Here is a 72089-nt window from a genome sequence, read left to right as displayed (position 1 = left end):
TAAAGAATCCTAGGTAACATGACAACCAAAGATATACAACTTCATGGTACAGATTGAACAGAGGAAAACAATGATTGACATGTGTAGGACTAGAAGTCTTTGAAGTCAAAAACTTTAAAAAGATCTTCCTATAAGACTCTGAAACACATAGGAGATAGGTATAGCAGGGCAGTTAATGACCATAACTCAGTATTTACTTAGTATGGTTTAAGCTTTTTACTCTAAAGCTAACATGCTCATTATATAAAAGTTAAATATAAAAGATAACATCTGAAGATTTTTTTTGTCATTCCATACAGACAGATTTCTAACAGTTAATGTTCTATTTCATTGATGAAAACTAACTATTCTAGATTGTTTCTAACTTTTTGCTTTTTCAGACATTGCCGCAACAAACATACTATGTATGCTTTACACTTGCTATCCTATTTCTACTACAAATTCCTTAAAATCTTTGTTTGGGTAATTTTTCATAGCTATTGCCCTTTAAAAATATTGTACTACTTCCTACCAACAATGCAGAAGTGCCCTTTTCTTCACATAATTACCTATGCTGCATAATAAAAAAACATTATAGTCTTTGTGAACTAAATTGTGAGAAAATTCCTTACATTTATTTACATTTATCTAATCATAAATTGCACTGAATGCAAAGAGTTAAGTATTTTTAAATTATGAGTGGAGTTTTCTCATATTTGAATTAATTATATTTTATTTTGTCCATTTTTTGTTGAGTTTTTTATCCATTTGATCTTATTTGCTTTTTTGATAACAAAGCATATATTTGTAGAGGTTTGAAACTACAACCCCAGGAGCAGATACAAAGATGTAAATCCACTTTACATCAATAAATATAATTTGGAAAAAAGAAAAAAAAATCAGACTACATTTTGTCAGGATACTTTTCAGTTTTTGATTTATACTTAATTTATATTTTGAATGTATTGTGTGTATATGTGGTATTATAAAAATTTATATTTCTATCTTATCATAATTATCAATCTTATTTTTTATGCCTCCTGAGTTTGATACAGTGCTTCGAGACTTCTTTTGGTATATTTTTAGGTACTATTTTTAATCTTTCATGTTTTGATATATATTTTATCCTTATGAAATTTACTTAGATTTAGGGAATGAAGAAGAAACCCAATTTTCCACCAAATAATTTTGCAGTTGTTCCAATACCATTTATTAAGTAATCCATCTTTCCTTACCAAGATGAAATGCCACCTTTCCCCTATAATAAATTCTCATGAGGAGCTGAACTTATTTCTGGATTTTCTATATAGTTAGATTGAACTAATCCCTTTTTAAAGTTTTTCTTGGGTCAATATTTTACTCAACAAGGTTTCCTTATCTTGGATAGAAAATATATCTACATTATAACTGTGAGATAGGAATAATCCTAAGGGATCAATGAGTCAGGCTATCTTCATGGTAACAATACAGAAAGAAACCTGGTGTGTGTGTGTAATATATCAAATCCTTAAGTTTTAGAAGCTTGGATGTAAAAATAATTTAAAGTTTTCTTTTTATATGCCTTTATCTGCTATTACTTCTTAGTCATGAATTCTTTAAGAAAACTGAGAAGATGGCAGCATTGGTATGAATTAGTATTATAATGCTATATTTAAGAGGTCTTTTTTAAGAATAGAAATAATTAGTTGTGTGCACTAAATCATTCAGAGCTTGTATTATAATGTCTTCCCAAGTATGTAAAAAGGCATTCCAATTATTAACATCTAAATTTTACAACATGGATGTATGTCGCCCAGGTTCACATGGCTAGCAAATGACAAAAAGAGATCTCGAATCAATTCAGATCTTTTGACAATAACCCAAAGTTCTTTCTAGTACTTCAGATTTCCTAAGGTTAGAAACAAAATTTGAGTTTTGCCTCTGGTTCTATGATAGGCAGTGATGGTAAGAGGGAAACTACTCAGTCCACACTCCCTGTATTAAGACGGAGTCATCTCTGGTATCCCCTTATAGGCAGAGACAAAACTGAAGTACTCTTTTGTCTTCATATCCTCTCAGGAACTTTATAATATTCTCTTCTCAAACAACATCCTTTTCATTCTCTCATGGCGCCAATGGGCAGAAAACACTCCAATGTCCTACCCAAGTCTGTCCTTGGACTGACTCTCATGCTCTGAATACCAGTCCCTTTCAACTTTCAATGCTATGAACTTATAGTTCTGCACCATAAACTTGTGCAATTGAGATATAATATATGTAGAAATTAATTACAAATTATAATGTAGTATGATTCAAAGCTTCAGAATAGTGCAGTCAAGGATGCTCAGTATTTTCCTTTATGCCATAGTTCATTTTTACCACACAAGACTTTTTACATGGAGGTTGGATCTTCTATGATCAAGAAAGAGGAAGGAAGCACAATGGATAATGGTAATGGATTATGGGTTATTTGGTGGTGGGTGCACTACATGGCAATGCCTAATGGGGAGGATCCTAATGTTACCTCAATTAAAAGAATAAGCAAATAAATTGAAATATTTTGAAAGGAAAGAGAAGAAAGAGGAACATATAAATTTCTTCCCCTAAAACATTTCTCATATTTCAATCAATTATTTTGTTTCTTAAAAAAATAAATAAGCTGGCATTGAATCCCAGCTTTGCCACTTTCTTATCTGAAAATCTTCCAAAAGTTGATGAAGGAATGAATTTAGGTGATGAAAGCAAAGGGCTTGCACACTGTTCTAGGCACATAGCTACTGTCATGCTGATAGACTAGGGTCACACAGTTCCTACCATGGCCCTGACTAGACCTGCAGTTCAAACAGGTTAATTAAAAATATTTCAGTGACCCTACCCACTACAATTTCCACTGATAACTTTCATTTATTGCACATAAGAGTTCGGAGCAAACAGAGGCAGATTTAAAGTTTAAATTCATTTAAATTGCATCAAAAACCAACCCTAATTAAAGCTTCAATTAGAGTGTATGTGGGAAAAGCCCACCCTTCTTTTGAGCCCACATACCTTTTGATAGTCACACTTCCAGGAATGTGGTATACCCAACTGGAAAACATTATAGTTTGCTTTGACTCATTCATCTCTTCTGTTGACTGGATTCATTGAATTTATGCGTTAGAATTATTTTATGTTGATACTTGTATAGTAAGTGTATGTTTAAGTTTCTCTGAGTTTATATATCAAATGGCAATAGATGTTTGCATTGCATTTTATGTCTGTGTTTTCATAAAATTCTCAGAGAATATCTACAACTTAATGTAGACTTGATCTAAAACTCTTAAGTTAATTAGAGTTTCTAAATTTGTGAAGTTGGGAGCATGGAGAAGAGGCAATTCTCTTCATCTTGTCTGTGTGAATAATTGCTCAAGAAAATGCAGACTTCAGCTTGATTCCAATCCTACATTAAAACAGTGTAGGGAATAATTTCTCTTGTTTCTTTTGCTTTTCTTTCTCAGTTGTCTTTCCTTTCCTTGGGACCTGGTTCAACTTCCATGCTGTCCCAAGAACCCCAACATTTTAAAGTTCCATGGGAGCCTGTCCTTCCTGACGGTTCCCCCTGCCCTTTCAGTCCTGGCTCCCCATCTTCCCTTTTCTTCATTGCCATGCTGGCTGGTTATTCTTTTGAAATACTTCTGTTGAATAAATGTTTATTTGATTATAAATTTATAACAGCTTAATGTTTCCCCCTTGCACTGCCTCCTCACCGCATAAGTATACTTACTCTTAGTGTGTGTGAAAAGGGAGTTAAACAATGTTGAATATTAAGTGTCCCAGTGTCCCTGTAATTACACTAAGATTGCTTACTCTTCTACACTAACCCTAATTTGTCTCTTTGGGACTTTATTCTTTTCTGATTATTAGCCACTTCCTGATAAAGTTCTTACTTAAGAAAATAAGTTAGGAAGCTGAGAGTCTCTAGATCTTATTCTTCAACACCAACTGGAATGGAAAAAAAATCACCATGGACAATTGTTTGGTCAAATGAGTCAACAAATAATTGAAAATAACTGAGCTGTCTGGATATTTGGTAGCATGGAGAAACAACAACAGAGTTCTGTTTAATTTTTACAGGGCGATTTACCAACTTTCATCTACAGTGTAGAGATCATTGTTTATTTTTTGCTGTGTGTTGTTTTTTTAGTGCATTAAGTTAGCATACTAAAGAACATTAAACAACCACCACTTTGCTCTAAAAGTAATGAAGAATTGGTGAGGTAGCCTTGTGCCTAAGAATTGCATGAGAAACTGTGAACTTGGTCTCTAATAAAAGCCACTCCATACACTCAACTAAACTTAGCAGCCTCCTGATGAAACCCGGTCTTCCTCCAGTGTCCCCATCTCAGTAAATCATACCCACAGGGCATGGTATAAAAGTCAGAAACCTAAACATTTTCCTCCATATCTTCTTCGTCCTCACTCTCCTCATGATTCATCCACCATTAAGTCACTATCAATTTTACCTCAAGTCACTTCTAAATGTCTCTCCCATAGATGATTGCGGTCACCTCCTTAGCTGGACCTTTAGCTTCTATTCCCACCCTCTTCCAAATTTTCCTCCAAGTTATCTATGTATCATGTCATCATCCCTTCCTCTGCTTCCTTTAAAATAATTTAAAGGCTTTTCCATGGACCTTAGGTTACAGATCCAAAGCCTTCACAGGCTTAACTGGCATATTGTTTTCCTAGGACCACAATAACGAAGTGTGATAGGGTAGGAAGCTTAAACAACAGAAATTTATTTGAATGAGTTCCAGAGGCTTGCTATGCAAGATCAATTTTTTTTAAGATTTATTTTATTTATTTATGCATGCAAGAGCTGGGGTGTAGACCAGAGGTATGGGGCAGGGGTGAGAGGATTCACCAGAGATGGAGTGGGGAGCAGAACAGGCGGATCCACTGAAATACACTATTGAGGGGATCAGCAGGTGAGACAGGAGAAGTCTGCTGCACCATGTGGGTTAGCTCCCTGGCTGGGGATCGAACTCTTGCTGCAGTGGCTGCGGATAACATCATAGTGTTGAGACTTAACCCTTTGCGCCACCAGGGAGGCCCCAACAAGATCAAAGTTTTGACTAGTTTGATTTCCTGAGACCTCTCTCCTTGGCCTGTAGATGACCGTCTTCTCTGGTGGTCTGCTAGTGCTCATCCCTTTGTATGTGTCTATATCCTAACTACCACTTCTAAGGATACCAGTCACATTAGATTAGGACCCACCTTAAAGGCCTCATTAAATTTTAATATTTTTTTAAAAATGCCTCACTTCAGATATAGTCACATTTTGTAGTAATAAGAGATAGACCCTCAATATATACATTTTAGGAGACACATTTTAGCCCATACACAGCATAGGGATTTTGTATATTCTGACCCCAAATCATCTTTCCACCCCCAAGTCTCACTTTAGCTCATAGAGAGTGCAAATTCATCATACTTCCCACACACGATAGGCCCTTATATATTATTTCAAATACAGAGAACTTTGTTCCTCTACTTCATCAGCTCCAATTCTTTCATCACAGCTAATTCAGTGTGAACTGTCAGGAAGCTACCTGTTCACCCTGCTTAGATAAAGTCCCTTATTAGAGACTCTCAGAATTCGCAGACCCTCCCCCCTTCAGCATTTATCATAATTATGATTTTGCATGTATTCTCCAAATTTTTTATTATGTCTCCCTAACTTTAAATGTTATGTTGGGGGGAGCTTATATGCTTTTGTATACTATTTTATTTTCAGGGCCTATCTGGCACAAATTTGCACAAAGTAGAAATTCAATAAACATTTTTTGTTTGAATAAATGAGTGTACTCCAAAAGTTTTTTTGTATACCTTTAGGGAATGGTTTACATTTGAAGTTTCTACAACACTGTGTAACAAAAATGAAACAAAAAAACATAGGAATCTCTAGTTGTGATAAAAATCTATTATGTGCCCCCAAATGCTATACTTTTCACCATTATTTGACATCCACACAGGCAATACATCTATAATTGTTAATGACTCATTTCTATTGAAATCTTATTATTTGTTCATTTGTCTTAATTTATGATTCAATTTTGTTTTGTGCTTTTTTTCTTTGCTTTTTAATGATGATTTCAGCACTCACCACTGATATGCTTATTAACTGGGCAAAACCACCCTAGTGAAGCATTTTAATGATGCAGCCCTCTGTTGTTGATGGTATAAAGACAGCTGTTCTTATTGCTCTTTCATGAGAAATTGTGCAGACGATGTCCACAAGGAAAAAAAGAGCTTTGAAAATAGCTCATCGCTCTGATTCAATGTTTTCTCTTTCCTGGCCACACTCTTAAGTTAATCAGTAATAGATGTCCTTATGCTTCTTTCCAAGCAGTTTTCTAATGAAGCAAGGGATCTGCACCTCTCTAAAAAGCGTCCATGATATTTTATTGTCTGACACATTGACATCCAGAAGAGAAAAGTGATCTTGCCTCCTCCCCGCCCCCAAAAAACTACACACACACACACACACACAGGGAATCTGAAGAGGACAAAATGTGTCCTCTTGGTCCTAAGATCCCGACTACTGTTTGGAACACAGGATCAGTCTGTTAGCAGATTCTTCCCACAAAAAAAGTCTCCTCTGTCTCCTTTCATCCTAGAATATTAAATTGCAGTGCTTAATACTCAATTCTCTATTCATCGTCATAGAGTTGTTGAATTAAGAAAAGTTAGAAGCTATTTTTTTGGTGCAGTTTCTTACTTTACACATCTGTAGTACTCGTGTTGGCCACATTCCCCCAACTAGCTAATAGCAGGGCTGGAACTTAAATCCATAGCTTCAGATTCCATTCAAGTTATTTCCCGCCCCCTCAGGCTTACCCCAATATGTTAGCTTGTCCTTTCCTGCTGCTGTGTCAGTAACAAATTTTAAGTGATCTCAGTCGCATGCAGGTTATTTTTTCAGATGTTATATTTCCTATTATTATGTCTTTATTTTTAATTGTAAAATATGCATAACACAAGATATACTATCTTAATCATTTTTTTTTTAAGATTTATTTATTTATTTATTTATACAAGTACTGGGTATAGTCAAAAGCATGGGAGGGTGAGAGAATTCACCAGAGCCAGAGTGGGGAACAGAACAGGCAGACTGATGAAATACACTGCTGAGGGGAGCAGCGGGCATGGCAGGAGAGGTCTGTGCGCCATGTGGGACCCTCGCTGGTGGCCGGGGATCAGCCGGGGATCCAACCGGCGCTGCAGAGGCTGCAGGCAGCTTCTCAGCCTGGCGCTCAACCACTGCGTCACCAGGGGAGGCCCTATCTTAATCATTCTTAAGTATACAGTTCAGTGGTATTAAGTGCATTTACACTGTGGTGTAAAACTACCATCCATCTCTAGAACATTTTCATTTTTCAAAACTTAAACTAGGTACCAATTACAAGTAACACTCCCATCCCCAATAGGGAGGTATCTCCTAGTCTTGATTTTCATTTTCCTCATGACTGGGCAGCTTTCATGTACTTATTAACCCTTTGCATATCGTCTTCAGAGAAACATCTACTCAAGCCCTTTGCCAATTTTTAATGGGGTTTTAATGCCCATTTTTAATGTTTTCTTGTTCTTGAGAACTTGGTTTGATAGTTTTTATAAAGCTAGTCACTTCCTGAGGAATGTCGTACTAAAAAAATATCATTTCAAATATCATTTCACACCCATGTTGTGATTTATATAGAGTTGCCAATCTGGTATCTTTTGTCAAAGATAGATCACAAGTCTAGTCATTGTACATTTTAAACATTTATCTCTTGGGGAATGATAATGGTGAAGGCTAGAACTGGACATTGGCAGTGAACTTAATGTAGTATATGCACATGTTGATTCTCAGTAATGCACACTTGAAACATAGAATTTTTTTTAAAGATTTATTTTTATTTTTATACAAGAACCGGGGTACAGGCCAGATGAGCGGGAGGGTGAGAGGATTCACTAGAGACAGAGGGGGGAACAGAAAAGGCAGACTGATGAAATACACTGCTGAGGGGAGCAGCGGGCGAGACAGGAGAGGTCTGCTTTGCCATGTGGGATTCTCGCCTGCCGGCTGGGATGGAACCCATGCTGCAGAGGCTGCGGAACACTTCACAGTGCAGCATTCAACTGCCTGCACCACCAGGGAGGCCCCCATAGAATTTTCTAATGCAGTGTTACTTCAATTAAAAAAACTTAAGGAGCCTCCCTGGTGGTGCAAGGGTTAAGCACCGCACTATGAAGCAAACCGCAGCCTCTGCAGCATGAGTTCAATCCCCGGCCAGCCAGGGAGCAACCCACATGGAGCAGCAAACTTCTCCTGTCTCTCCCGCTGCTCCCCTCAGCAGTGTACTTCAGTCAGTCTGCCTGTACTGTTCCCCACTCTGTCTCTGGTGAATCCTATCAACCCCCACACCTCTGCCCTGTACCCCAGCTCTTGTATGCATAAATAAATAAATCTTTAAAAAAATAATTTAAAAAACCTTAAGGGTTATGGTAGACATGGAACCAATCTTATTTACAAGTACTATTTGACTATCTACTCAAGGTGAAATCCAGATTGTATGCAGTGGGAGAAAGAAAAAAGGTTGTTGAACAGTGACAATAATATGTAGTTAAAGAATTCCTGTTGATAGTCTTTGAGTACCAGATAGTGCAGAGGTTAGTTTTTATAACTGTCATATAGTCTGTTATTTTGCAATCAGGGGTTGCCTTTATTTCAAGCATAAATGCTGCAAATTTAGCTATTTGTAGCTATCTTTAAATGTTACCATAGTGTATATGGAGGAAGGCTAATGTGAAGTGTAAACTAGGATTAGTTATTTTCTTCCCCTATTGGTGGGGATTTCTAAGGAAGCAAAACAGTATTAAGTGAAATGAGTGAAATGAGGGCCTTCCCTGGTGGCGCAGGTGGTTAAGCACCCCACTGTGAAGCTGCCCCCAGTCTCTGCAGCCCCAGTTCAAAACCAGCCAGCCGGGTGAGTGTCCCATATGCGTGGCAGACCTCTCCTGTCTCCCCCGCTGCTCCCCTCAGCTGTGTATTTCGTCAGTCTGCCTGTTCTGTTTCCTGCTCTGTCTCTGGTGAGTCCTCTCACCCTCCCTCGCATCTGGCCTGTACCCCAGTTCTTGTATAAATAAATAAATAAATAAATATTTTTAAAAAAGAAGTGAAATGAAAAACATCAGCAACCTTATATTGCCTTTGTTTGTGTTTGTTGGGAGTTATTTTCATGGGTATATTATGGCTATTCTTCATTGGCCCCTGAGAATCATTTCCTTTTACAGTTTAGTAATTACATTTGTGAAACATATTTTTAACACCTAATCACCATCAGGGCACACTCTTAGGATGTAATTAAAAAGACCATCAGACATTCTGTTTTAGATGTATTGCTAATTTAGTACTAACTCTTTTTTTTTTATTACAAGTTGTTATTGGTATTAAGAACGAAGCTTTAATTAAACAGAATGGTCCTCACTGAAATGACATTACCATTGGCTTAAGGACTTTCTTTAATCTGTGGAATATTCCTTATTATAGATTATCATCAAACATTTTTAAAAGTATACTTCTGGTTACCAGAAGACAAATTAAAGGGATGATCAAGCAATTCAGGTGAGATGAATATAACTCTCCCTCCTCCCTTCTACAGTTTTCTTCTTCTGTACTCCAAAACTATACTACAGAGAACAATCCCATTAGCAATAGTGAATAAAACCCTGAACAAGAATGAGTTCATTTTGTCTCTTCTTTTTCCACTGCTTTTCTTTATTTCAAAAGCAATTTCTGTATATTATAAAATTTTAAAATGCAGGCCAGCGAAAGAAAATCACCTGCACTCCCATCTCCTGGAGAGGTTTTAGTACCATTTACCCTGCTGTGAAAACTTTGCGATTTTCCTACTGGTATGAGTGTGTCAAATTATTCACTTTCTCCTTCCTCAGAAAAGAATTACTCATTTCTGATACCCTGGCTTTGGTCTTGACATTGTGACTTGCTAAGATCAATGGGGTGTGAGTAGTTCTGCCCTACCCCATTTGAGCAAAACTTGAAATACTGTTTTGTGATTGACTCCTCTAAATGACCACCTTCTGCTATGAGAATAACATGCTCCAGATTGGCGCTAACTCTTCAACCTTGGTCACAGATTGAAAATGATATGAAGCAAATCCACAGGGGGAGCTTCAGTAGCCCCATAACTCCCATGTAATTTGAACACAAAAAAATTATCTGGGGCCTCCCTGGTGGTGCAAGGGGTTAAAACGCAACCTATAAAACTATCTGTAGCCTCTGCAACACAAGTTCAATACCCAGCCAAGGAGTTACCCACATGGCACAGCAGACCTCTCCTGTCTTGTATGCTGCTTCCCTCAGCAGTGTATTTCAGTACATCTGCCTGTTCTGTTCCCCACTCTGTCTCTGGTGAATCCTCTCACCCGCCCCCTGCCCCATTGCACATCTGGCTTCTACCCCAGTTCTTATATGTATAAATATATAAATCTTTCAAAAAAAATAAGTATCTGTTCTTTCAAACCACGGGCTAATATTTTAACTAACCCCTCTAAGACTCAGTGTCCACAGCTGCATAATTACAAAACCGATGGTATTAAAAAGCTATGAAAATGTTTAAGGGAGATACTCTATTGATGGTGGGTGCTGCATAATAACTCAAAAAATAAATTTTGGTTAATGCTCCAAGCCCTTTTTCTATGCATACACAAATATAATATTTACAAAAATGAGATTATACTGTGCATTCAGTTTGTAGACATTTTTAAAGTAATATGGTACCATGAACATTCATCTAGGTAATTAAATATTTTCATGCATAATTTTAATGACTAGAGTATTCCATAGTATAGAGGTACCAAAGTTTATTTAACAAATCCATTATTTTGAGCATTTCATTGCATCTAAATTCCACCATAGTAGATATTGTTACAATGAGTATTTCTGTGATATCTGAGCCAATTTATTATTATATCCTGAGAAAGATTATCCCTGGTCAATACAGTCAATGCAGTTGACCTTGTATTTGATGTGGGAATAATGTAATGTATAGAATTACCTGGCTGTTAGTATTTAGTTCATAGTAGTTTCTCTTCTTCCCTTTCCTCCATTTCTCCCTCCCATCCCCCAAAAAGAAGAAAAAAGAAAAGAGTCCATTTTATATGTGTTTTAATTTGGCTAAAGATACCATATATTCTTGTGTATCAATCAACTAATATTATACATAGGTCTTGATAGATATCAAGTTCTACCTATAACTTTCCAAAGAATATCAACACTTTCTTAGGCTAAAGTTCTGAAAGGATGTACAAGTTTTATTCCTGCAGCTGAAAACAGAGGCAAAGAAAAGAGCTCTTTTATTTATCACCTTCCTGCCAGAAGGTAGTTCAGGTCCCAGGAAGACTTTCCCATTAGCAATAACAGAAAAGCAATGAACTTACATTCAAGACAAGTTGTATTTCAGATTTCCTTAGAGAAGAGTCACAGATCCTGTTCCAGATTTTGTTAACTCTTGGTCAGTTCATTTATTCCAATTTAGTTCATTGACTTTGTGCCAATTCTAACTCTTATTTCTCCATTATTTCCATTAGTTTCTATCACTGAATGCCACCAGAGGGAGGCAGGGGAGGTACACAGATGTCAGATACTGGGATTTGTTCAGATGTTGGAAAAATATGAATAGGGATTACTAATGAATCAAGATTTACTAAATGCCCCCCAGATACATCCTGAATTAAGTGAACTGTTTGTCTTTCTCAGTTATTTATTACACTTACTTCCCAAACCAAATCACATTCTTTAAGATTACTTTTCTAGTATTCCTAACTGTATGTATGATTGCTAACTTTTTTCATGTGTCACAGTTTCTTTTTTAAAAAAGAATTATTTATTTATGCATACAAGAATTGGGGTACAGTTCAGACGTGCAGGGGGGTGAGAGGATTCACCAGAGACAGAATGGGGAACAGAACAGGCATACTGACTGAAATGCCCTGCTGAGGGGAGCAGCGGGTGAGTCAGGAGAGGTCTGCTGCGCCATGTGGGTAGCTCCCTGGCCGGCCGGGGATCAAACTCATGCTGCCGTGGCTGTGGATAGTTTCATAGGTCACGTCTTAACCACTTGCACCACCAGGAAGGCCCCATAGTTTCTTCATGTACTAATTTCTAAAAAGTCAACTGGTAAGCAAGTTATATATAAGTTCCTCACAAGGACCAAGTTTTCTTTAATCAAACAGGTTATAAGATGTTCACTTCACCTGAATATTAAATTGCCACAAAGAAACTGATTTTGGCAGCATCATTTGAGGTAGAAATCCCTTAGATTAGAGAGTTGAATATTAGCTGTTAGACTTGTGGTAAGAAATAGCTGCTATGATGAAAACTACTTGCATCATATGGCTGACATTTAGGGCTTCAGCTTGGCTGAACATCCCTGATGTCACTAGCATCACTTAATCACTCTGTTTTTCAAAGGAATCTAGCTAATTTTACAGAACCTTTTGAACTGCTTACACAGTTGTTCAAAAAAGGATAATTTCTAAGGCATTCAAATTTCAGGGAAATGGATCTATAATTTAATAGGAAGAAAAGGAAAGCTTTGTAATCATTAAATTACATTTGATGATACTTTTCACTTTTTGAAAATATATGACACTGGAATTGGAAATACAGGGGCAAGTTTGTCCTTCATGAGATTCAGGGTGAAAATTCCCTGTTATACATGAAGGGAGTGCATCTGACTCAGTAAATATTTGATGAATGAATTTATAAATACAGTAAGTGCTTTTTGCCAAATTTTACCCACCTCCATTTCTACAAACACAATCATACAGAAATACCTATACATTGAACAGCAGGGCAGCAGGAGAGAGGAGAAAAGTAGAGAACTCAAGGTCTGGCTTAAAGCTACTGCTCACTGGTGTAATAGTTCTTGTGGTTAGCAGCAAACAATTGTTCTGACTGGTGGATACTTAAATAGCAAAGATTATTAAATACTCTGAGTAAGACCAACATACTTTGAATAAAAACAAGTTTGCCTTGAATGTTGATTGCACATTATTCATAGTAAATATTATTAGTAACAAAAACTAATTTAAATGAATTTACTTAAAGGATCCATTATTTCAAACCTCCTGAAAACCATTAATATCTTAGCAAATTATGAATTTACAGAAAAGAGCATACCATATTCCTATCTTCTCAAATTTTGTCCTAGCCTCTATTCCATTATTAAATGAATGTTCATAGGGGTCATATTTTGAAGAACACAATGTGGAAAATACTGTTTTTATTTATTTTCTTTTGAAGGGTCAAGTAGGCCCAATATTTATCTAATTGCTATGCTCTTTCAGACTGCAAAAATATATTTTTTGTATTTTATTTGAGCTGGTGTTGGAGGGAAAAGGAACCTTCAATTCAGTTGTTGAATCTTATAGATAATGAATTTAGCATCCATAAAGATACAGTAACATACTGAAGAGTCACGTGGTGAGTTTGAGGTTATCCTAGCATTAAACTATGATCCCTCATTCCTCAGCTATACACTATAGCTTCCTATTACACTATATACTTCCTATTACACTATATTGGCCCCCATATTCACCATATTTGATCTCAACAGAAGTACTACTAAAATAATTAATTAATGCAGTTGTGAGCATACTAATTTCAGATTTATTTTCGGTTTTCCAAATAGAAGACCTTGTTGACAACTGAAATTCCTTTTGTTAAAACTCTGAGCCTTCTTAGTTCATATTATGTGGCAGTATATATATAGAAATTAAGAGCATGAACTTTGGAATCTGTCCACTTAGAGTTTCTTTAATATATTCGGTGGGTCCCATTTCCTCATCTTTTTCTCATGCTGATTCTTTTTTTTAAAAATAATAAATTTTATTTTTATATTCCCCATACAATTGCAACCCCCCCATTCTGACCCCAATCCCTCCCCTCCCGCCCCCCACACCCCAAAAAGTGTCTCTGGTTCATAGTTTTTTGTTGATTTTGATTTTCACTTTCTTATAGTTATTCATTTTCCTGGTCCCTTATTTAAGTTTTCTAGATTCCTGCTTTGAGTGAGACCATCCGGTATTTTTCTTTTTCTTTCTGGCTTATTTCGCTGAGCATGATCCCTTCCAGCGCCATCCATGTTGCTGCAAATTGCATGTGTTTATCTTTTTTGAATGCTGAGTAATATTCCATGGCATATATGTACCACATCTTCTTGATCCAGTCATCTATTTTTGGGCATTTGGGCTGTTTCCATAGCTTAGCTATTGTAAATCGTGCTGCTATAAACATAGGGGTGCAGGTGTTCTTTGGAATTGATGTTTCTGTGTCCTTTGGGTAAATACCTAGGAGTGGAATTGCTGGATCATATGGAAGCTCTATGTTTAGTAGGTCCAGAAATCTCCACACAGCTCTCCATAGTGGTTGGACCAGTTTGCACTCCCACCAACAGTGCAGAAGAGTTCCTTTTTCTCCACACCCTCGCCAACATTTGTTGTTGCTAGTTTTTTTAATATGTGCCATTCTTATTGGTGTAAGATGGTATCTCTTGGTAGTTTTGATTTGCATTTCCCTGATTGCAAGTGATGTTGAACATTTTTTCATATGCCTGTTGGCCATTTGCATTTCCTCTTCAGAGAAGTTTCTTTTTAGCTCTTCTGCCCATTTTTTGACTGGATTATTTTCTTTGTTGTTGTTGAGTCTCATCAGCTCTTTGCAGATTTTTGTGATCAGTCCTTTATCATTAGTGTTGGGTGCAAAAATGTTCTCCCAGTTGGTGGGGTTTCTCTTTGTTTTTGGTATTGTCTCTTTTGCTGTGCAGAAGCTCTTTAATTTGATGTAGTCCCAGCTGTTTATCTTTGCCTTCACTATCACTGCTTTGGGTGATGTGTCTGTAAAGAAGTCTTTGATGTGCAAATCACGTAGTGTTTCGCCTATATTTCCTTCTATGTATTTTATGGTTTCAGGTCTTATGTCTAGTTCTTTACATGCTGATTCTTTATACCAGGATTATTTTTTTTTCTCCCAACCACTCACATATTGAAGTTAAACTCTATCTTGAAATGGCATTAAAAATCACATAAGTACATGATGTATTTTTATTTTATTTTATTTTTATTTTTTTTAAGATCTATCCATTTATGTATACAAGAGCTGGGGCACAGGCCAGAGATGCAGGGAGTGAGAGGACCCACCAGAGACAGAGTGGGGAACAGAACAAGCAGACTGACTGAAACACACTGCTGAGGGGAGCAGCGGTGAGACAGGAGAGGTCGCTGCGCCATGTGGGTTTCTTCCTGGCCAGGGATTGAACTTGTGCTGCAAAGTGCGGTGCTTCATAGTGCGGTGCTTAACCCCTTGTGCCACCAGGGAGGCCCTTTAATAAAATTTATTTGAACTAAACCTTTTCTATCTCCCCTTTCCCTAACTTGGCTACTACTCAAGATCCAATACTAGAAACTATCCATGAAATTGCAGTGCACTTTGCTCAAGTTAGTTTTAAATAGCCAAACTTTATCTAATTAATAATAGTCACTTTAGTGCAAAACTTCTGAACTACACATGATTCTGAATCATTTCTCCAAGATATCCCCATTTATTAAATGTTGTCTAGCCAACTGCATAGAGGCAATCTATCTTTTTCACTCAAAAACTGTTGATAGAACACTTACTATGTCAGGCCATTGACATGAGTCAATGAAAAAAATCTTACATTTTTCAATATGACATTTTTTTTAGTCTGCTTCACTTCTTATCTAAATTCTTTCTTTTACAATGTGTGCCAACCTGCTTATTATAAACAGCTCCCACTGCCAAGAGTGCCAGTTTTCATCAGCTACATTTGGAGTCTGGCTTAAATGGGCATTTTAAACTCATAATGAGGGTCAGGAAGGCACTCTGTTTTGCTGAATGTGGCAACATAAATTGGGTTTATGACCATAATGCCTTGGCACCTTAGTTGCTAGAGTAATGAAGAATGATTTTCTAGTATGTAATATAACCAAGGAGTTATCCCCACAGAAGACATTGCTAAGGCAACATACCAGCAGAGGTAAATTCATTTACCTGCTTATTTGGACCATATATGCAAAAGTGTATGAAATAGAAGAATCGTCAAAGAAACTCTAAGTTCTACTTTTGAAACAGATCTAGGCCTTGGATGGCAAAAGCCCATAACTGTTTTCAGAAAAGCTGTTCCTGACTCTTCTCTTTTCTACTCTACCCATTCCCCTCAGCCTACCCCTTGTTCTCATAGTCAGGACACTAAAGGGGAGATAGATTCTCAGTAAACAATACTCCAAAGGAACTATTGCCTCTGAAATGCTTGTTACATCTTTGGGCTTAGTACCAAGACTAGGGAATATTTAAGACTTCAGAAATTGCACTTTTGCTCCATGGAGAAGAAAAAAAGAAAATTTTAAGTAAAGGGCAACTCTTTCTCATGACTTGCAAGCTTAATTGGCAATGTCATTGAGTGCAAAGAGCATTTTCCAAAGTATATTATGTAGCTAGGTTAATCATTGTTATCATAAAAAAAATTTCATCGTCAAACACGTTTGGAGAATGACAATTTAAACTATTATTTTGTTATAGAACTTTAAATATTAATGTATAAGGTAATTCTGTAAGAGGAATATAGAAAATGCTTACTTTCCTAAACTTTTTTTGGCCATGGAAACTTTATTTTATGCTGCTTCTCATGGGATTACTGCCATTCTATGGAATATACTTTTGGAAATGCTGATTTATGAGAATAGACATTATTTTCAGTCATTGACATTTTATACTTTTTTCTCAAAAAGTAAAAATAATGTAACTTACTTTTCAAGGAAATTAGTTCTCCTTAACCAAAGATTATTCAATCATCATCACTGAGTTAGTGACTCAGACTCTTATTTATTCTCAGTAGTGATTCCTACTGACTAACTCATCCTGCAGCACAGGAATACAATTTTCTAGATAAAGGATTAGTGTTCATTTGTGGATTTAGAGCAGTGCAGATTCTGTTGCCCACTAATTGAACCACTGTCCATGGTTATTTCATTTCTATTTTCTAAGTCAAACTCAACGATCAGCTTTTCAGGTCCCATACTCATCTACCTTATCTACAGGCTCCCACAAAAGTGCCTTTGTTTAAAAAAAAAAAACTATAGTTGAAACATTTTAGAAACCACTGCTCTAAAGTAACGAGGCTACTGAGACAGAGCCAGAAAGATCAATATGCTTCACCTACTGGAGTTTCTTCTATTCAAGGAGAATGAGACTAAGGAATCTTTTAATAAATAGATTGGAAACTTCATAGAGGTGAAGCTCCTTGCCCAAAAGTAAAGAAATGATAAAAGTGTTAGCTTGAATTAGAATTTTTGGCTCCAGATTTAGAACTCTTTGGGCAAAGACTAATGCTTCCTCTCTTGCCAAATTCCCACATTGGCATTCCCTAGATTCTGACACAAATCATCCCTGACATTGAGCTACCAACATTTACTATGCATTTACTATGCTCCAGACTCTTTTCTAGGTTCTAGGGTTATGAGAATAGACAAAGTCTTTGCTGTAGAATAGGTACAGGGAAAACGTTAAGAAGCAAGTAAACAAATAATCTGACATTAAAGTTAAGCTTTGTTCTGGTTTTCTCTGAGTCCTTATCCAGATATATCAAATGACCATCTAATCACAGATGATCATTCTTACCTGTTCCCATTTTAACTTGAAAATCTCTGAGTTCCATTTCTATCTCCACAAGGTGCTGTTTGCCTGATTTTGCCCTTCCTGACCTGGGTCCATGTTAACTCACAAACTCTTAAGTCAAAACTATTATCCTCATGGCCTTTGAATTCTGAACACAATCAATACACTTCAACCCTGCCTATTGAAAAGTCCATATTAGTGATTCCTTAGATCCCATCCTGCATTTTGTCTAGCCTCTCATTCACTCAACTAAAGTTTTAGATCTCCGTTTGTTCATTTGGCGTTTTCTTCCACTGTCACTTTTGTTAACTCCCTTTCTCCATACCTTTGCCCTTTGCCTCTTTCTTTTATAGATTCTTATAGAGGGTGAATGACGTCATTCTCCATTCTGGTTCTACTCTTCCTTGCCTTGTTTTCTTCCCTGAATTTCATAAAGTCCTGTCTTTTTTCACTGTTCTACCTATATGTCTTTTCTCCCCTCATCATGTATCCCCACAAAGTGCTCTTTTCAAAGATAGGCATATCTATAGGGCACTACTTAACCTGGAACAATTACAATTCAGGTTTTCTGACTGGAGACAGTATGTCCAGATCCACTATAGATTTGTGCATAAGTAATTTATTATAGTTCAAAATAAATTTTGAAATTTATAAGATTTTAAATCTTTTTTTAAATTTTAAACCTCTCAATTAATAGGAAATAAAAGAAGGGGACTTTTTCTTAGCTAACCTCTCCTGTCATATCCAAATGTTCACTCTCAGATCTATTTTCATGCTATTTTCATTCAACTTAGCTGTTCATGGTACAATTGTAAAAGCAGTAGGGGAGTGGGCTTTGAAACCATGGGACTCCCCTTTCCTACAGCAAGATGACTGTTTAGCTCCATTTGCCTTCAGGGTGACACGTCTCTACCAGTCTTCATTTTAATGATTCTGTTGAGTCAAAATTGAGCAACATAAGTTGCTTTATATATATATATATATATCAAATGACATCAAATAGATGACATAGATAGAATAAGCCAATTAACTACCTAATGGCCCCATAGTCACCTTCATAGCGAAACTGACTTCTCGCTGTGCTTAGTGCGCACATTTAGAATTAATGAGCAAGTCTTTCATGTCAAGAAGGATCTGACTTTTAATTCTGACAACTGTTGTTCCACGCATCCTGCTTTCAGGCTAAATAATAGACCTATCATAAGCAACCGATCTTTAGAAATTCAATGTATATCTGTGAGTAGTTCTTCCCAAAATGATCAAGGAAAGCCATGTCAATTTTACAAGTAATCATACATTTCAAAATAACTTTCACACCAAGAAATACGTCTCAGCCAATATAGTCAGGTGGTAACAATCCTGATTAAGAGAGAAGACAAATTAAAATCTTCCCTCCTACCAACTTTGCTTTCCTTTCATTATCTGTCCTTTGCCAACCAAGCTACAATCTAGGAGACAGTTTTAATTTCTAACTTTTTGTTTTTCTCTATAATCATATTGGTGTTTGTTGCTCTAGGAGAGGGGCCTATATTATCTTCCTAACCAAGTACTTTATACATTTATTTAAAGTGTGTATGGGTTTACTGAATAAGGATAAAATTGGACTCACTTTGGTATAGAAAATGTGTTAGAGGGATCAAAATCAGAAGCAGGGAAACTGGTCGTGAAGCTATTTCCATGGTACTGCTGAGAAGGACCTTAAGCTGCGTTATGGTAGTGAAGAGGGGTAGGCATATTTGAAACAACATCAAACAAATAGAATCAGACTTGTGGAGACTAGAGGTTGGGATGATCCCTAGTTTCTCATACAGATAAAATTCATGGGTAATTGTGCATGTCACTGACATGGGAATGTAAAGAAGGAAAATAAATACATTCAACTTTGTTAATGTGCTAATATAGAGAACAAATACAGTAGATCACAACCACCATCATATAAATAATAATCATTGTGTATAAGTGATTTGCAAAGTGCCAAAGAATTATAGATAGCTGAAACATGATTTTATCTGAGAGAGGTTTAGCATCAAATGAGGTTGTTGGCATGTATATATACATAGATGAAAATGTATGACAGATACACAAAATTCCAAAAGGATGGTTTTAGTTATCAATTTTCTGGGCACTCAAAATCTACTTTTCTACATTTATTTCTACTTCTTGAATGAAGTAAAACTGAGAGATTCGAAGCTCCAGATAAATTAAGCTATTGTATTTCTTATTCTTTGGCTACCCCTAAGTTTTCCTATCTCCTTAATCTTGTTTTTTTCATCTGCAGTCTCTGTCTAGTATCTTTGCTTTCTAAATCCTATCTAATTTTCAAATGATATTCAAAATATATATTCTGCCCTGGTCCCTGCAATCAGAAATCATCTCTCTTTTATGAGGCTTTGTATTTGTACCATTTTTTTTTAACTTTTTACTCAGTGTTTATTATGGTTTTTTCAGCACATGTGTTATGTCCTTCATGTCTACTCCAAAGCTTAGTTTCTTATAATGGAACCATTTCTCATTCAATTTACTCACATTCACACCTCTTGTATATACAAATCTCACCCCAGCACTGCCACAATCAAATATCCAATTATCATCCACCACTAGGGCATCCACCACTAGGGCATTGGCACTCCCTCCTCCCCTTCAGCAGTTCCACACCTCTTTTTCTTCTTTCTTTTTGTTGTCTGAGTCAAAAGCTCTGTTTTTGTTTTGTTTTGTTTGTTACTTTGCTTTGTTTCTTTATATTCCACAAATGAGTGAAATCGTGCACTATTTGTCTTTCTCCTTCTAACTCTTTTCACTTAACATAATCCTCTAAAGGATTCTTTTTTTTTTTTTTCCTAAAGGATTCTTAATAACAACTCAAAGTTTGAAGAAAAATTTGTAGGTGAGGAAAATACACAAGTCTCCAAATATGACTAAATAAATGTTGGTCCTAGAATACCTAAAGGGCTGACTATTAATCCTTCTCAAACGACAGATTTCATTTGTTCGTGTCCAACAAGGTGATTTAGTGACATTTCCATTGAAAATTTTTAGCAGTTCTTAGTGATGTCACGTGTTAATTGAAGTCTTTGTTGGTTGTTTTCAATTCTTCTGAATCCTTTAATTTGGTCCTGATATGTAAAGTGACTCCAGAATTTCTTAACAGGAGGACTTCAGGCAATAATCGGATAACAGTCCTTCCTAGACAGAAGAAAGTTGCGTTTGTGTTGTAAACATGCTGTTTTCACTTACATGCATTTTATTTAGGATGTCTTGGGACATTGATCCTCTTCAATTCATACAGAAAGACAAGAAAAAAAGAAAGGATGTATTTAATATTAAAGCTATATTAATTTAAATGTCTTTGTTACTTTCCCATTTTTTCAGACCTTAGAGAGGAGATCATCTTCAAAAAGCAAAAATGAAGCTCACCTTTACACGCTGGGTTTTTGCCCTGTTCATCTTTCTACATGTGAGTGAAACAAAATTTATTCTAAGCTATGTTAATATAGAATGTTAAAACAAGAAGGAATGTTTGAGTATGACTGAATGGGTATTAGCAGGAGTAGATATTTTTCTCCAGGAGTCAAAACATAGTTCCTCAAAACTATCATTTTCTTAGTATTTTGCTGACAAAATCTTCCCAGTAAAATTTCATTGATTTAGAGTAGTATTTTTAATACAGAAATATGAGCTTTGATTATTTACAAAAATTCAGCAATAATTTGAGACATCTCCACATTATCCTGGAAATTAATGTTGAAAGTTAATAATGTTCTTGGATAAACTGTTTTCATGATAGACATGTGACTTTCTTTGAATCACAATTTTGGGGTTACTGTCTTTTTAAAGCATATGAATTCTTTCAGTATGGTTATTGATTTTAAATATATTTTTATCTGAAAGTAAAATTTTTATGTCTTAACATGTTACCGAGAGTTATTCCATAACTCTCTAGTCTATTAAATCATGCTCAATTTATTTTTTATATTATTTTATTCCTGAACAATTTAGTTAGTAGTCAGAACTACCTCTTAGAAAACATTATCAATGCTTATTTTTGTGTGCACATTGTTAACCCACCATCACATCAGCTTTAACATATATGAACAACATTGGCCAATGAATTATACATGTCAGTCACTCAGGATCTGATTCTCACCCAAACAAATCTTGCCTAGGGTTCCAGTTCTAGGATTTCTAGTGTGTGTTCATGTGTAATTATGGGCTTACAAGTCTACATAAACTATTTCTCTTTACATTATTCAAGGGGAAAATATTGTTAATGTCCTATAAATGTTGAGTTAATTTTAAAGGGATTTTTATTTTGTAATGTTAATGTATAAAATAAATGGTTTATGGGAATGATTGTTAATGTAACCCCTTTATACCTATTTAGATAATAAGTTATTTTATTATGTAAGACTGTACATATTATTTTAATCTTTAAAGAAAGTTCTGTATAATTTTCTAAAAGTAATCCAGTATTTGGAAATGCAGGTAAATTCATGCCATTGGAAATATGATTTTCAAAATAATTAAGCAGGACTATTGTAGAAACTATTACCAATAAAATATGTAATGTTCTCTATAATGTGCCAAAGCCTGTGCAGTATTCTGGAGATGCAGAAATATTGGTATATTCTGTTTATAAATTGATAGTTACTTTTTATAGCTCAAATAAAATTCTGTGTCGTCAAGTACATGTGAATATTTCTAACTAATTTCATTTCATAAAACATATGATTAATTATATTGTTCGTTGATAGAAGAGCTAAAGGCACTACTAAATCCTAACAAGATAATTTGGGGATTATCTAACCTTTTACTACAAAGACTTCAGATAATCTCTAGTGTGTTAAAAACTGTAGCAGATCACTTTCATTCAAAGTTCAGATATATTTTATCTGATATATTTTAAAATTCAGAGATTGAAAGAATTCCACTTATTTTCATGAACAGAAATGCTTTATGCTTTGTGGACACCTCTTTCCTAGCAAACATAACTGCACTAAGCACTTAAATGGCTTTGTGCTCTCTTTGCTGTGACCAACAGAAATTTGATTCTCTATCTATGCTTGGATTATGTTTTTGATTCAGAAGATTTGTCCATAAAAATTCATTAGATACATCAATCTCCTTCTAAAATACACTATACCCCACACTGATACTCCTCAGAAAAAAGGGGAACTTTTTTAAAAAGTGACAGTGATTTTAATTACCTCAGAATATCACTTCTTAGATATTACCATATCGTAAACAACCACTACCAATATATTTATTGAACTCTACCAACCTGATTTCCAAATTGCTTTGAAAGCATTGGTGTAGGTCACCACATTCCATTCACCATATCTACTCTAATCAAAATCACCCCTTCACTTCCTTCCTATTTCCTGTAATGAAATTGACTTAAACAGTCCTCGGCACATAGGGAGCTCTCAAAAAGTGCTAATGATGATGAAAATGATGAAAAATTGAAAAACTAGATTTTTCTGATAGCATGTTGTTGTGGTTGTCAACTGTATTCCCTTATTTGCACTGAATATTTCCAGCAATTGTGTTGTTTATGCATTTATATATAAGTAGAAAGTACATAGGACATCAACCAGGCATCTGATTTTACCTGGAAGAACCAGCACTAACACTTTGCAAAGTTCTATTTCATTCTTTGCTCATCTAAAAAATATAAGTAATTGAAAACTACAAATAATTCTAACATATACATTATCAATTTTGGGTCTATCGATTTGTGGATTCTGAATTCATTTTCCTTTTAGAGGATTTCTGTCTGTGGCAATCAGTATGAATCTTTCCTTTCAGCAAGGGGCATGGACCCCTGCATTCAGCGGGTTTCAGCCACTGCAAAGATAGACCATTTCTCAAAGTTCTGCACAGAACAGCTCTATATCCTCATTCTGTCTCCTTACTTTCAAAAACTGCCTGTAGGGCCTCCCGGGTGGCGCGGCGGTTGAGCGCTGGGTTGCGAAGCTGCCCGCAGCCTATGCGGCGCCGGTTCGATCCCCAGCTGCTCCCCAGCCACTGGAGGAGGGTCCCGCTTGGCGCGCAGACCTCTCCTGCCGCCCGCTGCTCCCCTCAGCAGTGTACTTTGGTCCTTCTGCCTGCTCTGCTCCCCGCTCTGGCTCTGGTGAATTCTCTCACCATCCCGCGCTTCTGACTGTACCCAGTGCTTGTATGTATAAACAAACAAACAAACAAACAAACAAACAAATAAATAAATCTTAAAAAAAAAAAAAATACAACCAAAACTGCCTGTAACTCCAAAGTAGGCTGATTTTAGGCCACTCAAATCAGAATGCTTTCCTATGTACTCCATGACTAGTGTGGATGAAACCTTGTATAACCGAAGCTCCACAAGGGCAGCAACCTTGCTGCTGAGCCTCCAAAACCTATAACAGTGACTGGCACATGGGAGGTACTCAAGCTGTGGACTACAGCTTTGGTGGCAGCTCGGTGGTCATATGTGTGGCACCATTTACTTGAACCTTTAGGAGTGACATAACATATATGGCAACTAAACTGCTACATAGGATACCTAAGAGATTGTTTTTTGTTTTGTTTTTCAAGAATCTTGTGACATCTTGTCTGCAAAACTTCGAACAATGATCTTTACTCAGAAAAATATTAATGCCCTTAACAACTCATTTCTATCTTCATGTGAACATCGAATCATATATTTGCTGACCGCCCCCAATATGTAGTATAAACATAATACTTATGATAAGTAAACATTTTTAAATCTTTCACATGACCTGATACTTTCATCTAATCATTACTGCTTCTACTCTGCCTCTTTATTGCTGAAAATTCTACCACCTCCACTAATAATTTTTATTTGTATAAAATCATCAGCAAAACGTTTAATATGTTTAATGTGTGTTATGAAATTTGTATATATGGTATTTTATGAAATAGTTATTCCACAACTTGAACTTTATATGTTTTATATCACTGTCTTTGTATATCTATACCTACCTATCTGTTATATGTATACACATATGTATATATGTTATATGAATATCTGTTATATGTATATATATGTGTGTGTACATGTAACAGAATGTCTCGTATATATGTGTATGTAACAGAATGTCTCAATGCCTATCTTCAGAAGAAAATCACTGAAACATTCAGCTTCCAGTGGGAAAATTCCATCGTCAATGTGCAATGAACCAGACCAGGATCGGATTCAGATTATTTTGGCTCAACTAACGACAGAAGTTCTAATTCCTCATTCCTTCAGTGTTGAAACAATCTCTGCTGAACCAGACTCCAAATCAAGTTCACTGGAGTTTGTTTCAATATTGCAAGAATGATAAGATTGATACCGCTATCATCTGCCTCAACTACACCTACTCTTTCAGATGGTCTTATCTCCACTGTTATTGATGTTATTTTAACTGCATTCAATCAAATAATACTGTAATGAAAACATAAGTATAGGGTTTTCCATTTGATATACTTGTCCATACCGTCCCCCAGGGCTTCCATGAATTTCCAACTACACAGGAACATTCCTTAGCTAGTTGTCCTGTCCATTTAAAGACAGAATTCAGAATTTTATTTTTGGAAATGACACTAAGCTTAAACAAATTAGTCACTAATGTCCCTGTACATAAATGACAGAAAATAGTCCCTGATATAGTAAACAGAAAATATTTTTGTATGACATCATGTTCCATCTTCTAAGCTGATTTGAAGATGGTGATAAAGTGGCCCAAAACTAAATATCTTAAATGATAATTCTCTTACCAAGTAAACATAAAGAACCTAATATATATGCATCAGTTGAACCATCTATTGCTATCTTTTATTGCGAGGACACCATTAGACATGGTTAAAGATCATGGTTACATGATTTTGAGTGGAATTACGCACACATGTGCACTCATACACACATTCATACAAATATAAGCTACTAAAATCCAAAATGAAGACTTAACATCTTTTTTATGTGTGTGTTCCCAAACACATCCCAATTTCTAATGAAATATCTGAGCATTTAATGACTCTTTACCTTTCAAGATAATTGGTGTCAAGAAATATTTTATAGTGTTGTGGGTTTTTTTGCTAGACTGTAAGGTCCATGAGGAAAAATCTATACTAGTTTTATTCATCAATGTATCTTCAACAATACTTAGCTCACCAAGCTCAATGCATATTTGATGACTGATCTTAAAATCCATTGGAAAAGGGTGATATGACAACAGAATGTTGTTCAACTACATTAATAAGGGATTTGCACATTTTTAATCATTTTGTTGTTTCATTGGCTTGTCTTTCTTCTCTTGTAAATTCAAGAGTCATTAAAAGCAGAAATAACCCTAACGCTTAAAGTATAGTGTCAACTGTGTTCAAGTAACTGTCCATGTAGAGTCATAACAGCAATGTTATAACAGTAGTATATATCTACCCTCTGAAATGATTTCTACTCAGATGACGTGCTGGCACTTCCAATACAAATCCAGAAGAGAAGTTACGTTCTTCCCCCAATGAAGAGTTTCTTTCCCAACTTTTCCCCTTTCTCAGGGCACTACCATTTTTCCCAGTTATATAGGATAAAGTATCTGGGGTGTTTGACTATTACTATTTTTCTTTCCTCATATTCAATTATGCCTTTGTATTTTTGTTAAGAAGGTTAGGAACTGCTCCTTTTTCCATTATGGGGTGATCTAGTCCCTGCCTTCAGCTTACTGGCACAAAGATATTTTTCAAACACACACACACACACATTAGTTATAATAAGTAGGACTGAGACTGACATTAGCAGTACTGACAGAAACATGTAAAATTTACACTGATTTTCAGCAGTGAAAAATTCATTACCCTGTATGATCATCTGCTGATGAAACCAGTTTAAAGAAATTAAGCCCAGTTATCCAAGCTAGAATCTCAGAAAAACATTATTTGTTCTGTGGGATAAACTGGGTAAAATTTTGGCAATGTGCTTAATCTAAGCACAAACAAAAATCAGCTGAAAGAATTAAATAAAAATAAAGTTTATCTCTGGCACTGCCTTACCTATTTTTAATAATGTGATTCATGATCTTAAGAGTTCCAAATAAGGCAAAGTTGATTAATATTACTACTTTGGGGGGGGATCAGGTTATTTGTTTTGCTTAGTTCTGTACACTAATAAAAAAATTTCTGAAAATTGTTCGATAAAGAAGTACATGAATGTGTGTGGGTGCTATACATTTTCAATAGTAAAGGACTGAATGTAAATATGAAATTTGTAGTTAGAATTTGTAGATGAACTATAAATACACTCGGGTTATAGAATAAAAAATATTCTGCAGGGAGACCATAAGTAACTGTTGCTTATAGAAGGAAAAATAAAATTTTTCATACTTTTATAAGCATAATCTGTGTAATGTTTTAAATGTATTGTAGGTATAAATGTATAAAAATATAATGAAATTATGTGTACATAATCAGTTACTCTCTATATGTAACCAATTTTTCTTTTTAATACAGCACCCAACCCCCGTTCTTCCTTCCGATTCAAACACCACCTTTTCTCCAACAATTGAGCCTGAGCCATTCCTGTACGTCCTAGGACGAAAGAAGATGATGGATGCACAGTTCCAATGCTATGACCGAATGGCAAAGTTACCCCCCTACCAAGGAGAAGGTAAAAAGAGGATCTGTGTAAACACGCATTTCAAACATCATTAAAGGCTTATTTTCTTCCAGGGGCAAATATGTTGACTGATTTTAATTTAATATACTACAGTATATTATATTTAATATTTAATATACTACTGTATTTAGTATTTAATATACCACAGTTTTAGCAATGGTTTTCATACTACGGTATGTTTGTGTATTTCATATGGCAAATGGGCTTAGTTTTTGCCTTTTAAGTTCATCAGAAAAGTTTCTGGCTAACATCTGCTTTGATCACATTATTACTACAATAATTCCATATTCACACCTGGCAAGCAGGAATAATACAGGGTTAAATAAAAAGAGAAATTGGAAAATTCTAGGAAGGAAGTTGGAAAATGGTGGGCAGAGTTTGTCTAAGAAGAACCTGTCAAAACCCCATCTGGTTTGGATTAATTAGGCAGTATCTTTCCCTTAACTGTCAATTGGTTGACAACTCATGCTATTCCTTTCTCCTTTCTACCCCTAGTTCACAGAGAAAATAGAAAAAGATATCACTTAGAGACTGTTTCTCCTCTCGCCTCTAGAATATTCTGTCTGCCCAGTTGTTTTCAGGACCTAACAAATTCTGTTAATTTAAAGGCCCCAGAAGAAAACAAAAGGGAGGATATGATGGCCACCCATTGTTATACATCCATTTAAATTGTCTTTCCTGTCCTCTATAACATTTTGAAAGATCCACCAAGATCTTGTACATCCTTGTATATTATAAGACAACAGTGCTTGGTGGAAGGAAAACATTGGTTTGCCTTCAAGTAGTTAAAAGTTATAATAGTCATTCCTATTTGTAACATTTTCCTTTAAACACAAGTCAGTTGAAAGATAGATGTATGTTATTCCTCTACCTTCAGTAATTTCAGTATTTTTAACAAATTTGAAAAGGCATTAAATGCAACTCTGCCCCTAAAAGAAACTATTTCTCTGAAACAAATGAGACAATAGAAACATGAAATTGTTATTTTCAGAAAGGACTTGCGTCTTAATTATCTTGAGAGGTTGAACTTTTGTGCTATGATAATTATTTAAAGCTTTTTTTTTTTGAGAACTGCCTTCAAGCTTGAGATTCATTCTTGTGAATATCATTTTTAGTGTTTTATATTAGATTTGATTTTTGAAATCAGTGAGAAAACCACTTGAAGCCAATAATGACCACATAATGTGATTAAACTGAGCATTATTTAGCCAGTGACAAGTGTTATTCTAATGGAATAAGGCTGCTTTATATGTAGTCCATGAGCTAGCTGAAAATACACCTCCAAATGAACAATTATTACATCATCCTTGAAGTAAGACTGAGCCCTACCCAAGCAACACCTTGAAAGGTTAATGGTTAGTAAAATACATATATTCCAATGTCAAATAATTATATAATTCAAGATAAGCCTTTCATCCAATGATGATTTTACAGATATATAAAAGAGTACTCTTGTAGCAATTCTGAAGATATATTTTAAAGGAAGGATTTTGGAGGAAAGATTCTATAGAGATGACATGTATGTCTTTTGAGGAGTAAATGGAGAAAGCACTAAAATGCAAATTGCATTACTAGGTGGTATTTTACTGCTGTTGCTTCTTCTAATATTTCCACATCCAAGTGAAGAACCCCCAAATTACTGTCTGTAGAATGTTTAATCCTGCTGAGGATACTGAGTTCTGACAATTGCAATATTAATTTCTAATGGCCAGGTCCATACTGCAATCGTTCCTGGGATGGATGGACTTGCTGGGATGACACACCGGCTGGAGTGCTGTCCTATCAGTACTGCCCCGATTATTTTCCAGATTTTGATCCAACAGGTAGAGTATTTATTTTCATTTTCTATCTTGCCATGATGCTTTGATATTCTGAAAAGAATATCAAATGTAAATATGCTTATCTAATTATACACATTTTGAGATCTCTGAAACATTTCCTAAATTAAAATATTATCCATTTATATAAATACTGTAAGCTGTCCATATTTTTAAGTCATATTACTAGTCAGTGGTGCACATTGGTCTTAAATTCCATTAAATTTTAAATTAAAATGAGATTTGTATAATAGAATATTATAACAAATTTAAAATAAATTATTAATAATATTTTAACAACAAATTAAATAAACTAGATTTCTATAACCAGTTTTATTTGACATGTTTTTAAATTTTCAATTAACATTTATTTGGTGACTTATGAAAATTTTTAATCAAGAAATAGCAGATACGGGGCTGACATAACATGAATGATGAAAATATTGTACAACCTTGGAGTTTATATAAAACTGTCATGTGTAAGGAAAAATAAATCACAAGGTAGTAACTCTAGACACCTACCAGTTTTCTGTTTTAATAAAAGATACCAAGTTTACTATAGTTATAAAAAGTGACATAGCAATACTTTTCTATGAATATCACTTTTTCAAAATATTTTATGATGTATTATCTCATTTATACTCACGTAATCTTTGACACAAAACCATAAGTGAACCCAAGTCTCCAAAGCTCTTACCTAACCCTCCGTAAGTAAGCAAAACAGTCTTTAAAAAAGCATTTGACAAATAGTGTATCTAAATCTCCTTACAAATGTCTACAAACTGAGTTCCTTTTAGAACTTTCAAGGAAGGACATGTTTTCTTTGGACCTGTAGGACATCATACTCCGTGTGGCTAAAAGTTAGGCTGGGATAGGCCTCCCTGGTGTGGCAAGGGGCTAAGCACCCCACTATGAGGCAATCCATAGCCTCTGCAGCACGAGTTCAATCCCTGGGCGACCAGGGAGCAACCCACATGGCAAGGCAGACGTCCCTTGTCTCATCCGCTGCTCCCCTCAGCAATGTGTTTCAGTCAGTCTGCCTGTTCTGTTCCCCACTCTATCTCTGGTGAATCCTCTCACCTCCCGCATCTCTGGCCTGTACCCCAGCTCTTGTATGCATAAATAAATAAATCTTTAAAAAAAAATAAGTTAGGCTGGGATTATTCTGCTTAGTCAGGATAAAAGTCCAGAACATCAAGTAGAATGAAAAATTAGGGGGCTGAAATTACCTATCTTAATATTTTCGCATGCAAATAGACTGGAGACTTAGAACCCAAAATGCTCAATGCTCCATGGTGGAAATAAGTGCAGAGGAATGAATGGGAAAGAAGTATGTGTGAAGTTGTTTAACAGCCTCAATCCAGAGACTAGACGGCGGGTGTGGGAGTAGGGTGGGGTAGGTGCTAGTAGTAGTAGGTGATTCTCAACATGACTTAGGAACTGGGGAACTTTTAGAAATCCTCATGCCTGGTGCTACCCTTGGCATTCCAATTTAATGAATTTGAAGCACAGCTTGGACTTTAGGATATTTTTTAAGTTCTGCTGTGACTAAAAGTGCAGCTCAGATGATACTGATCAACAATGAAATCCCCACAAGAAAATGACTAGAATGAGGGACCTCAACCCAGTGCACTAAGGAAATGCCAGTGAGAAGGCAGAGCACAGCAGTAGATGAAACTAAAATAGGGGATGGAGGAATGTGGATCTCAGGGGGATAAAAGGGTGCAGCTTCCTAGCTCTAAGGGATGCAGGTATCAGGACCAGAAAAGATGTTTTAAAAAAACAGATAGAAACAAATCTGAGATTAAACAAATCTGATATTAAACAAATCTGAGATTAAAATAATGGAAAAGGAGTGTTTTGGTTTTTTTTTTAAGATTTATTTATACAAGCACTGGGTACAGTCAGAAGCACGGGAGGGTGAGAGAATTCACCAGAGCCAGAGTGGGGAACAGAACAGGCAGACTAATGAAATTGGGCGCGGCAGGAGAGGTCTGCGCGCCATGTGGGACCCTCACCCGGCAGCCGGGGATCGAACCAGCACTGCAGAGGCTGCGGGCAGCTTTGCAGCCCAGCGCTCAACCACTGCGACACCAGGGGAGGCGCAAAAAGGAGTGTTTTAAATGTAACTATAAAGACTTAGGTGGCCCAGATGTTGAAACGAAGCGGGTTCAGTTACAGGGGGTCTGTGGACACACCATCTAAGTCCCCGCTAAGGGGTAAGATTAATAAAGTTAGTAACTACTGTGTTTCGTTAACAGAAAGGGTTACTAGATACTGTGATGAAAAAGGGTTTTGGTATAAACATCCTGAAGACAATGAAACCTGGTCCAACTATACCATGTGCAACGCTTTCACTCCGGAGAAACTACAGGTAGGTTCTGTTTCAACTTTCAGTATTGAGTGAGAATGTATACATAGAAATGAATACAGAACTATAAAATGCCTGCTATGAAGAAGCCAATCTATTTCATAGAAGGAAATTAGATACTGACCTTTAAGTCCTATGGCTCCTATGAAGATACATTGGAGAAAACATTTCACTTCTAGATTGGTACTCAGTATCAGTGAGAGTTCCATAAGCAAATGGAATCACACTATTTTTGACAAGGGGAACAGTGTCCATGGGACAGACAATGGGATTCTATGATGCCCGATATCAGGCAACATTTCCAGGGACTTTAATCTCTCACCTCCTGCAAGGGTTTCAAAAGTACAGATTTTCCACAAGTCAAAAGCTAACAGTTGTCCTGCCTCCACCACCCATGATGTTCATCACAGTTTTACTATCAGACCTTGGAGGGACCTTTAGAAAGTTCTCATCAGTTCATTGAATCAGCTTTAGGTGTGGTTGTTTAGATTATTTTCAGTGAAAGTCCATTCTGATTTGTTGGTATATGGGCCTTATGGGCTGTTAAATATTTTTATTATCATCTCTGCTTAGAAACTTTTAAACCTATGTGGGAGGGAATGAAACAGCTACCTATCCTATCCTTCAGTATATCAGAAATCTATGAAGATTACTAAGTCTACAACCTCTTCCCACAGAACTGGGAAAAAAGTTGATCATTCTTAGCCACACAGGGCCCCTCTGAGCAACCTGGTGGCTCTAGTGGAAATGTACTGTTTCCTTCAAGGATAGACTTGTGTGCAAAACAGTTACTACATTGGAAAGTAAAACACATTATTACTTTTGCTTCTTGTAGAGAAACTTTAGGGATATAGAAATTTTTCCTTTTGTTAAAAATAAAACAAACAACAGCAACAAGACAAACAAGGATAGATAGTACAAGAGACCAGGAACTAAGGACACCTCATCACAGTCACAGGCTGAGGGGCATCAAAGCCCTGCACCTCCCTGTAAATTGCTTAGTCACCACTGAGATTCAGACTCCTGTCTACATCCTAATGGAGAGCTATTTACTTAATAAGGTCTGATTGAAATGACATGTCACTGAGTGAGGAATTTCCTGAATGAGTGCTGATTATCATTTTACAAGGAAATAATTGTAACTCCGTTAACTGAATTGTTATAAACAGTGCAGGTCCAAAAATTATTTCTGAATGCTCCCATGTTTGACCTGCTCACACATCGTGGCCACATGTGAAAGGGAAATAAACAATTCAAGCAATAAATGCTCCCCTCTAGGTACCTAATATAATGATTGATATTCATTGCACAAATATTCTAACATAAATACAAAAAATGTGCAGAAACCAAGCTAGAATTTATTAAAACACACATGCACACACACATTCACTCACACACACCTCTCAGTCTTACAAATGATACAAGAATGGCAACTAAATTATGAGCTAGCTGTTGGCTTAATCTTACACATTTAGAAGTCTCTAATTCCAAAGAATATATATTTTTTAAAAGAATATACTGGAGACACTGAAAAGAATTAAGTTACATGAAGTTTTCTTATAAATAAATTATGCAGAGATAAAAATAAAATGCTTGAAGGTGATAGGGGAATGGATATATATCCAAATTAAAAACATAGTTTAAATGGCAAGGGATTCTATATGGTAAACTATTTAAAAGGAAGAACTTAACAAAAACAACACTCATAGTTTTGTCTAGTATTGAATTTAGAAAAATAATTAGAAAATTAATTCCTAGGAAAAAAAAAAGAACTGAGTGTTTGTTTTCTCATAAAGATTTCTAAATACCTCCTAAGGAGTTCTTTCATCTAATCGCCATTTGGAAATGTATTGCTTAATTCTCAATAATATGAAGGTTTTTAAAAAAAAAACCTTTTTACTAATAATAGACAATTGTTGCCATTTAAGATTTCTTTAAGATTACATTTTTGAAATGTGTTGAGATTTGCTTTACTGACTATAAAATATCAGATTAGATAAACATTCTTGTACATGCCCAAAGATGAGTATCTTGTAGTTGTTGGATACAGTGCTTATTACATGTTAATTAGTAAAATTTCATAATTATACTGTAGGTTGTTTTTCTTGTCTGTGTTTTCTATAAATTACTAGGAGTTGTCACTTTTTGTTTTATCATTTATGTGCTTTGAGCTTTATGTTATTAGGTGCATAGAAATTTAGAATTGTTTTATTTTCCTGACTTAACATCTGAATCTGTCTGTTACACCTATTTTCTTTTAGTTACTTTCCTTTCACATCCAATATTTTTGTGTCCCTGTATTTAATGGTGTTTCTTATAAGCAGTAGATACTTGTTTCAGAAATCATCTAGTCCAACCAAAGTACATGATAGATGAGGACTACTGAGATCGAAATAGGTGAACTAACTGACTGATTTATGAAGGTTCCACAAAGGTCTAGTGACAATACTCAGAGTAGAGCCCAGCCCTGATAAATCCAGTCTTCTTCCTACCTGGCCACACTTATTCTAGTGTAACTGCTAACCTTGTCATATTTAATATGTTAATACAGCTTGTTATTTTTTTGTATAATTCAGTTCTATGAAATGTATTATAATGTTAAGTTTTTAAAAAGTAGTTTTTTTACTTATAATATTTAAGAGTAGAAAGTATTTTCCTTCCTCTACAATCACTTATTCACCTACTTTTATTTGTAACTGGTTCTGTTGTTGCTGTTCCAGGATGCATACAATCTGTACTACTTGGCTATCGTGGGTCATTCTATGTCGATTTTCACCTTAGTGATTTCGCTGGGGATTTTCGTCTTTTTCAAGTAAGTACACTTAGAGCATCTGCTTTTTATTTTCTTCTTTAAGACACTGAAATAAATGGTGACTTCTTCAAGAGTGTGTGAGGGGGATCTTCTGCAAATCACGAGTTATGTATCTTAAGGAATCATGAAATAGAAAGAAAAATGAAATTAATTCAAGTATGTTTTTGCACCCTATCTTTGAAGAAAATAGGATAAATTCCTTTACTTTCCAAAGGCAATATGACTCTTTCCCAAAATGAAACAATCCTGTGAGACTAGAAGTATACTGTATTAACATGCAGAGTTTACTTTTACTGTGGCTATGATTCCATGAAATACAGAGGAAAGTATCTACATTCTTTTACCCCCCACTATAAAATTAGAAGATATTATAATCACAAGTTCAAATGCATCTTGCCTAATTGCGAGCTATATCACAGTTAGGGTCTCATGAGACGTGATAGTGTTTAGCCAGAAAAGAAAGATAAATTCTCAAGGAAAATCTCTGAAAGATGGCCTGTTGTCTTGCACATCTGCATTTTGTTAAATTGTGTTAACATAGTTATCTTTAGAAACACCATTAGGAATAGAATTATAGGGAGGGTTTCTGTTCTGAGTCTGTAACTATATATTTCCTTGCATTATCTATGGCCAACTAATTTAGTTGAGAGATTAATTTCACAATGGTGGAGAATTTAAAATGTTGAATCTATGCTTTAATGAATGACTTCAGGACATATGTGAGATCATAAAAAGTTACATTTGGTCCTAAAAACACATCCTACATTTCGTGTATTTCTTTAATCAAAGGCAGGAGTCTCTATATTCTCTACATTCTAACTCCACTCTACCATGATAACTCCTGTGTCTGATTCCTTTTTTAGATGCAGTGGTCTTATATAAATGATGAAGCAAAGTGCCTTCCTAGGTCCAAATTACTAGTAATTCTCCACACTTAAACAATGTGATATGCAATTAAGCATGCAGTGATTCATATATAGAGTAATAAAATCTTAATTTCATTTTTGTTAAAATGCTAACATGATATTACTAAAGAAAATTAAGACAAGGGGATAATCATCTTTAAACACATCATTAACACAGCCACCATTATTATTTTTCTCTTCATGGTTTTTTAATCTTTCATATTGATTTAATTTTTGATATCTTATATCTTAATAATATATAATATGTCTTTCTCTTATACAATCAAGATTCTTATATTGATCAAGCAGTATAACCAACTAGCAAATTTTGGTAATTGAGTAGCAGAGAATAATAAAAATAAACTGAGAATGAACACCATCCAAATAGGGTTAACATGAGAAAGACTGATAAACGAGACAAGACGTGAGGGATTAATTACTAGAATTAAAATAGAAGAGTGTTTTCAATTATAGCAATCAGAATACAGCCAAGTAAACACACAGCATGATTAATCTTGGAATGTTTGTTCATTTGTCAACTGCACTTTGCCACAGTAAATACATCACATGATTCTCATGCAACTTTGATTTCAAAGTCTTTCACTAAGTCTACTTTAAATTTTTTTAATATAACCATGAGAAAGTTGAAAGAAAAAAGCTCCCAACTTGTCATTATGAAACTAATAAGTGTGTTCAGGATTTTAAAGATAGAAAAATGTCAAAAGGACATTTCCTTGCTCTTAATTTCTCCAATCACTTTGTTAAGAGATTAGGTATGAAAGTCAAATCAGCAAAGAAAATAAAACTGTCCTTTCAACATTCATGCCTACCATGAAGCCACTAAAGATGGTTGCTTAAAAGTGCAGCACGTGGGAAAGTAAAATATTTCTCCATTTCACTGTCCCAAAACAGTTAATCTGGTCTAGTCAGTGAAAGTGTGTGGAACGGATTGTCTAGGGAACACATGATTTTGTTTTACTGTCTGTCAATTCCAATGACCTACTACATAGCAACTTAGACTTTGGGGTAAAAAAGGTTTTATGGGGTGTGGCAATGCAAATCTGAGGAGTCATAAACCTATTCTTCTGTAGTACTATAATATAAACCAATGATACCTCAAATAAGTAAAAATATTTTTTTAAAAAGAAAGTCTTATTGCTTTATAATGGAAAAACATACACTGAAATAGCTGATTCTCCAGAGCACAAACAAGAGATGGATAGAATATAGAATATTTGACAATAAATATTCGAATCCACAAATGTCTGATTTTCATACTTATTATTAATCTTATCTTAAACCTGCCCAAACTAAAAATATCAAGTCTATCTGTTTTCATAAGATCAAATTATGTTTCTGATTTTTGAAATGTTTTATTTTGCATTTGGATTTCAGAAATATGAAAGTCATTGTGAAAATAAAGCATTAATTCTGATGTATCACTGGAATTTATCTTTCAATTAGCAACATTAACCCCAGAAACTTTTCCACTCAACATCACCATTAAGGACTTGACTGCCCTTTACAATAGAAGGTTTTAGAAATGATTTATGCACTTAAGTAGCATAATCTGTGTGAAACCTGAGCAAAAAACAGTCATCACTCCTTTGTAAATTCTATATTCCCAGAATTATTTTGCAAAATCCAAATAATCATTTTTATAAAACCTTCATGAAACCAAAATTGTAAGTTACACACATCTCCACTTCTGAGACCTTCATTCATACTCATCCCATGGAAATCTCATTGTCAGCCTCTAAAATGTGCCTTGTAGGGTTTTTTAAAGGAGTAACCTTGCAAGTGTCCTCCTTAAATCAGTAGGCTAAGAAGGTCTGCAGAGGAATTTAAATTTTCTGAAGGTACTGGAAGCTGAGGAACTGCTGATGGTTCGCTTAAAATCCTGGGATATTACTCAGAATAAGATCATTAAGCCATGCCTCTAATCTTAATGTGATCTTATTCTGAGCATTCAGGGGAAGGTAAATGGCAGATCAGTGTAACCCTGAGACAAATAAGAATCATGCTCCCCATACTACTGAAAATGAATGTAAAATGTATATAAAGTCTTTGTTATTGTAAAAGAAGAAAATTGAACTTCTATGCCCTCTTCAAGACAGAGGAAAAATATTTCAAGATAGAGAAAAAAAATTTCAGTACTTTAAATTATAGCAAAGGCAATACTAAAGATCTTAACTGTACAAAAGTGACAGAGTTAAAATAATGTTCGGGAAGACTGATTTATAGGTTATTTCTGGTTTACCAGTTTAAGACTAAAGACAGACTCTTCAAGATGAAATTTGGTTTAGGACTTTTGCAGGAAAAATTGTTAGGACTGATAATATGGAGAGAGATTAAATAAATACATCAAATTAGTTCAGTAAGACTCTTCATTACTAGATGCCAATAGTAAATGTCAACAAGAGTTAAGATGAAGGTGCCCTTAGCAAAGACTGGCTTGAGAAAGTCACATAAGTGGATTTATTTGTGTCTGTTTTCTGAGCATTTTAAGTAAGTTTGTAATAAAGTCACTTACCCCATCAGTTTCTCTTACAATTTATCAATTCACATTTCTGTGGGATAATCCTAAATGTTGAAACATCTCCTTGTTTTTGCTCAAGAGAATGCAGTAACAGAACATTCATCAACATTCATTTTGATGTCTTATTCACATACTTCACTGATTGTTATATATTTTAAGTATTAATTACACTTGCCTGAAAATTAAGGGGTATGTTTTGGAAGGTGGGGTGGGTCTTCATTGTGTTACATTGTCTACATTATAGTACATTGACCACAAAAAAAGAGGCTTTCCAGTAAGACCTCCAAAAGAAACATTAATTTTTATATAATTCACTTGATCTTTCCTATTATTCACTGTCATATCTACATAGTGAGTGGATAGATAACTCTTTTTCTTGTACAGTATCCACTTTTACACATCCCTGGCAGTTCTCCTATTCTCCAGAGAAATCATTAAATCAATGCCACCAAAAATAGCCTCCTTTCTCCCATCCCACTCTTGATACAATAGGACACCAAAGATAATTGCTTGTCAGATCTTGGCAGACTGTTGACTCAGAACAGTGGTAATAGGAACAGGAGCAAGAATTATGATGGAAAGAAAGTTCCTTAAAATAAAGATTTTGTGCTAAATCTGAAGATATAAAGTCCCCTGTCCAATAGGAAAAATGTATACTGTATATACTACTATATTGTGTTTAGAATTTTTTCCATTCCACATTTTTTCATTCCATGTTACCTCTCTTCCTTTGTGAACAAGGCCTAAACATAAAAAGAAAGTAAGAATTACTCTAAAATATAGGACTTTGTACCAGTCCCACATTTTTCTGAATACAGACTTTCTCATGGGTTAGCAAATTCATAATAACTTTTTCTTGTTTCATCATCTGCTACTTTTCTTGTTTGCTTTCAATGTGACTATAATTACACTGTCTTATAAACAGTAAAGATTACTCTTCCTTATCTAAGGACAACAAACTGATTTATACAATCTGGAAAACTCAAGGCAAATATTAAATGTCTTTTCATACTATGATGAGTTCCCCAAAGTACATACATACATACATAGGATAAAAATAATTTGAAACAAAACCTCTAATGTGAAAGATTTATGCCAGGTAAACTAAAATCATGAAAACTGCATTTAGCTTTAGTCTTCAAATATGATATCTTGAGATTCATACTCAGGTAAATCATTATCTCCTCCTTACACTGGAGTGACATTTTGGTTGGACCAAGAAGTAAATTATGTTATCTTATATTCCCACTATTGGAGAATCTGAAGTACTTATTGTTCCCAACCACTCAGAGTGTGAGATATTCTGTACATTAATACACCTTTTTAAATCAAGTGAAATAAAATATAGCTAACATCGGATTGTTTTATTTCTATTTAAGACATTTCAGGTCTGATGGGAAAATGTCAGGTTCTCTCATTTTATTTAAGCAATAGGATATTTGTGTTGAGAATAATGAAACACATAAATCATTTATGTTAAGTTCAGTTAATCCTTTTTATCATCCTATGCTTCTTCCTCAGAACAGTTATCATAATAAGAGTAAATAAACAATTATATAAAGTCCTTGAAGGAAGAAGTTGTCTGTTTTGTTCATCCATGTATCCCTAGCATTTACCAGAAGGTCTGAATCATAGTGAGTAAACAGCAATAGGTGTAGGAATATTGAATGAATTTTAATAAATTCAAAGTACCTTTAACTCACTTCAAAAAGCTGAGTGTAAATGTCATCAAGTGAGTGTAATAAAATTTTTAGAACTCAATAAGCAGAAATTATATTGAAACCCTCAAGAAACAGAAACTCATATTATTTATTAATCATATTCTTCCTTTGGAGTCTGGCAGTTTAGCTTGAAACCATAATTTTCTCATTATATGCATAATACAAACCTGTATATAGATTTAAGCTAGGGTTGAACAATAAGATAATGTCCAATATTAGTTAGTTAATATGTAACTTAAGAATTTGGCAAATACTCAATACCACACTAAGCATAAGATATGAAATGATCGAGCATTTAATGTAATTCTATAATATTCAGGATAACTGTTTAGTGGTCACAGCTCAAAGAAGAAATTTGTTCTATATAAAGACTTAGTGTAAATACATGCGACACACCTTTTATAGGTATGCAAAATAAATTCCTTTAACACTTCCATTCTGACAAGAGGAAAGGAGAAAATAATAGCCAATGCATAAATATATATCACAAGGTAAGTTTTAAGAAGAAAAATAAACCAAGGAGGTATAGGAAATATATTTTGTTCCAGGTGGTTCTGGTTTATACAGGTTTATACAGTAACCAGTCCTTTAAGCTAATGTAGTTTATCAGCAGATTGTTGAACTCTACCCGATCAAAAGAAAATCAGGCATGAGAATAGCGATGCTGTATAATGCATTCATCCACATTCCTTATTTCTGTTAATGTCAGCTATCATGTTAAGCCAGGTTGAATCCAGTAATGAGACCACAGATATTTGCCTCCTAGTGAGAAGAATTATAAAATGCTATTGTGACTGTATGAAAATTGCAGGTCATAGCTATAATAATGCTAAATGCAGCAGTTGCAATGCTGTGGAAGAGTTTATGCAGTATAAATGGGTATGATGTTTCACATAATTTTTTTCTTCTTAAAGCTTTAAATTTGCAATCTAAGTTTATAATATTATTGTAAAACCAATTAGGCTCCATTTATGTAACATCTTTTTCTGCTGCTAAGCAAAATAGCACGATAGTGTGTGTGTATGAGAGAGAGAGAGCTCTTCTTCAGACTCCGTGTTTATATTTTTACCATTGATTCCCTCCTGGACTTAAAGTTTTACAGTCCACTCCTACTCAACAAGTTGAGAATTTTAAAGAATTATGTTTGCTAATTTGCTAATGTTTCTGCTTCCTGAAAAGTTGAAAATGTAACAATAGTAATCAAAATATGTAACTCTCATTACTTTCATTACTTCAATATTCTTTGTGCCACAGATAATTTAAAAAATTCATTTTTCTTTGATTGGGAAGTATAAGAAAGCATTGTCTATAAATGTAGACAATTCTCATATTTCATCTTTTGCCAATATTTCCTTTTCAGATTTCCCACTATTATAACTTAATTTCATGATGATATTTTAGGAATAGTTACTATGACCAGTCACTGGATATCATAAACTAATGTTTTAAGATTTTACATGGCAAATGACATTATGTTAGCTATTTTTGAAGGATCAGATATGATAAATGTATTTTTTTTCATCTAGAATAATCTTTCACATTTGTTATAGCCATACTACAGGCTATATTTGCATCAAAAAGTGAAACAGGCTATTCAAACTAATGTTTATTTATGTGAACAATCACACAAACACATGTGTACAGGTTCACAAAGTGACGGAAAAAGGAATGAAAAATCCAGCAAATCGCTTATTACCCAAAAGATGGGATTTGCCAACCAGCAGCAGCACTTGGACAGGACTTGTCAATTCCAGACCACAATATGCCTCATAATGAGATCATAGTTTTGAACTTATTTGAATTCTCTGCTTGTGTCTGAGCTCCACCATCAGGAGAATGTGGAAAGGAGGAATCACATAGGCAATCCCATTTGGATTGGAGAAATAAAAAAATGTTAAAAGAAATGGGGAAAGAGAAAGATGACAGGGGATTTAATAAGCCCATGTGTGTGATGGACCAAGGACATGGATTCAATCCTTTGTCCAGGCAGCCTTGGCTCTAACTTCATGCACTGTTATCCCATTTGCCACACGGTTTCTGCCTGGGTACATAAATGAATGTTAGATTTTTTTTTTTTCATCTGAAGCCCACTACAAATCCTAATGGTTTCTCTTGTTAGAGTCCTCTTAATTAATTTCACAACATTTGTTATAATTAAAAGTGATTTTATCACTCACTTTTTCAATTATTGTATGGAGTCACCTTGAGGACTGAAAACTATGAGGTACCGTGACTAGAAAATTGGTTTTAAAAATTGGAACGAAAAGTAGTAATGAGCCCTAAGGATTGAATCAGTCTCACTTATTTCTATATGTTCTCTCATTTGTTGCTGAGGAAATATTTAAAATAGCACCAAAAAACGTTTTCCAGATACTTCAACCTTTCAGCACTGTGTAATATTTCTGTTTTATGTTCTTCCAGGAACCTTAGCTGCCAAAGGGTGACTCTGCACAAGAACATGTTTCTGACTTATATTCTGAATTCTATGATTATCATCATCCACCTGGTTGAAGTAGTCCCCAATGGAGAGCTCGTGAGAAGGGACCCGGTAAGTGCTGCATGATTTGTTTCTAGTTTTATTTTTAAGGATATGGTATCCCTGAAGAGTGAACATGGAGTTGTTTGACTAAAGTAGCTGTTCATATGTGTAATGATATTTGATTGTGACAAATGAATGTTGTATTAAGCAAGGTATATCATTCATTTGTAACTATTGGAAGTAATGTATTACAATAAAAGCCTGGGAATAACTAAATCATAACCAAATAGGAATCATACAACATATCATGAGTTTTTATGACTAATTAATAATTTATTAATGCCTATAGGAAGTTTACTGAGTGTAACCTGTAAACATAAATGAGAACAGGTAGACTAAGGCCATGCTTCCCAAAGGCCCAGCGTGTTACTAATGGGTTTACAAGTGTAGTGTTATTCCCATAAGCATTCTGGCACCAGGCTGGGCATGGACTGGTCACCTCAGCTACGAGTAGCTATGCATTTACTCTAGTGAGTCATGTAAATATTACCATGTCTTATATCTGCATGATCTGAAAAAGGTTAAATACCCCTAGTCCTCTCGCTCCACTCTTATCTCTCAATCTCTGTTAATGGTTCTATTAACTGAGCTTGTCCAGAAACTAGAGGGTGAGGAAGCCCCAAGGCAGATGTAGAGATCCATGTCTCTGGGCCCCTGGGAACCGGGTAGAGAGTGCACTTGAGCACACAAACAGAACTATCCAGCACAAAATAAATGACTGAAGGATATTTTCCTTTTTGTTTCTCTGCTAAGCTGTGCTATGTAAGCATCTGTAGATAGCCTCATCTTTCAAAACTGGCATTTGACAGCTCTGCCAACCCAATGACAAAAATGCGTGAAATCTGCCCAGAGCATGCCTCCTGCGTGACGGTGGCATGACATGGGAAAGCAGCTTAATTTGACTTCTAATGGATCCACAGTGCTAATAATTTTTGCAGTGTGAATATATCCAGAAGGGCGTTATGAGCCATCTTTTAAAAACGTGGCATCTGTTAGCTGAGACAGGCTCCCATCTCACTCATTACAGAATGTGACCCAATTGGCTTACCTTGATGAGTTTTCTTTTTTAATGTCAACTACATTTAATAAGTGTCATCTCATTTCACTTAATCCTCAAAAGGGCCCAGGGAAGGATGGATAGTATTAATGGGATAAACTAAGTCTCAGTGTGTCAGAAAACACATGCCCTCCATGTTGTGGATAATCAGAGTTGGAACGCAGATCCAGACCTGTCGCACATAGAAGCCCATCCTCTCTCCTCTATAGAATATGGTGCTCTTGACTGCTTGATTTGTACTTTTAAGAAGATATGTTCTTAAAGAATGGCAGCCATTCCAAAGTGACAACTGTTCAATACTTACACATACAGAGTATGTTTAATTAGGGACACTGATCCCCACTAAGTTTAAACTAATTGTATAAGCTGTTATACATCTCTCAGTAGAAAAGACTCAAATTTTTGGCTTTCCATTTCCCATAAAGTGTGTAAGCCCTGAGAAAGTTACCATCTGTACAGAGTAGACTGAAAATGGCACTTTAGTTATTAAAAAATCCACCCACCAACCTGGGAGCAGTGCTAAGTCAAACTATACAGTATTGTAAATTCCTGAATAGATTCTAACCCATATATCTTGTGGGGAGTGGGGTTTCAGACCCACAATTCATACCTCCAGCTCACTCTCTGACTTTTAGGCAGAAGGGGTTTCTTATCCCTTGTAAGATCACACTAAACCTGTTATCTTCTCAAAGGAGTCTAAATTCAGGATTTTTCTGACTTGGCTATCAAATTATAGAAGCTATTTAACCATATCTATCAAAGGAAAATAAGGAAGAACTGCCTTTCTTTCAAGGGGGTTTCTCAGAGTCGCAAAGAATCATAAAGCTTTTTAAAAACTTCCAAAGGCATAATGTTGCAAGACTGCTGCTAGCTCTTGTTTTATAGCTAATTCCCTCGGTCTCTGGTCTTGACTTTTCCAACCAAGTTGTTACTCTATTCATTGTTCTTAATGGCCTCATGAGCTGTTGTCATTGGGGAATTACACTTTCATGGGATACTTTAGGAGCAGACATGCTTGCGTACTCTGCCAGTCAGCTCACAGACGGTCTCCTAGCCAACAAGCCAGCCCTGCTCTGCCTCATAGCTCCCTATTGCCTAGAAACCTTTAATAGAGTCCGTGAGCATGTGTCCAGGGACCTGGCTTAGTCTCTATGCAGCTGATTTCCTGGGAGAATGTGCGTGTGAGCATGGGAGAGCCAAAGAAATTACCAGGAAACTTCCTCTGGATATGGAAGAGAGAGGGTGGCGCTCACATACATTAGACATTCTCAAGGTGGCACAAGTTTGAAAAGCAGGAAAGAAACCATAAAAGAAGCTTTTAAGTCATGACCAGCACCTGGTTATCTTAGCCAATATATTTTTAACCTAAAATACTTGTTATTTTTGTAAGAGCAAACTTCCTAGGGAAAAAACAATAGAACACTTGAAGAGAGAATTTTTTCCAGTCAATTAATTGTTTATTGAGCATTCAAAACTCAAATTTTAGTCTTTTGCCTGAACTAAATTCTTATTATGTGGAGAAAATATCTATTTATGTCATTCCCTTCACAGTCCCTAGGAATGTATGTGCCCAGCCCCCCATGGAAATAGTTTCCTGTGTCTTGCAACCATGCATATGGGGTTCAGTCATTTGTTTGCCTATTTCAGGGTGGGTAAGTGTGTGAATTAATGGAAAACAAAAGAGCAAAAAGTGTGGATATTTTACTCCATGTGTCTAAATTAGAAGCCTCTTTTCCTCTGAGGTTAGGCAAAATAAAAACAAGTCGCCAAATAAAATGGCAAATGAGGATTGCCATAATGTGTGAACACACCTCGTCCTATTTCACATTTCCAAATGACAGAAGATAAACTTTGGAAAATTGTATCTCTTACCAAATACATATAAACAGTATAGGCTAAAACTAAATAACCACCATGACAAAAATTAATTCTTGTTAGTATATTGTGAAGCAAACACTCTACCAAAATGAAAAAAATTAGGTCATTTGTTTCTAAGCACTTTCTCCATTTGAATACATCCATTGTTTTCCAATGAGATTGTGTTAAATCTCTTATTTACTTTCTATATTCAAACAGTAAAGGACTCTTCGATTGATTGATTTTTAATTAATGTATTTTTTTTTCTTAGATCTTTGTTAATTTTTGCACAGTATTTGATTTCTCCCCTCTGGTGTAGTCCCTGTAGTTCTCCCAAAGGTATGGCACCACAGTCTCTTGGACTGTTTTCTTTAGGTAAAACAAAATTAGCTAGAAAAAGAGCAGGGGAAAAAACCTCTCAAGTCATGCTTTGGTGCATTGTATTATTCACCCTTGAAACTGCTTATTTTCTACCTTCCACGAGAGACACAATTCTTGAAATTTGTGTTATATCTCACCTTGAAAATACATCATCTGCCATAAATTTACTAATAGAAACACAATTTCCTAAGTATTATATAATGTATGTAATTATATAAAAGTATTATATATAACATATTAAACATATTATTATTATTATATATAAAGGAAATTGTTGTATTTTACAGAGGCTAGTACAAATTAATGGGAGAAACAGAGCCTATTCCACACTTGCTATTGGAGCAACTATATGATAACTAGGGAAATAAAATACATCTTGAATATTCTCTTTTCAAAGAGAATTATGCAAAAGACTTTCCCCATCCAAAAGACTATTAAAATGAATTGAAGCTGAAATAAAGTCAAACATCAAGAAAGAAGAAAATTTCCCTGTTGTGATATATTTGGGTAGAGAGGATATAAACAAGAACTGGGAAGGTTTAACTACTATTTAGGAAAAGGAGGTTTTCCTAAGGGTGAAGTTCTCGGCCTCTAAAGAGATCAACAATATAATACCTAACCACTGAAGATGATGTCATCAATAATGACTGTCACCAGCAAATCATATATTTAAAATTTACTCTTTAAATTAATAATTTAAAATATTGCTTTTCTTCTCAAAAACTTATATTCCAGAAAACTAAAGATCACCCCTAGCCAAGTAGAATAGAGATAATAAAGAAAAATCCAAGAGAGAAGAGACAAAGAAAACACAGCAGCAAAAAAATTTTGTTATAGGAAGTTATCAGATCTTGTGAATCTACAAACATTGGTGAAAATTGTAACTAACACCAGAAACATAACCACAATCATAAGTTAAAGTCCAACCACCAATACTTCATCTATCTGTGATTCAGGCGCATGTCTCCTTTAAAACAAAAAGAATACACAATTTTTAAAGATACTTTCTCTCTTAAGCAAACTTAAGAGAGTTGTGGGTTATTGTTTCATTTTGACCCAGTTCTCAGGTCACTGACTCAGCTTAGGAGGGAAAAATTTTTTCCTTCCCTGCGCCCAAGGGGATATATTAAAAAGAAAGTTATGTCTTATAAAAAATAAATAAATAAAAGAGTCGGCATCATCCCAAATGCTGTTTCACTACTTCTGGAAGAATTTATTTTATTTTGTTGGGGGCAAAAGTAAACACAATGTTCTTGCTCTTCCTTAGGGAATCCTGTAGTCCATTTCTTCTGTTGAAAGTTTTTGGTTAGGCAGAATCTCTTTTGTAAAACCAAGGGTGAGAATCTTGCTCCTTCACATACTCAAAAAAAAAAAAAAAAAAAAACTAAAGTCAAAATAAATCATGGCATAAATAAGGGCTGAATAGATCCTCAGTTTATTGAGTGATGTGAAAATTGCCCATTGTCATTTGTGTCATTTAGCATTTCATTTCCATAATATCTAAAATTTCATTTTCTTGTTCTTTCTGCTTATTCGATGATCTTCATGTCGAGTCAGGAGGCAGAATTAAAAGCATTGTACTTGCTGCATCTAAAGGAAGTTGGCAGGATACTTGTCATTTTCTAGAAAGAAATGTCTCTGTGAACTTTTTATCTGGGTCTGAAAAGGACAATATAGGAAGATTAGTTTTACTGAGAACCTGAACACTTTGCACCTCAAAAGCTAAAACAATCAAGTCACATTTGCTTTTAAGTCTCTAATATAAGTAAAGTCAAATGAGTCCCAAGTTCTGAAAAACAAAGTGAATTTTCCTAAGTCTCATTAGGAGACTCTGAGCCCACAGACCATATTTGAACTACATCCTGGTCCCAAGACCAGCTTAGGAAAATGGATGCTCAGAACAGAAGCACTAGAAACTGATGAAACCCACTGTAGAAACTGGACCTCTCCTACCCAGCCCTATCGAGGCTGGTACAAAGTACGGGATATAAATGTGAGGGAAGTGACAGGGACAGCACATTTTTTGAGATAAGAGATCAATGACAGATAAAACTAGATTGAAGTTATTCATTTCTGTAGCCTATGAAATTTGTTTGGAAATGAAAAAGTATGATGCACATGGGACAATGGTGAAGTTTCATGCAAGAACCGGTGGTGGGAATTTTATGGGGAATGGACAATGATGTAAAAGATATAAATTTTAAAAATTAGAAAATAATGCCAAGATGTGGCAATGGAATAAAGTATCCCACCTACCCTGACCATTTATGCTATTTCATTTTGCTTCTATCTCAAAACATAATAAATGGTTTTTTCACCAAATCTTATGGCAAAGAAAAATATAGAGGGTTTTTATGCCTTTTAAAATATATTATTTAGGGCCTCCCTGGTGGCACAGGGGTTAAAGACAGCACTATCAGGCTATCACCAGCCTTTGCAGCATGAGTTCAACCCCCAGCCAGCCAGGGAGCAACTCACATGGCGCAGCAGACCTCTACTCCTTGCCCGCTTCTCCACTCAGCAGTGTATTTCAGTAGATCTGCCTGTTCTGCTCCCTACTCTCTCTGGTGAATCCTCTCACCACCCCCCACCCCGCACCTCTGGCTTACACCCCAGTTCTTGTATGCAAAAATAAATAGTTTTTTTAAATAAAAAATAATAAAATGTAATATTTATATTCAACCTCTTTCTCATATGGACTTGAAGAATTTATTCCTAAAATGACTATAAACATAAACTCATCAACCCAATCTCACCCAATCTCCAGTTTCCTTCATCTGGCCAATCTAGGAGAAACCTCTGCAGAAAATCAGTGACTTACAAATGCTATCTTGTGACATGGTTTATATACTGAGTCTTCAAACCCGCATTTGCAGCTAGTTTCCCTGCTTTGAAAAGACTGTCATGAATTTAATGCAGACCTTATTATAGATTGTTTTCATCCTCAAAAAACTTGCAGTTGAACAACTAGCAGTACCACACATTTTTGGAGGTATGTCAGTTCATTGCTATAAAACAGTTGACAATAGTCAATTTGATATTTGCTGTACTTAGCTGGATTCTTGGTGAACATCAGGATCTCAATTATTTATTACAGCTTATTTTTCAGTCTTTAAAAAATAACATCATTCTGCCTCCCTTTCCTAATATTTAAAATTAAGGTAATAATAGTGGGTTATTTGTGAGCGTTGAATGAACTGATACAACCAAAATCCACAAAACAGGATCTTAGCACGTAATTCTCAAATATTAGCTGTTATTATTTATATTATAGTTGTTACCATTGTTGTTAGGCCTTAAGCACTTGTCATTTTCTAACCATGGCACCCGGTTTCATGTCTGTGCTATATGGAATGGGAGATGTTAACGTGGCATTTGTAAAATACTGCTTAAATCCTAAGGGACTAAGTGTAAAAGCAGAATGCACATATGCAGAGGTTTGTAAATCACAAATAACCAAAAGGGCTGTGGCCTGGGAATTTAAAACTAAATCACTCATGACTGGAGAATCCCCAGTGAGGAGTGTTAGAATATCCTCATTACACCGTATAGAGAAAGGCCCTTGAGCACAACAAGCTGTTAATTTTATTCCCATGCTGCATTCTAGCAGACTTTCTCTGCACCCTGTTTTCGGTTTACTTTGATTATTTTGTTTTCTGAACACTTCCAGAGTGTTTTGTTTGCCAGTTTCTGGATCATCTTCCAATGTATTTATCTTAAAGGGACTTTTTTTCTCTATGGCATTTTTTTTCCTTCTGAACACACCAAATCATCACTACAATTGCAGATTCAAACTCATTTTCTCTGTCAGCTCAGAATTACATGAGACTCACATTTAATTGAAAATGTTACATCTTTAATTTCCTCTTTAAAAAGACTGTAGTACTTTCTCATAGTTAAAGTTTACTTTCTGACTGGAAGATTTTTATTCTGACTTCAACCAGTTTTAAAGACCGATAGTATTCAAGTTAATATGAGAGCCTTTTTGCTCTTTAGTTTATCAATTGCACTGTCATCTTGACAAAAAGCTCTGTAATCCTTCCTCTCATGAGGTTTTAGTATATATGTGAATCAAGGTCAGGACATTTCCCACTGCACTGTGACCCCATTAGAAGAGAAAACATGTGCTTTTTGGTAGTTAGGATTATTAGCACTGTACTTGTTAGAAATGCAGATTCTCATGCCCCATGCCAGGTCTTCTGAGTCAGAATCTTTTAATACTGGGGCCCAAGAATTTGTGTTTTAACAAGTACTTCCACTGATTCTGATGCATGCTAAAATTCAGAAACTGCTATAGACTTTTATTATTTACATTGAATTGAATATATTTTGAGGAATTCGTAATAACATGGCTTTCAGTATTTCATACACTAATAAGTAAGCTGTTTATGTTTTTTTATTGGCATAGAAGAACTGGGGAATAGGCCAGAGGTGCAGGGTGTGAGAAGATTCACCGGAGATGAAGTGGGGAGCAGAACAGACCGATCTACTAAAATACACTGCTGAGGGGAGCAGCAGGCAAGACAGGAGAGGTCTGCTGCACCCTATGTGGGTTAGCTCCCGGATTGGGATCCAACTCAGCCCATAGCAGTTATAGTGCTGAGACTTAACCCTTAGGCCACCAGGGAGGCCCCCTTTTACATTTCTTTTTAAAAGATTTATTCATACAAGAACCGGGGTACAGGCCAGATTTGCAGGAGGGTGAGAGGATTCACCAGAGACAGAGTTGGGAACAGAACAGGCAGACTGACAAAATACACTGCTGAAGGGAGCAGTAGGGAGACAGGAGAGGTCTGCTGCGCCATGTGGGACCCTCGCCAGCTGGCCGGGATCGAACCGGCGCTGCAGAGGCTCTGGACAGCTTCACAGCTAGGCGCTCAACCGCCTGCGCCACCAGGGGAGGCCCCCCTTTACATTTTAATACCAAGGAGTAGTTTAAAAATATTTCAAGCTTTCACGATGTATGAAAGGGATGGAGAATAGGTAAGCCATATGTGCATTTTGGTTCTCTGTGTATCAAAATCACCCTCTCACTTTAAGAGAGGAAAGCTGGGAAATTTACCAACCTAATCAAATGAGAATATTAATCTCATTTGAACTGTCCTCTCTGGTAGGCAAACAAAAGTAATACCTTACCACAGCATTGCCCACTCCAGTTTTGAACAACTGAGGACAGATAACAGAAATACAACCTTAATTCCCCAAGATTTTGTGCCCACAAGAAATAGAATAATGCATGGGCTACAGAGATAGAAGAGGCAGAACAACCAGTGGCTGCAGTGCTAGCTGATACATTGTTGAGATATCTCTCTTGGTCAGCAATTTCTAGAACATTCAGAAATGAATGAAATTGTGATTTTTTTTAGAAATATATCAGACTCCAACAAAATTGAGTAATAAGTCAGAACTTTTGTTTTGACTTTTAGTCATTACAAACCTCTCTCTCCTTTTCACAAGAATTTGCTACTCTGTATTTTTGTCAATGACTTCTTGCTGTTTCCTGGTTCTTTTGGATGATTTCAGTGAAGCATATGTTGACGTATGCTTCTGTCTGAATCTGGTAGTCTTTGTAGAAGTGACTAGAACATGGATAAAGTCCTAACTCAGACAGTCATTCAGTCGAGACTGCATTGTTTTTGTATCCTTATTACTTTTTCTAAAGCAAAACTCCACATTGACTTTGAAAGTATAAAATTCTTTGAGCATTGCCTGGCATATTTCCCTTGGGAAGTTGGAAGAAGCCCTTTCTATTTTTTCCTGAAACGCTTCACTCACACAAAACACTTCTCTGGAGCAGTGCTATCTTAACTCCCCTAAAAAGTTCTAAGAGAAGTTGCCCTGGAGGAAAAAAAAAGGATCAAAAATTATCCCTCTGAAGATAAACAATCCTTGATAGTTTGAATGTCATCTAAAAATTAAAAATGCTTTGGAAAAAATTTTTACACTACTCTGACTAATCTGAAAGGCAAACATATTATCAGCAAGAAAACCAAGGATGAAAACGAAGTAAAAATCTCCACTGACATCTGGAAAAGTTTAGGGCATGAGAGATCAGGTCTGATGTACCTTTGAAATGTTTCACATTCCAGAGAAACACTCTTATTTCACCCCATAAACTCTCTACATTTGGAATGCAGTTCAGTGGAACAGATAGCTTTCCTAAAAGTCTGAAATATTACAATACCTAGTAAAGAAATTGAACTTGGAAATTATAAAGCTTTGTTTGAAAGTTTATAAATTATTCTGCTTGATGAGAAAGGTCTAAAGAGAAAAGCAGTACAGTAGAGTGGTTGCCTACTAGGTGTGATGGGTATTAAGTGTATAAAATTAAATATTCGTATAATCAATTTTATTATCCAAAATCCCTCAAACCATCCAATAAGTATAGTTTATGATGCTGTACAGAGATTCTTAGGCACACTAAAGTGTGAGAATACTGTTTTCTGGGCATCTTTTTCTGATGGGAACACTCAATTTCTTGCTTTAAAATAGCTTCCAAAATGATAAGGACCAGGTATAAGGAGGAAGCAGCAGTGATAAATAACATCATTAATCTTTTGTTGCATCTTATTAGAAATTTTATAAAACCGGTGTTTCAGAATTAAAAGCAATAGAAAAGATGAGAAAAGGGAGTCCTTGACTTTACAAAATATAAAATAATTCAACTTTCTTTAACTACATTCTAAAATATTCAGATATCTCATTCTCCCATGATATATCTCAAATCACAATTCACAACTTCAAAAAATTAAGTAAGGGAAATAAACTCTTCAACATCCCTCATCTCATCAGATCTACTATCTCCTATTTTGTTCAAGAATGTTTACCAGGAATGAGAAATAAACTCACATTTCTGAGCTGCTCTATTCCAAGACTGCCTGCTCATGTCTATGCATGTGTCTATGAAAAAGGTTTCTTTTCACAAACTTTTTTCTGTCAAAAGCACAAGCAGCTCTCTGCTCTCCTTTCTCCTTTTCCTAATAAACCTGTCCTTTTTAAAATGAAAAAAAAAAAAGAAAAGAAAAAAATACTCAGACTTCCAATCACGCCTGAAGAATGAGGTCATTTGTAAACATTTTTCTTATGAAACTAAAAGCTAATTCTAAAAACTCTTCTCCAGTAACATTACTTTAAAACTATTTTGGTCAACTATATCTCAATTTAAAAAGAAAAAGCCCAAAGTTAAAATTCCTTCTCATGGAGGACGGCAGATTGATCAAGAGTTTATAAAGCAAGACTTTTTACTGTCATTAGTGTATTTTTGCTGGAATTTTTACTTCCTAATGAACCAGAGTTTGGAGGTGAGAAGGGACACTGAGTAAATTTGAAACAGAGGAAAGTTTGTTCTCCTTTACTTGAAATGATAAGGGGACCAGCAAAAATACATACTTCTGAACAGGTTTCCTGTAAAGATGGCCACTGTGAAAAAATGTTTCAATCACATACGTAAATGGTATTTCAGTGGAGAACATCCATCTTAATGTTACATGTAATTGGATTCAGTTGAAATGTAATTCTTCTATCATCCCTTTATGAGTAAATAAAAGTAATTATGGATTTTTCATTTACTAGGGGGCTTGAAAAGTTCTGGATGATTTGCGTGCAGTGTAAATGATTGCGAAAGGTAGACCATTGTTACCAACTGAAAAGCCAGTGTATTATCAAAATTAAACTATCAAGTTCTTAGGAAACTCTATTTTTTTAAAATATTTTATTTGAACATTATCTCAAAACTGGGAATATATTAAGATTAACTTCAAATCATGAAGACTGGAGTGTTTGCAGAAAGAATTCATATGCCCAGTTTGAAGACCACTGTACAAAATAGCTATTTACCAAGGCCACAGGGTATAAGTGACAGGTTGTAGTAGACCTTAGGGATGTTACTTTCTAAAGATACCTTGCTGAATATTTAGAAGAACATGACAAAGCCTCAGTATGTCCCCACAGGGATCCTTCAACTGTTGTACATTTTCTATTGCTATCAGTAGTCTGACCCCTTCAAATATGTACTGATCTTTGCAGACATTTGCAAGAGCAATAGAACTATTAAGGCAAAAGGACCCTGGAATTTATTTGTTAAATCATGGCTAAGTACCTCTTGTGTGGGTACTTGATGAAAAATCAAATTAGGATTTAAAATACTTTCAATGTGCAATATTATATACACTGCTCAAAGTCATATTCATTCAGGTTTAGAAAGCATCTATTATTCACCTTCTGTGAAAATATTACTGGATTTGAATTCTGGGGGAGAAGGTGGGCGAAACAATGAGACAGAGAGATAAATTTGGCAAACACATTTTTTTTTTTTAAATTTTTAGATTTATTTATTTATTTATACAAGCACTGGGTACAGTCAGAAGCGCGGGAGGGTGAGAGAATTCACCAGAGCCAGAGCGGGGAGCAGAGCAGGCAGAAGGACCCAGGTACACTGCTGAGGGGAGCAGCGGGCGGCAGGAGAGGTCTGCGCGCCAGGTGGGACCCTCCTCCAGTGGCCGGGGAGCAGCCGGGAATCGAACCGGAGCTGCGGAGGCTGCGGGCAGCTTCGCAACCCAGCGCTCAACCGCTGCGCCACCAGGGAGGCCCGGCAAACACATTTTTAACAGCAATTACATATTCACTCAATATGTAATCTAGATGCTTATTAAGTGAAATTTAACAAAAAAAATTAACCTGGTAAATTGAGCCAACATAAACCACAATTCTTTATTTTATTCAGGGTCTTTTAAAATGTCTTCAGCTCTGAGTAAAATATCTAAAAAATCGATTCTTCTTCCCCTGCTCAAGTAAATAGAGTTTTTGTATCCTTCTTTTTGTGTTGAAATGAACTCATGAGAAAACATTTTTAGACGCTTCAGGAGATGTTAAAATAAACATGTTTAATCACCAGAGATCACTCTGAACCCGTAGCAAAGTTTATTTCTGCTTTTTAAAAGAATTGGCAGAATAACTTTGGCAGTTTTGATTCAGTACAAAAGTTGTCTGGAATTAGTATTATTCATAGCATTTCAAACTAATTTTTCACTATTTTGAGTTATTTATTAATTATGTGTAAAGTGATGAAATTGATTTAATTTCCATAAGTTTCCAAACTTGTGATAGCCTCCAGTAACAAAAGGAAAAGGAGAGAGATTCTTTGCATGTGCTCCATTTTCTTCAGTATTGTCCATGAAATTGTGAGAAGTGAATTTATAGCAGGTCACACGTTTTGCTAGAAGTCTGCATTGCAGTCCTCAAATGATGCAAAAATTGGAGGAAGAACAGAGTGCATGATAATCATTAATGCGTTCAACTCTGGAAGTATCTACAAATTCAAAGTGAATGGATTATTTAATGTTAATAATACAGACCCCATCAGTCCAATTTATTTATCCCCTCTGATTGAGGTAGTGGGCTTTGTTATGTACCTAAGAAAGAATTCTTAAATCTTAAAGCTGGATGCAGAAATTACCTTTTTAAGAAATCATGTATGGTTGCATATATTTGTTTCTGCATTTATCTCCTCACCGAAGGTGACTTTCTTAGTTGCAGCACTAAACTTTATCTTTGCAACCCCAGGACCTAGCCCAGGAATCAAGACAAAAACACAAGCATACCTTCTGCATAGACTTATCCATTATTTTGAAATGTGGTCTAGTGTTCTGAGGCACAAACAAACTGTAAAAAGTAATAAAATATGCATTTTAATCTAACTCTAAAAGAATAAGTCCTTTAAGAATTATGTAGTTATTTTGAATTCTTCTTTGCCTGTTTTAAAAACAAAGCAAAGCCGAAGCATCTTAAAATTTCCTTAGTATTCTACTCTATCTAACCATGTAAAAAAAAAAAAAAAAAACCTTGAAAATATTCACCTGATATTCTGTTTTACCATTGAGAGAGATGTTGAAAGTATTTTTTTATGAAAGAGAAACAGCATTGATAGAAGGGTCATAATTCAGTCAGGGACTATGTGACTATATATTATTCATCTTGATATTCTGAGAGTTCACACAGTTCTGCCTCATAGTGGTTGCTCCATAAATATGTGCTAAATGTACTTAAATGACCTTGAATATCTTGAGTACAGGGTTTTTAGTTAGGCATTTACATTAAAAATCCTTAAAGATATTTTGAAAACACAGGAAGGAGATGAGGTCTGTTTATATATTTTTTGTAAGTGCTCCCCAAATGACACTGATAAGCGGCCCTAGTTAGGAACCACTGATCTAAGTGGTGACCAATCTTGTAAACATTCTAGACTTATCTAATTATGTTCAGGAGATATGGAAAAAACTTCATAGATGTGATTTTCACAATTTTTGTGAATATTCAAGCCCTTTATTACTGCAGTGTTTTACACTGGACCCAAATGTAGTTGATCCTCATTATACACAGATTCCATATTTGCAAATGTGCTGATTTGCTAATTATTTGTAACTCCAAAATCAATACCCCCAATGCTTTCATGGTCATTCAGAGGCAAGGGCAGAGGCAAAAAAATTGAGTCATTTGACACACTCACAATCCCTGCTGAGGTCAAAGAAGGCGATGTTCTGTCTTCCTGTTTCAGTTCTCATACTGTAAACTTAGGCCCTTTTCATGGTCCATTTAGTGGTATATTTTCTCATTGTGGGCTTTCTGTTGGTGATTTCACTGTTTAAAATAGTGCAGAGAGTCTGGACCTACTAAACATAGAGCTTCCATATGATCCAGCAATTCCACTCCTAGGTATTTACCCAAAGGACACAGAAACATCAATTCCAAAGAACACCTGCACCCCTATGTTTATAGCAGCACTGTTTACAATAGCTAAGCTTTGGAAACAACCCAAATGCCCAAAAATAGATGACTGGATCAAGAAGATGTGGTACATATATACCATGGAATATTACTCAGCATTCAAAAAAGATAAACACATGCAATTTGCAGCAACATGGATGGCGCTGGAAGGGCTCATGCTCAGCGAAATAAGCCAAAAAGAAAAAGAAAAATACCGGATGGTCTCACTCATAGCAGGAATCTAGAAAACTTAAATAAGGGACCAGGAAAATGAATAACTATAAGAAAGTGAAAATCAAAATCAACAAAAAACTATGAACCAGAGACACTTTTGGGGGGGCGGGGGCGGGAGGGGAGGGATTGGGGTCAGAATGGGGGGGGCTGCAATTGTATGGGGAATATAACAATAAAATTTATAAAAAAATAAAATAAAATAAAATAAAATAAAATAGTGCAGAGAGAAAAATAATAATAAAAAAATAAAATAGTGCAGAAATGTGGCCTAGTTTTCTGAGGCACAAATAAATTGTGATATGACTTACAGAGAGATACTTCCTTGAGGCAGAGGTTAGTACTATTGACCATGAATTTAATGTTAACAAATCGATAATATGTATTATGTAAGATGTCTTTAAGCAAAAAAACAAAACAAAACAAAACAAAAAACCATAAAACAAAGTTATACAGTGATTGGTTAGTAAATGTAACCAGAGGCTTGCAGGAACATAATCCTCATCAATAGATCAGTGAACTTCAGGAGCAGCATTAACAATCTCCGGATTATTTGCCTTCCTGGCCATAGAAAAAGGGCCATAAAAGTCATTGATGACTCCTTGAATACTATCAAAAATTATAAGCTACAGACACATTACAGGAAAATGAACCTAACTGTGCAAGTCACCAGAATGTAACAAGAAAAGAACATTTGGGGAACATGGCCCCATCACCCTGGTAGGCTGTTTATATGTAATACCAGGTACTTGTAATATCACTGTCACTTGGATTTGTGGATATAAGGGTGGCATGTGTTGACAAATGCTTAGGGAAATTGCCTTGTGAGCTGAAAGCAGATCCTTTGGCTCATTTTCACAATTTCTTTCTTCCACTGCCAGACCCTTACCAATGTCTTCCACTGAGTATTTCCATTTCTTTCTGACAGGTGAGCTGCAAGATTTTGCATTTCTTTCACCAGTACATGATGGCATGCAATTATTTCTGGATGCTCTGCGAAGGGATCTATCTTCACACACTCATTGTGGTGTCTGTGTTTACTGACAAACATCAAATGCGGTGGTATTATCTCTTGGGCTGGGGTATGTATTTTCTTCAGCTGAGTATTTTTGAATATTTACAGTCTTCTTCTAGTCTCAGCCACAGAACAACTTGCATCTTTAGGCATGGTGGGACACAGGTGGTGGAAAGAGCTCAGTTTCCAAGAGAACTTGGTGGAAGTCCTTTACTAAGCTCATACAGACTATGGTGAACATGGAGGGAAGTGCAGAGGGAGTGATTAAGAGAATGTCCTTAGGAAGCAAACCCAGCTAATGGATGAACAAAAACATGTCCTGATTGTGATTAGACCTTCATCAGTTTTTTAATCACCTGTTTGTAGAATTAAGGAGAATTTCATATATTGTCTTCTTTACCTCCTTCTACCCTGACCCCACTAACCTTCAAGAACATTCCTTCTGGTCAACCCATCAGCAGTTTTCCTCCAGTGAAATTTCAGGAAGTGGACTCCAGCTGAGCATTAGACATCATCACTTCAACCTCCCAGTTAGAACCTACCTGACATCATAGCACATAGTAGTGACTTTGAAAATTTACATTTAGATTGTTTAAGAAGTACCATCTGTAACGACTTGCTAAGGTGAGGTGCTGAGGTCTCTGATGACTCTTTGCAATCTCCCATAGCTGCTAAAGCCCAGCTCCCTCTGGTTGAAGGGGAACAGATAGACAGTAAGGCAAACAGACAGAAAAAGCTTAGGAACAAAAACATGTTGCCTTATGAAATAAATAAATAAAAAACACATCCTTGAAACTCCCATACCAGAGAAGGAAGCTGTGGGCCATTCCACACGGACTGATGAGCCAAAAATTGCCCACACTATCCATAAAAGGGTAATTAAGACTCTTGGAGCAAAGCCTATATGGCTTGCCTTCAACTAAGTATGCCCTTTAATGCAGCATTTTGGAGAACCCTAAAAATATTGATAAGAAAGGAAGGATTTAATGAGGAGGAAAGCTAACCAAAAGGTTTTCTAAAAACATCAACCTTTGTGTTTAAACCCCTGTCTGAAAAGCACAGTTACTTACTTTATAGAATTGTGTCTGGGAAGTCATATAAGGAACCCAATGTCTTTTCCAGTCTATATTGTGGTTGATTCCATGCAGTATGTATTCCCATAACAGCCCTCCTTAATAGGAATATATGGATTTTAGTCAAATACATTGTTCAAACACAACGTGATAATCTTATAATTGTGGATTAATAAGACAGATATTTTGGGTGCCTCAGAGGTGAACAACGATGCCACAATTCTTTGTTTGCTTGTAACAGAGAATATGATGTTCTAATTTAAGCCAAAAGAGAAGTGATCAGAATCTAGGGTATTTCATAGAAGTCAAGGTCCAAAATGTCACTAGGCTACTAAAAGGTGTACCTTGGCACCAGCCAGAAGCACTCTCCCTCTGTCTTTTGTCTCTGCTTTTCTCCAAGTATATGCTTTAACTCTTCTCTTTCTCTACAGGCAATAGACTACAGGGTCTCTACTCCCCTAATCCTAATGGTAAATACAGCCTACCCCAAAGCTTCCTGAGTTCATATTTTTCTGTTCTAGGTACACAGAGAAAATTAAATGTCTGTCTGTAAGTCCCAATTTTGAATATCAGGCCAAGAACATCTGATTGACCTAACTGAAATCAGGGGCTGACTATGGTTCAAGGACATTGAGGGGGAGGATACTGTCACATAATGCAAACACGTCTGAGGATGAGTAACCCACCCAAAACAAATGGGAGAGGAGTGAACTAGACAGCCATCTAGAATACACCCCAAATCACCTTATCTGTAGACTGTTGCCCCGCAAGAGTAGGGAGCAAGCCCAGCATCCTGTTTCTTTAACAGTCCAGTGAAATTAGAAATCAGTCTTGTGACTATGCTCCTCAACCCACAACAGATACTAGTTTCTCCTGCTCTTCCCTGTCTCCAACATAGGCCACAGTGCATTCAAAGTGGTCTTTTTTTTTTTTTTTCATTTCTTTTAGCTCCAGCCATCCACAGAAGCTAAACTTTTCTTTCCCTGCCCTTCTCAGGCTCATAATACTGTCACAATGATTTGGTCTTCCAAAGTTTGTCTTGCCAGGACTCATCTGGGTGTATTTTAAAGCCTCCAATTGCAATTCTGATCATGACAATAGCAGTAGTTCTTGGTCACATGTCTTCCAGTTGAAGACACAAAAACACACACCACAAAACACACACACACATACACACACACACACACACACACACCCCATTTCTGATTCCATTTTAATTATTTCCTTTGAAATAAAGTGTACAACTTACTTTTTGTACCAGTTTCGATTATTCAAAAACTTTTTTCTACCACACTGAGAAAATTTTCCATGGGAGAAAAATACTGCAAATTTATTCTTGCCTGTGACATTCAGCAGAGATGAGGGCATCATGGAAGGAACAATTTATATGTCTCTTTCCAAATGATGCATTGTGAATTAGTTACAAAACTTTTTGGCATCATCATAGACAACTCGATGAAGACATCTGCTTAACACACATAAACAATTCAAAGGAAAAAAAGGGACAAGCTGTTCAGCTGCATCAAAAAGAAGGTAATGAATACAAGTAAAATAATTATGGGATCTAAGTATTTAATCACAAAATACTTAAAACTTTATCAGGATGAGTCAAGTAAAATCCTAAAAAACATTGCAATCGGTGAGGTAAACAGGATTGTCAATTTAAAAGAATTGGAAGTATTTTCACAAATGTTTGGGAAAAACCCTTTTTTTAGCATACCAGAGCTAAATCTGTTTTTCTCTATTTTTGCATATGCACATACACACGTGCACACCATGCCACTGAATGTTAAGATTTATAATTCACACCACCCAATCTCAACTCTGAGAGCAAATTTGAAAGACAACTGTGATAACATATTTTAAAGCAATAGCCCTCTCTTCGAACTTCAAGCACTATCTTTGAATAGGAGAAAACAATTAAAAACACAACCAAAATAACTTCTGAAGAAAGTTTCACAGAAAGTTTTAAAAGAATTTAATGGAACAAAAAATAATATTCTACTTAATAACCTCTTTATTGTCCTTTTGAGGTTACTTTCACTTTAAAACACTATGATATTAAATTTTATAATATCAAGTAGTAAGGCATAAACTTTGAAAGGAGTATGAAATTGAGGAGCAGAAGATTTGGCCCAAGAAACCTATGTGCTAAGATCTAACTTTGCAGATGATGCTCCTCTCATGCATTCATTTCAGCTGTGAATAATTTTACCAACCCCAGGACCTAGAAAGGATCTCAAAGATTGTAAGAGACATCACTATCTGAGTGAAAAGTGTCTGGTAGTGACATTTTACTCAAAAGAAAGTGAACATTTACTTCTTTAAATAGGATCTTCCATCCTATTCTGCACAGGACTGATAATTGATCGATTTCTCTCAAATCAAAGCAACTTCACATGCTGAAGTTTAGTTCTTAGGAAAAAAATCATTTATTTTAAAACCTTCAGATTGATTTGTTGCCTTGTTAGTTCTTCCTTTTTAGAAATCAAAGAAGGAAATTCTCCCCATGGGCATTTACAATAAACAAATAGAATTTATTCAGTCCCTTTCAAAAAAGAATCCTAGGGAGAGAAGAGTACTTTAACCCACACCATAGTTAGTAGGACAGAAGGGTTATTCTGACTCTTGAGGGTCAGAGAGAGAAGTGGAAGAAGAAAGAAAAGACAGACTGCATGAAAAGAGGCATCGTGACTGGAGGAAGGTGAAGTGCCCTAGAAATGAGCAGATACAGATCTACCTGCCTCTTCATATTAATGATCATACATACATTTTCCATACTACAAAACGATGAGATGGGAGTGAAATCTCCATATGGCCCTCTCGCTATCTAATTCTAAAATGTGTATTTCAAAATAAATCCAGAGAATGAGTTATTGTTCTTAAAACCAAGAGGGGAAAGATGTTAGAACTACACTGAACAAAACACAATTATATTTTGTGTAAATAGGCACACTCAGAATTCCTTCAATTGAAACATTTAATCAATGTTACTAGTGAATTACATGTTTCATGAATTTAGAAGTTGAGGTCCTTCATAGATGAAACCTCATTATTTTGAGGCATTTTCTTTTTGCATATCATTCACAGAAAAAATTTCACTTTTGAGACCCATTTCTTAATCTGGTGCTAATTTCTAAAAATTCTATAAACCTCAAAACTAAATCAAGTAAGTTTCTACTGTTCATGGGTACATCTGAGAAAAGAGAAAATCTTTTTTCTACATGAATCACAACCCAACTCTAAATTACATTTATAAAATGAAAATTCATTTTAAAAAGATAGAACCTATATCACATGGTAACTGTCGTTAATAATACTACATTGCCAATTTAAAAGTTCCCAGGAGAGCAAATATTAAGCATTCTCATCACAAAAATTATTTAACTATTTGTGGTGATGGATGTTAACTAGACTTATTTTGGTGATCATTTTGACAGTATATACAATATCAATCCTTATGTTGTACACCTGAAATGAATATAATGTTATGGTGATTGTTCCTCATCTACATAAAAAGATACAGCCTGAGAGAATGCCAAAAACTATCTCTACTGATCTGCTTGTAAATTCAAAGTTGTTTTTTCTACCAATTCTTCAAGTTTAATCAGGGAAGTAGATAGATATTAAGTTACCTTAATAAAGTTTCTGCAGTCAGAACGTAGGCAACATGTTAGCTACTCTGAAGTGTTCTTATTGAAAGAAAACAGAATCAATGTATGTAATATAAACAGGTGGGGGGGAGGAGCCTAGAAGAAATACTATGAACAGCATTGCTTTCTAAACAATCCAACTATTGCTTCCCAGGGCACTCCCTGTACATTGACCCATCTCCTCCCCCAAAAAAGAGTACAGCTCACACAAAATGAAAAGCTTTCTGGTTTCAATTAGTAGTTATTAACACCATCATCATCATCATCATCATCACTGACATAAAAATGGTATAATACTCATAATGAGAGTAGTAACATGCTTACCCTACTGGATAATTTATGAAAGGCTTTTAATTACCTGAATGCTCTTAACCAAACTTTCTGAAAGCAAATGATATTCTAACCAAGAGCATTTTTACCTGATTTCACCAGAGATCATTTGTGCAAAAACATCAGGGAAATATCTTGACAGAGACATTACACTTGCCACTATTTTTGAAATAAACTACCATTTTCCATGTAACCGTAGTTACGTCTGAGACTAAGAAACCAGGTGTGATCTGTATTTCTTCACATTTTCAGGGTTCCCATTGGTGCCAACCACTATCCATGCCGTTACTAGGGCGCTGTACTTCAATGACAAGTAAGTGTTATGGTAGATTTTAAGTTAACATTTTTGTATGAAAATCCATTTGTATTCATGTGTTCCTTCCCCCTTTTTCTCTAGCTGCTGGCTGAGTGTGGAGACCCAGTTGCTTTACATCATCCACGGCCCTGTCATGGCAGCATTAGTGGTAAGAATTGGTTTTTAAATCCATTATTAACAGTGTTATCTCTTTGTGAGAATCCCTGTACAGATTGCTAAATGCAGCATATGGTTCATAGCTTCAAAATGAAGCTAATGTAATGATAATCTATGATAACAATTTGATGTAATAGTCTTCAAATTAAAAAAAATGACATTAATATAATTGGAGATGAAAAGTCATTTATTTACATGTATTAACATGTATTTCTGTACATGTATTAACAATATATTATTTTTAAAAAATTCTATAACTAAATGCTCCTAGTTAAAAGCAAATACCAGTGGGTTAAGGGATGGTAAATAGGTATTGCTTTTCAATAAAGAAAGTAAAAAAGACCACAAAATCCCCCTGTACCTTTTCCCCAGGGCTCTGCAAAGCAAAACCATTTCTTATTTCATTTTTGTTACATGAACCATCTTCACAACTACCACTGATCACTCAAAGGCACTTTACACACATACTATTCCTAACACCAATCCTTCAAAACAGATTGTGTTACACATGTGGAAAACTAGACCCAAAGACTCCACTAAAGTCACCCAAAATCATAACTAGTAAAAATTGTCAAGGGAAGAATTTGACTATCTGAATCTTTAAGTTCCATATCTCTACCAATGGCTTACTCTACGTTGGACATATCAGAGCCATCAAATTTAATATTTAGCCATTTTCCCCATTGGTCTCAAAGTCATTGTTTAACTTGGATAAGCGTATGGAAAATAAAAACCGTCTGAGTCTAGATTGTGTTCTTGCGTTGAAAAAGCATCCATTAGCAGCTGATCACATTGGGTTATCATTCATACTGCTCTAAATTTCCTGGTCTTTTTAATGCAAATTCAGGTTTTTTTTCCTTCTCCAGAGACATGTGTCATACTTAGTAGCCTACTGTCCTCACAAGGCCCCACAGACTCAGGTCTTGAACATTTATAATACCTCATAAGAGTTTTATTATAACTGAAGTTCTCTTCTTTCCTTTCTTCTTCTTCTTTTTTTTTTTTTTGGCAATCACGTTTACGTCTATTCCAAGTAGAAAGGTCATTCTAATCATTTAAAAGTAAATTATCAATTAAAAATTTAAAACAACTTCCATTTCCAAACTTATCTTTACAGATAAAAAATAGTTTATGACCAACCAAAAATGGTTAATCTTAAAAAAGAGTGACCATATCAAGTGTTGGAAAGGTGGAGAGCAATTGGAATTCTCATATATAATGCTAGACATATAAAATGGGCTACCTCTATGGAAAATGGCTTGACAGCTTTCCATAAAGTTAAGCATACACTTAATATAATGAAAGAATAATTCCATACCTAGATAACTTATTCAAGAGAAATGAAAACATGTTCATACAAAGACTTATTTACAAATATAGCCTATTCCATCATAATAATCAAATTGTAGAAACCAATTCAATTTCCATCAACAGAAGAATGAATACACAAATTATATATATATTATTCATGTAATAAATAAAAATGAGTGGAATGCCAATATATACAACATAGATGACTCTCACAGGTAATATGTTAAACCAAAGAATACTGACACAAAAGAGTACATACTATATAATACTCCATTTCTATGTTAACAGAAATTAGTGGTTGCTTAAAGTATGTGTGTTGGGGGTAGAGATGTTCATCTGCAAAGGTAGGAAAGAAATTTCTGAAATGATAGAAATACTTTTTTGTTTGGTATGATTGTTAAACACATGCATCCATTTCTCTAAAATTCTCTAATGTAAACTTAAAATCCATTTTATTTAATGTACATTATACCTCAATTAAGTTATTTTCTTTCTTTAAGTATTACTACTAGGATAAAGGACTATGGGTAACTTGGTGGTTGGGATGGTGAATTGACACACATCTCAGGAGATGTGATCCTGTCCCCCCAAATCATATACAGTGTTGTAAACCAATGTTGCCTCAATTAAAAAAATTACTGATGAATATGCTAAATATTTTTAAAGTGTTATTTTTAAAAAGGCTGAGTTAGCTGTCTCCACTACACACACTTTACAAATACATTTTTCTGTCTTCATTTTACTTTCAGTAGTCCTGGCTAAGGGTGAAATCTTCATAAATAAAAGACAATAAAGCAACATCTAATATGTCGTTTATGACTTCTCTTTAAAAAATTATAAGTGAAAATAAAGAATAAACAGCCTCAGTAGAGTCAAACTTGATACATCTACATGCATATGGAAAATATTTTCCCCTTTAGGAAAAAAAAACCGAAAATGTTAATTCAGCTCTGGAAACAGTCTTTGGCTATACACACTGATGCTCGGTGTCCCAACAGTATTTTATAAACATTTCTGCAACTAAATTGTTTTATCTCTAGACAGTCTCTTACTCCCTCATAGGCAGCATCTGCTCCTCACACTGGATAAACATAACTGAGGAAAGTGGGTGTCCTTAGGTGGTAGTGACAGACGTGATTTGCTCATAACATGCTATCTTTGCAGGTCAATTTCTTCTTTTTGCTCAACATTGTCCGGGTGCTTGTGAAAAAAATAAGAGAAAACCAACATGCTGAATCGCACATGTACCTGAAGGCGGTGAGGGCCACTCTGGTCCTGGTGCCCCTGCTGGGGATCCAGTTCGTTGTCTTTCCCTGGAGACCTTCCAACAAGACACTTGCGAAAATTTATGATTACCTGATGCACTCTTTGATTCATTTCCAGGTAAGGAAGCCAGTTGTGCATTTATTCAACTATTTGCTAGGCTAGTAGATGGAGAGTGACTATTTTCTTAGGCTCAACTGTGATTAGAAAGACCCTTTAGAATACATGTAAACTGAAAGGGATGTAGTTCCTCTCTTTCACATTGCTTGTTTTCCCATTTTTTAAATCATTACACTGAAGAAGAAACAAGGAAAGTATGAACTTTGAGAACATACCTTTATGAAGACAAATATTTGTCCAGGGACTAACCCATCACAGCACTAAGGAGAAGACTTCCGTTCTCATGGTCCATCCATTAACCTTTCCTTCCTCTCTCCAGTACCTTGAGGGTCACATTTGTGTTTGTTTTTGAGGACTGTTTCGAAGATCAACATAACCAATGCTTATCGATTCCCAAATGTGGATGCCTGTCCCATAGCCGCTATTGTCATGAAAGGGGAAAGGAGCAGATGTTTGCATCAGTATAAATTGCCTCCATTTGATCGTGAGCTGGGAAATTCTTCCCTCCTGCTGGAGCCCAGTTTTTAGTTACTGCATTTCGCTACCTTCACCTGATTAGAAAGGTCAGAATATCTTAGACGACTCTTTAAATATGCCCTTCCAATGTCTACTAATATAACCATTCCTACAATGTCAGGAAGACCCAAGAGAACAGGTATGACTGATATCCTCACATTGTCTAATCCAGAATTTTTTAAAAAAATATTATGGCTTCCATTTATTAAGCTCTTTGTGTGTTAGGTAAATATCATTATGATTACCTTAAAGTGCAGAAATAGACTTTTCTGGTTAGTGACAAAATCAGGAAATCTCATTCTGAATCTCATAACTAAATCAATGGACCCAGCTAAAACCGTGAAAGGAACCAGTTTTTTGTTTTTTGGGTTTTTTTTTTTTTTTTTTTTTGAGGTACTTTCTTTCTTCTGCCTTTGCATCCTCCCATGGCTCTCAGCAGGTCCCAGCCAGACATACTCTCCCTGGTCATCCACATAGTTATTTTCAGGCCCTCCTTTCAGTAATAAACATTAAATTGTTTTTCATGAAGTGCAAAGCATTTGCACAGAGCATCCATAGCTCAGGAGGATGTCAGGAATTCGCAGGTGACAGTTCTGTTACAATAAAGGGAAGCATATCCAGGTTTTGTGTGAGAGAGAATGGGGGGCTCTGGCTGTCTCGGGAGCTTGGGACATGGCAATCCTTAGGATGCAATGAGTCTGCCACAGTTTTAGGACGAGTTTGGCCCTCTGAATTACACATTTCAAAGTAGTTCTAGTTTCTACTGCTGAAGTTTAATGTGAAGAATTTATAGGGCTGAAAATAAAGCTCAGGGATTATGTTAGTAATCTGAACTACTGCTTTGACTCTCTCTATAGATAATTAAAGCTTGGATACAAGGGATCCCCTGAGTGGTGACCAGCACCTCAGAAGTTACTTAGCCCATTTCCTTATTTGAGAGAGGACTAGCTGTACCTCGGATACTGTGTTAGTTCACCATGAGACATGTGGACAAACCCGCAGCTGTACACTCTGATGCTTGTACTTACAAAAGATTTCTCTACTAAACTCCACAAGACCTCAATTTAAAAAAATTTGAGTGCAAAATTTTTTTTTCAATTCACTAGAATCAGCATTTTCTGCTACAAATCTCCATGTTAAAGACAGTAACATATTAACCAGATTGACTTGAGATATCCATTTAACCAAACAATAGGATCTTAACAAGAAAAAATGCATTTCTGATGGAATGTTCTTGCAGTAACACTGCATGTGAGTTGTATTGTTGTTCATCGAGTGACTTGCTATTGAAATAGTGAAATGCTCCTCTCCAGGGTCTGTTTATATTGATTACTGAACAACAAAATACACACAAAAATAACTCCATTTTTTTTTCTTCTTTTTCAGGGATTCTTTGTCTCGATTATCTACTGCTTATGCAACAATGAGGTAAGCATGCATTTCATGTGATGCAATCACTCATTTATATAAAGCCAGCCCTTTACAGTTTTCCAAGGGTCCCATACAGTAGACCTCCCTGGATCTCATGTCTTTTACCCTACTCCAAACTGTGTCTTGCCCCATTTGTATGGTACATTTGCAGGTGTTATCTAGAGAGGCAGCTAAAATTCTCATTTCCTTGGATTGTACCTTAAGACTGTCCCCACCCTGTGCAGAATAGTGAAGGCTATTGTGAATGCCCATTGAAAAAGAAATTTTGTCCTCATTCCCTTTGGAAGACCCAGCCCTTCACTAAGGCACAGCCACTATCTAGCTGCCTCACTGCCTTCTTTTTCACTTGCTGGTTGGTGCCATAGCACTTACTCAACATCTTGAAAATCACTCTCAAGAGTCAGAAAGGAAGGATATTCCAATAAATAATTATGCTCTGAATATTTACATGAGTAAAATCTGAAGAGCTATATGACCAGTGTTTCCAGGATTTTTTAGCCAGATTGCCCTTTCTTCCAAAGAAATTTTCCCTGGGAGCCCAATTTATAAAACATAAAAGGGGATCTGCTTAAATTCATATAGAGAACTTCCAGGGCTTGGGGGAACATGATTTGAGAGCTCCCCCATTTTTCAGGTGAGAAATCTAAGCTGCAGAAAGCAAATGACTTGCCCAGTGTCACAATAACAGCTGTATAATCAGGACTAGAATCCAAATTTCCTGATTCACAATGAAGTAAATCTTCCACGGCATCGTGTCTGTAATTCCTCCATGGCTTTTTGTTAATACACTTTGAGTTACACACCAACTTTGAATATAAAAGTATTTTTGATATTTTAAATTAACTGTTAAGAATCGTTCTATACTAAGTTAAACCACACTTCATTAAGGGATCAACATATCATTTTCCTGTAAGTAATTAGAAACATTTTCTAACTGTTATCAACTGGTACTTAATATGGTCTCTATTCTTTATTTCTTTAGTTAGCATCCTTTTGTTACCAGATATTGAAGTGTCTCTTGCTATATAAAAAAAAAAAAATAGTAAAAACAAATAAGACTTAGGTCACCCCATCTTTATTCCCATTTCTGTGAACATATGTTCTTGCCTTTTGAGTTGCTTCAGGTGGCATACAAAATAAATTTTTTCATCTAAAATAATACCAAAATAGGGCTAACTTGAAAACATGAGGGGATCGCCTGCATTTATAAAAATATCTCAATATTCATTGTGTCTGTACTATAATGCTATGTTTTAAGTGACAGGCAAGAAAGCACACCTAGAGGTACTCTCAACAATTGAATGTTTCTAGTTCATTGGAGTCTTTTTGAAATAAAGAAACCATCTCCATTTTAATTAGGATCCTGTTACTGGGGAAGGTACAAATGTGACATTTCTAATAACCTAGAGATTGTGTTATGTGCCAAAAGTAATATCACAGCTACATGGATTTTAGGAATCTGGGTCTCAGCTGGGCCTTCTGTGAATGTATTGTCTTACAACATTAAACTCAGGTAGGACATTCTTAGCTGCAGGAAGTTAGTTTCCAGCTGCATCTGAGATAACATTGTGATAGGGTTTTGCCTGAATGTTGTTTTGGCAGAGCTGAATGTTGTTTTGGCAGAGCTCTAGAGGATTAATAGGTATATTGTACATATTACAGCTTTTAGTAAAACTCTATTTTAAAAGCAGTAATGTTTTTACTATTTATGCAAAGAGAACACTTTTCTATTTAGAACTTCATTATTCCATTCAATAAAGCCTGGTTTTCAAAACTATTATCTTTGTAGAGACTCAGGAAAACCAGCTTTAGGACTCAAAACTGAAAATTTATGTGCTCTAGATCAGAATCCCAAACTTGAATGTGCATCAGAATCATCTGGAAAGTTTATTTAAATACAAACTGCTGGGTTCCTACCAGTAAAGTTTCCCATGCAATAGGCAGGACGGGGCCAGGGAATTTGTTCCAGGTGATACTGATGCTGCTAATCCAGAGAGCCCACTGCAACCCATTACTCCAGGCATTTCAATATTTACTTGGTTCTTGAAGAGGTGCTAAAGGAGGAATTCCATTACATGGCAAAAAGCTAAATATTCTCATGTTTTATCTGAAAGATTACTCAATGGGATGCTCTCCCTACGCATATTCAGCTTGTGGTTACATATAAATCCTTTCAGATATCATCGGTCTACTCTCTTCTTGAATTCTGTAGCTCTCCCTACTGCAAAATGTAAAGCAAAAGCCCAGAAATTAGAGAGGAAGCCTGGGCTCTTTCAGGGAGTGTGGTGTAAGGGATGAAGGGAGCAGCGATAGTAGAGAGTACCAAGTACTTATACCAAGTACTTATTAATACCCTTAATAAATGTTTGTGTATTTGAAAACATATTCTGAAGGATGGTCCTCCCATTGATGGTGCTTTCATTTCTTTTCCCAAATGATCCAACACCACCATCCTGTCAACAGTAGATCAGGCAAGTAACTCACTTCTCCAATTTGCAAATTCTTCTTCCAGAACATAGATTGCTCAGCCTTTTAGAGCAGAATTACCACTCAGTCCCCTCTCACCTCTGATAAACTCCAAGAATTGTGTTCAAAAACTTAACTCCAGTCATTTCTGACAATTATATGAAAACAAGGTTCCCTTTTCCCTTCCAGGTGCAAACTACCCTGAAGCGTCAATGGGCCCAACTCAAGACCCAATGGGGTCTGTCTTGGATGAGCGGCAACAGCCGCCATGTCTCCAACGCTGCTGCTGCTGCTGCTGCTGCCGCTGCTGCAGCTGCTGCCGAGGCAGACAGCCTCCCTGTTTACATCTGCCACCAGGAGCCAAGGAATGGGCCCATCAACAACCTGGGCAACGAGGGTGCTGAAGTCATCGCTCTGGAAATCATTGAGCAAGAGTCATCCGCTTGAATGTGAAGCAAATGCAGCATCGTGATCACTGAGCCTTCATTTCCTGGGAAAAAGACAGACCATGCATTCCAAGTGATCCCCATCCTCCCAGGAGCTGAACATATCATTTGTGAAGAATTATTAAGCAAATTTGTCCATAGTGAATCTGAAGAAAGTTATACTTGGTACTATTGCTGTGGGAGACAGGCTAGGAATGGAGTCTCCCACTGCAACTTGTGAACTCCATCTTTCATCCAGTACTGAGATGCAGATGTCATAGTAGTGCAAGCAAAGTGTCCAACAAAAACACAATTAAATTGATCTCGTTCAGATACAGGGTGCTCCTTGTTAACCTTGAGCCATTTATACCTTTGAAAAATTAAAATTGCTGTCAATAGTTTTCTTTTTAACTGGACTTTGAATTAGAATATTTCTGTATTTGGCTATAGATCAGATTTTTAATTTTTTTAATTTCAGTCAATTCTGATGTTACTCAGATGTTTTACCATCCACACAATTGTAAGCTGTATAAATTACATGACCTCTGCAAGATGAAATGACTTTCTAATACAGAGATGACTAAGCACGTGTGGAAAAAGAACTGCCTTTGGTAGGAAGATGTAATGTTTTGAATGACAATGAAATTTAGAGACAATTTGCTTGAATCATTAGATGGACCAATTTATTAATTGGTGTATTAACATTGTATGCTCAGCTTGGTTTTGGATAATCCTGTCCAATGGGCAGCTTCTAACTGCTTTGAGGAAGTGGCTTTCACATTGAATGTGCTTTGGTGGCTAATGTTTATAAGTTGGGAGGTCACAAAGAATCCATCACTAAATTTCTCACAAAACTGCCAAAAATATAATTCCTAGTGGAAGAGAAAACTCTCTTTAAAGAGAGTTTCCTAAACTCTAGGATTTATAAAGCAAAACACTTCAAGGTTTATAAAGCAGATTACCTCTTGCCCTTGGGTGCTATCTAGCAGTAAAAGATAAATTTGCTTAAGACTGGTAATTAAAAGACTCCATATAAGTCCATTAACTGCCTTCCACCCAGCTTAAAGCTTAATAAGATCTTAGTCTTTTCCAGAAAGATTCACTAGGGCTAGTTAGAAATCAGTTTCTAGTTGACCTCTTGTTTGCTGCTATTAGCAAAACAAGAAGAAAAAAATGTAACTGCTACAGGTTTGACCATATACCAATTCATTTAAGATAATAGTAGAGTTTCTCATTAAAACCCAGTATTATATTCCCACATCACTCTTTACTTCCTCCCTTAAAAATCTTTGAAAATCCCTGAACGAACCAGTATCATTGCTGGCACCTGAAATTAATTTGTGAATTTGCAACATAATCAGTTACCATTATTTAATTTGTATGCTAAATGAGGAGATACATTGAAAGCCTCCAAATCTCAAATCTTATCTGTGTCATCTTATCCCACTACCTTTCAGAAATGATTTAGTTGTGGAAGGACAAAAAAATATTGACTTATTCTGGTTACATATTTTGTGCACCCAAAGAAAATTATATTTCTTCAGTGAAAATGCATTTTGGATACTAAGTAGTTTAAGTCTCCTTTACTGAATGTAAGGGAGGTGTTGAAAAGAAGGTATTTTTCCAGTCATAGTATTTATGTAGTGGTATTCCTATTTTTGTTTACAACATGGAAAAACAGAGTA

The 72089-nt window shown here is 35.7% G+C and overlaps 1 protein-coding gene across 1 annotated transcript; it reads left to right on the top strand.

Moving 5' to 3' along the window:
• Positions 1-21095: 21095 nt before the first annotated feature.
• CALCR (calcitonin receptor) lies at positions 21096-70426 on the top strand (the record flags this gene model as incomplete). Its single annotated transcript, XM_084230840.1, has 12 exons — positions 21096-21146; positions 27173-27329; positions 29051-29161; positions 31417-31529; positions 34247-34338; positions 41925-42051; positions 57258-57411; positions 62653-62713; positions 62798-62864; positions 65348-65566; positions 67469-67510; positions 70169-70426. The coding sequence occupies 12 exons, from the start codon at positions 21096-21098 to the stop codon at positions 70424-70426; spliced, it is 1452 nt and encodes a 483-aa protein (XP_084086966.1).
• Between the last annotated feature and the right edge of the window lie 1663 nt (positions 70427-72089).

The sequence above is a fragment of the Talpa europaea genome (assembly GCF_964194135.1).
Source record: "Talpa europaea genome assembly, chromosome: 3".
Taxonomy (NCBI): Eukaryota; Metazoa; Chordata; class Mammalia; order Eulipotyphla; family Talpidae; genus Talpa; species Talpa europaea.
Note: the sequence above shows the minus strand (reverse complement) of the source record. Positions and strands in the feature narration are given on the sequence as shown.